The following is a 72,089-nucleotide window of genomic DNA, read 5'->3' on the forward strand; positions in this document are numbered from 1 at the left end:
ATATATAATAGTCCAACATAACTATAAAATTATTAAGACATTTTATTTTCGTGAAATGACAGATTTGCCCGTCTTTATTTACTATATTAAAAACAAATGTTGTTAATGGGAATCGAACCTGAGTATACTCATTCATCAATATATCTTTATATCATTATACCAAATTATTATCTTGTGATTTTCATCATACATATAAAATGTGAGTGTCGTAAGACATTTATTCAACTTTAAACAATTATGAATTATTTGTGGAGTTAATTTGAACAAATTATATTTAGAAATAAGTTCAAACATAATACATTAAAAATATATACCTTATTTATTAGACATTTATAAGTTTAAAAAGGTATTTTAAATCTTTTTTTATCTCAATTAAATTTTATAAATTCCTATTTTTTTAAAAAAAATTATTAAAAATAGAATCATATATATATATATATATATTATCATGACTATAAAGAGTCGGTATACATCAGTTGAATTTGAAATCATAATATTACCCATTTTTATTCAAAAAATACCAAAAATACTTTAACTTAATTTGATTTCTAAAATATTCGTCATTTGGCTATATGACATGATTCACTTCGTAGTTTTAGTAAATTTAAATTACGAGTTTGACGAATACATCTTATTAATATGGCCAAATGCATGTCTTTTATAAATGAAATGTGTTTGATATTTTATATATGATCAATTCAACAACTAATATGTATCATTTGATAATTATTAACTACACATCGCCACCATGAATATAACAACAGTGTACTAACACTTAAGTATGAGATCACTGAAGTTGGGCGGGGACATTGTCGATTCCAAATAACACAAGTTTCAATGACCTTACACTAATAAATATCGGATCTACAGAAATTATAATTAATATCGACATATCTTTTAACTCATATATCATATATACCCAAAATGTTTATCATAACCAGAATCATTGAGTATAATTTGTTTCGAGTGATATTTTTTATACATTTCAAATAAATTATGAATTATTTCTAACAAAACATGCGAAAAGTAAAATTCAAATATAATATATTCTGCACTGCGAAACATTGCTAGAAAATGGCTTGTGTCTCGCACGAGTTATTATGTTAATTTAAGAATTGCTTGGCTTAATATATGTTGAGATATTAGAATTTAGAACCACATATTTTAAATCTGTAATTTAAACATAAAATTCATTAAAATTTTAAATACAATTTAATAACTCACTATTTGCAAATTATTTAATCGGCTCCCTCCACCATTTTAAAGTGCAAATAAACATGTTCATGTATACCAGAGAAATTAAGCTGAACTTATATATATAGGGTTAGTTTCAAATGAAAATTAATTTTACTAAGAATTAAAATATTTTGTATTTAGATTTAGGGTTTTTTTGAAAAATACCCAAGTCTAAAAATATTTTTGCAAAAATAATGTGATTTTTTAAAAAAAATTGTAAAAATACTTTTTAATTTGCAAAAATACTATTTTTCAAAAAAATTACAAAAATACGGTTTTTTTGCAACTGAAATCAACTACATGCAACCTTTGACGAGTTTATGCAACTACATGTAACCTCAAATCAACCAAAAAAATTTTATTGAACTAGTTGCATATTTGGTTGATTTTGGTTTATTCCATATTTTTGCAAAAAAAATCAGAACATCGTAAAAAAAGTTAGAAAAGTTAGTATTTTTGGTAAATTCTCTTAGATTTAAGTATTTTACAATTATTTTTTGAATTTTTTTTTTCAATTGCATAAAAAGAGCAAGGTTGCGATAAAGTTGAATATTCTAATAAACCTGTCAAAGGAAAAGAAAATTATGCTAAACCTAAAGAAAAAGGAGAAATCATCAAACCATAGACCACAAACTAAACTAGCATATATTCTGAAACGAAAACTTAAATTGCATCAGTCTCCTTGATGGACCAATATACCATTGCATTCGTGGATCAATATACATTTTTTTCATTATTTCATAACTAAAAAAAGGAATTGCATCTGTTCCCACATTTTCAGTGGACCAATATACCATTTTTGTTTCATTAGTTCATCAGAGCAAGTCCATCAATATTTAGAATATTTTTTAAAAATATTATAAAATATATAACGCTTAATAATTTAGGATATTATTATATAACAGGTCAACTCTAACAATACTACTTATATTTGCTCATAAATATAATAATATTAAATTTAAATTTTACTAATAAAAGAATATGAAAATGAGATGTGAATTAGAAGGGAAATAAAAATTTTATTGATGAAAATAAAATAATAAAAATTTTATTGATGAAAATAAAATAAAAAAGAGTTGGTGCCTCTTTTAAACATAAGAGATGAAATTTATGTCTTTAACTTTTGAGTAGCCACTTATATGATCGGTTGGACTTGCTCGTACCAATTTTGGTAAGAGTAATGAAGAAGTAGATGTAATTAAATCCAAAACTGAAAATGTAAAATTAGAAAACACAGAAGAAATAGAATACTAGTGAGCAATAATTTTAGTTGTTTACTTTATTTATTTTTGGTGTAATTTATCTTTTTAGATAAGATGCTCTAAAAGTGACGTTGACATTATATATACTACTTTTCCTTCTCCAAAATGAAAAACAAAGTCATGATCAACAAAACAGAGTATGGTGTTGTTTTCATGTCTTCTCGCAAGAGGTCACTCGTTTTATGTAAGATTAAATACAAAGACGTTGTGGTATACTTCTCCATCCTATTTTAATTGTCACATTTGATTTTGACCTAATCAAATTAACTAAAGTTTAACCGAAGTTTATTAATATTTTATAATTAAATAAAATAAAAAAATTACATCATCGGAAAGTAAATTTAATCTACTTTAATATATAATTTTTAGTTTTTTAAAATAATATAAGAGTAATGTTTAATTTTTAGTCAAAAATTAATCAATTTAATTTCTATAAAAAGAAATGTGATGGGATGGAGGGAGGGAGGGAGTATTATTCAAATATTGCAATCCCCGATGTTACTTGATTCCTGTAATTTCGTTTCAAACTTTTTTCAGATAAACATTAAGATAAGCAATTAAGCTTTGTTCGTGTGTCTTCATACGGAGTACTTGTCTAAATAAAAATTTTGAAGAAGAATTATTATATCTATAATATAACAATATGGGTTTTTATGAACAATTTAATTAATATGACGATTATACCCATATATTAATATTTATATAATATTTATTTCATGAGTAAAGTTCTATGGAGTCCACCTTTTAATTGGAGTCCTCGGAGTCCATATATGTTCTGCAAATAAAATATCTTCTAAAATATGTTATCTTGCAAAACATGTTTTACAAATATCATTATTTCAATAAAATCATGCAAATCTCATATATGTACAAGTACAATATGTATGTTCTGCAACATGAACATTTATGTTCTGCAAACTAAGCATGTTTTCTAGAATAATATATTTTACAACGTTCTACTTGTAAAATCTATGCAATCTGCAAGATTTTCAATAAAATTGTGATATTTGTAGAATATCATTCGAAAAATAATACGTTCTGCAACAATTTAAGCTATATTTTACTTGCAGAACATATATGGACTCTAAGGACTCCAATGAAATAGTGGACTCCATAGAACCTAACCCTTTATTTCACCTCATTTATTAAAAATTATTAATTATCGTATAATTAATATGTGCATACATACATAAATACAATAAATATATACATATTTATAAATTAATACATGCATAAATACATATATGCATAAACACATACATACATGCATACACACATATATACATATATACATACTCATATATTATTATTTATCATCAATTTAACATCGTCCTCATACATACATACATACATACATACATGCATGCACATATACACCCATACACACACATACACACATACATATATAGATACATACTCATATAGAGTAAAGTTCTTTGGAGTCCACCTTTTAATTGGAGTCCATCTATGTTCTGTAAATAAAATATCTTCTAAAACGTGTTATCTTACAAAACATGTTTCACAAATATCATTACTTCAATAAAATCATGCAAATCTCATATATTTACAAGTACAATATGTATGTTCTGCAACATGAACATTTATGTTCTGCAAACTAAGTATGTTTTTAGAATAATATATTTTGCAATGTTCTACTTGTAAAATCTATGCAATCTGCAAGATTTTTAATAAAATTGTGATATTTGTAGACTATCATTCGAAAAATAATACGTTTTCAACAATTTAAGGTATATTTTACTTGCTATAACATATATGGACTCCAATGCCTCTAATGAAATAGGGGACTCCATAGAACCTAACCCTACTCATATATTCTTATTAGCCATCAATTTAACATCGTCCTCCAACACAATGAAATGGCCAAAATGTTATATTAAATTATATGAAATACAAAATAAAATAAATTATTTATACAGATATATACAATTTATACTTCACCGCACATATATCATATACTCCCACCCCATAGGTTGTTAACATCGTTAGGGGGTTTGTTCAGCAAACTAACTCATATGACAATTATACTCCTACATTAATATCTATATAATATTTAATTCACCTCGTCATTCATTTATTAAAATTATCAATTATTGTATAACTAATATGTGCATACATACATACATATATACATACATACATGTAATATATATATATATATTTATACAGGAACATACACACACATATATATTCTTATTTGTCATCAATTTAATCTCGTCCTCCAACATAATGAAATGATAAAATATTATATTAAATTTAATCAAATAAAAAATAAAATAAACTATTTATACATATATGTACGATTTATACTTCACTATTAATCATTCTGATGACATATATCATATACTTCAACCGTCCCACATATTGTTAATATCGTTGTTAGACACGGAGATTAAAAAAATGAATTATGTTGAAGAAAAATTAAGAAAACGAGGGTAAATTTTGGAGCCATTACAAAGATAATATGATATTTTAGAAAATGTTAACAATCTGTTGAAACATCTCAAAATAGAAAGTTATTGGGACGGATAGTATTATATGTCATTCAGTGAGTAAACTTACAGTACTCACGTTAATTGTCTATATAGTATGACTCATCAATCACATTTCTAACACATTAAATACTTAGAAAATAAATTAATATTATTTTATATTTAGATTGATTGATATACACCAGACACACATAATCACTTGTATTTATTTTACTCTAAGCATTAACATATTACAAATATCATTTAGCTGTGAAGTGGCAAAAAATGTATATTAACATAATTTATTACTTTCTGCGAATGCATCATTGCAAACATACCTCAATCACCCGTACTCATATGCATAAACAAATAAATTATTTATGCATTAGGTAACAACATAATTATATCGTCAATAATTACAGCAAAAATAGTTTCAATAAGCACAATCAAGAACCCATGCATTGCACAGGCTATGAAGCTAGTTTACTTGAATTAGTTGAAATAATATTAAATTTTGAACATTAATATCTACCTATCTTCAATTTTATAGTATATCATGTATTCCAAAACTTTTTAGTATAAATAATAATAATAATAATAATAATAATAATAATAATGTTATTAAGTGGTCCTATATGGTTATCTTTTTTTAACAAGGTTTTGTCTAGTATTTGTTCTTCTTAGAGACATAATTTTTTTGTATTTTGAGTTCAACTAATTTTGCTAAGAAAAATGATAGAGCTCTCAAATATTGTTACAAATTTTTTTTACAAATATTACCTTTCCTCAAAATAATATGGACATGCGCCTGCATTCTAACAGCGGCTCAGAACCGGACCGAACCGAACCGGTATCCAACATTCCAACTAGTCATTTGCCTACAAAGTACTCTGAAATAGTCAAGGAAACAATGGCTGCATTCAGTGGCAAATCAGTGAACAAAACACAAATCAAAGCGGACGGAAATGTGTTTCATCAACTATTCAGGGACGAAATACCCCGTATTTCCCGCTTAAGTCCTAAAAATGTTCATGGGATTGAGTTGGTTTAAAGTGTATGGGGAACTGTAGGATCTATCCTTTCCTCCAAATATATTCTCGGTATAATTCAATATTTCATATTCTAACAATTCACGCTATCGTTTCGGTGTATATGCTAGATGAAGATAAACTATATACAGTATGCCAACAACTATCAACATTCTCTGTTATAAAAATCGGCCGATTTTTTAAAAATCGCCGATAAATCGCTCAAAAATCGGTTAAAGATAATGATCTGATTTGACCGATTCCCGATAAATCGTAAATCGGTACCTCAACCGAATAATTCTGATTTCCGAAATCTGTAACACTGTCAACATTTAGTAAAAACGCCTATATCTCTCCTTCCGGACCTAATTAGTCGTTCAGTTTTATAATTGAAAATATTTTTTAATACATATATCATTGAAAGCTACGGGGAACCTACTTAAAATGTAATTATCATTTTAAAAAAATATAATAAACCGATGTACAAGAAACTTCATCTAAACAAGTTATAAGAGCATCTCCAATCATATGGAACCCTTAACTAAAAATCATTAATACATATTATAAATAAAAAATATAGATGTAAAAAAAATCCATCAATGGTACATTACCCTTATTTATAAATATAGTCAATCACTTGATGTTGGCTATATTTGTTGAACTACTACATATACGTGTAAGAAATCTGTAAAAAAAAAAATTAATCATTTATTACCATATTGAAGTAAATATTTTTTTATAACAACATACTATTTTTAAAATATAGTTAATCAATATAGCCAATATCATTTAAGTACAATACCTTACAGGTTTAACAAAATTTACATATTTTCCTAGAGGTCCAATTTAGCCCGCAATTATAGTTAACACCATTGGGGATGCTATAATATAATATATAGTTCTAAATGATTATATGGTATATATATTTGTATAGATGGGAAAGACCAAATATGCACAGTCCTATATGAGAAGATTGACGAGGAAAACAAGTCATTAAGGGACAAAGTGATAGCAGGAGATCCACTGAAGCAATACAAGGCCCTCACTTTCATGACCAAAGTGGATAAGATAGATGACAACGCCTATACTGTGACATGGACTCTTAAATATGAGAAGCTCAATGAAGCCATTCCTCCTCCAAATGCAATGATGAATTTTTGCGTTTATGTCACCAAGGATATCGAAAATCGATATCTCCAGCTCCAGCCCCAGTGTTGATCAACAATCAATGAGAATGAATCCTATTCTATATATCACAATGCATGTAACGTAATATAGCTATATCTGCATGACTGCATTGTGTATGGGTCTGTCTGTTTGCAAATTACTTGATGGTGTGTAAAAAGCCAAGTACGTCTTTCTTATTTCTTCTTGTTTTTGCACAATAGTGGGCAGGCGATGAATACTACCAAGCTGGAGTACGGTAGGGGCAGAGGGAATAATTCATAAACATAAGACACTATATATGCATGAGGAATTGGTTCTCTTAAATTTTTGTTTCCATTTTTCAGTCAAACTTAGATGTTAATCGGAATTGTTGTCATTAGAATTTATAACAACTCTGTTAATCAATTCAAAGTTGACATCAAAACAACCTGTTTAACTGGTTCTTGCAAGTCGAGGGCCGTCGAGTGCTGTCTTTATTTTGTTAGTTGAAGTAAGAAAAACACTTAAATGTAAATTTTAAGATTTTGCCTCAAAAATTAGAAATCTTTTACAAATGTGTAAGGAGAATATAAATTAACCTAGCTGAAAAATTATTTAATCGGCTTCCTCTACCATTTTAAAGTGCAAATAAAAGAAATGTTTATCTATACCAGAGAGGCTGAGCTTGATTTATACAAAGACCGCATTACTATACAACAAAAGATGTTGATATTAAGGTGAATATGCTAGACACTTAACAGAGAAAAATAAATATGAATATGCTAAACATATAAAAGAAGAAGAAATTATATCAAGCCATGCATAGACCATAATGAAACTGGTAACCCACGAGGGTTGACTCAAGGGGATAACTATGCTCTTAGTCACAGTTCGAATCCCATGATAGAAGAATTTATAATTATGTTTCCTGAGTCAGAGCATGTCGTTTAAATACGGTTTATCTTGGTTCACGTGATTTGCAGGCTATTGCGTGAGCCCGTAGAATTTACCCGATGCGCATCCAAAGGGTAGCGACTGCGGATTATATATATATAGAAAAAAAAAAAAACCGGCATATATTAAAAAAATGAAAAAAATAAAATTGCATCAACTTTCTGGAGGGACCAATATCCCATTTCATTGGCGGACCCATACACGGATTCTCTATTATTCCACCACTATGACAAAAAAGATTTCATAATAATTATATAAGTAAACGTATATATTCATAAATTTTTAGAACACTTAAACTTATTTAAAGTGATAAAATTGGTAAAGGGGAAATATTATTATAATGTAATTATTATTTTATTGGGGGTGAAAATATAAGGTCTCCATTATGTTAGTACCTTAAAAAATTATTATTTTAGCATGTTGATTACTTAATTGATTAACAATAACTCTATAAAAGATATTTGAAAAAAGCAATATTACTGATTGAACGATATAGTTTTTTTTATCGTAGATAACCCGCAGCCGCTACCCTTCGGGTGCGCACTGGGTAAACCCTACGGGTTCACGCAATAGCTTGCATGAACGATATAGTTTTATTGATAATTCTAAGTGTATTTAAAAAAATTATGTTTTAAATAAAATTTGATTTTTTATATCACATGAATAGGATACTAATTATACTTAGTCTAATATTAATTTGATTTATCTCGGATCAGTGATTTACATTATTTTATTTTAGCCCGATTCCCAATACACTGAACAAATCAAACTAATTATTTTTAGTTTAGTTTTATTTTTTTAAATTCCGGTTCAATAAGATAATTTTGTTTTAGACTGAATAATTAGTATATATATTTTTTTGTTGGTTGAATTGTATTTTTATTTTAGTTTTGTGTTAGTCTAAATCAATTTTATAATGTATTTTTTTATTCTGAAAAAATAAAATATATTATTTTGTTTATCTAAGTTCATTGGTATAATTTTGTTAGGAGGATTGATAGTATTATTATTTTATCTTAACTATATCAACCGAATCTTCAGAATTATATTTAGTTTGTTTAAATTTAATTTAACCCGAAATAACAAATTAGAATTATATAGAACTCAATATAAATTAAAATTTAAATTGGTATAAGAAGTTGAATTTGAATATAAATTATAGTGATATAGAGTTCGATATAAAATAGAATTGAAATTGATAAAATAATAGGGGAAGTTGACTTCAATATCAATTAGAATTAAAATTGAACAACCGCATAATTAGAATTAGAAAATTTAAGTAAGGGTAATTAAGTAATTTCTAGTTTCGAATTTAATGTTTCGTATATTATAATATAGTATATATATATAGGGGCTACTCCAATAGAAACCAATTTAGAATAGAAACTAGAAACCAGATATTTTTTTAAGAAAACTAATTCGAAATATAACACATATGGTATGCAAATCGATCGTTGAGAGATGTAGAAAAATATAGTGTAATTGGATTTTAAAAAAAACTTACGGTTTGACGGGAAAAATTAAATTAAAAAACGTTAGGTGTGGGATGGTTTAGAGTAGTTGGGTGAGGTGATTTAGGGGACTATTAGATTAAATAGATCTAATGGCTTAGATTGGTTCCTAATTTCTATTTTAATTTTATTTTGTATTTGATCATTTCCCTGTATATATATGAAATAACTCCACGCGGTGAAATTGCATGCACATCACATCTATACAAGGATCCAAATTGATGTTCTTAGAATTTCTACAAACTTTATAAACGTAAATATGTCGAATATCAATTTGTGATACGAATATATAACTTTTTTGTAGATAGAAAGAATATTTAACTTATATGATATATCGATAGCAATGCAGATACAACGTAGTACGTACTGTCGGTATCTTCTTTACACACACGGCTAATACACAGCTCATAGATATATTTGTCCTTTTTACTACAATTTAATTTAACAAAATTATTTTCAAGAAGAGGAAAAAATAATTTCAAAGTAGTATATAAGGAGCTCGCTAGCTAGATATCATCCAGCATTATCCAGCCAGTCATTTGCGTTTAGATTAAGTACTAGTAGTACATAATCCTGTAATTAGCGAGAAAATGGCAGCATTGAGCGGTAAACTAGTGAGCACAACAGAAATCAAATTGAACGGAAATGTGTTTCATCAGCTATTGAGAGACGAAACGCACCGTATTTCCAGCTTAAGTCCTGAGAAAATTCAGGGGGTTGAATTGGTTGATGGTGTCTGGGGAACTCAGGGATCTATCATCTGCTGGAAATATGTTTTCGGTAAGCAATTAATCCAGTATTTTATATTTAAAAAAATTATTTTGTAGACTAATACGATGATAGTAAATGATGATCATACGCAGATGGGAAAGCAGAGACGTGCACAGAAATAATCGAGGAGATTAATGAAGAAAACAAGTCAATAAGGTTCAAAGTGGTGGCAGGAGGTCTACTTAAGCAGTACAAGGCGTTCACTTTCATATCCAAAGTTGATCAGATAGATCTCAACACCTATGCTGTGACATGGACTCTGGAATATGAGAAGCTTCATGAAGCCATAACTCCTCCAAATGCAATGATGAATTTTCTCATTTCTATGACCAAAGATATCGAAAACCGCTATGGCCAACTCCAGCCCCGTGCTGATCAGCAATGCAAGTAGACATGTAGATATGCATGTCTGTCTATAAAGTGCGCAAGCTAATTTTATGGTGTGTAACAACTATTCCTGTGTCTGTGATCTTTCCGTTTTGCACAATAGTGCCAACTGCTAAGTCCTTGTAACGTGTGAAGCCAAATTGTACATACCCAGAGTATGGCTGTTTGGGCACACACATTATTAAATAACAAAGGATATATGTTTTATACAAACTTTTCATACATACAAAAAGGGAGGAAGAAAGAACTAAAATTCGAATATCTTAATTAAATATTAAGAAAATATAATCATTACCGAGAGACCTTGATCTAAAACAGACATGCCATCCATAGCGTATAAAACAAATTAATGTTTATAAGACACAACTCTAAAGCTATCCATAGTTCGCAATTACTAGTGAACACTTCACTAAATATTATGCAAGAATACATACAACTCGAGAACTAGAGCAGAGAACTAATGACTATGTTAATAGGAGTGGAACGCCAAAGTCATCCATTTTTCTTTAGGGATAGATTAGAGACATATCTTTCATGTGTAAGAGCAAATCATTTTAGATGCTTCAAATTCTATTTATTTATTTGATTATATTTGTTAATTGTTTAGTGATAAATTTATTATTAACAAAATTATTATTTTAAAAATTTAGTGGTGTAGTGGAGTTGCAAAATAAATAATATTCACATATTTATCCACTAACTAATAATTAAAGATATTTTGTAAAATGTTTATATAGGCTATTTTATTCTGAGTTTAAAATTATGAAAAAACAGTACAAGTTTTCTACAAATTATTTTTTATTTATACTATTTTATCCTACAAATCTAACTGTGTTAGTGTGTACTAAGAGGGATGCTAACGGTAGGTGCTAAAAGGATGTCATGCACAAACTGAATTTGTTCTGGTTGTAATATCTTTTGTCATTTTTAATATTTTCTGTTTTGCAAGATTTTTTAAATTTTAATTTATATGTTCTGGTTGTAATATCTTTTCTCATTTTTAATATTTCCTGTTTTGCAAGGTTTTTTAAATTTAAATCATAGATTATTCTGTTGCAATTTCAAAATTTTAAAATCAAAGACTTTCAATTTCTGTTTACTAACCGAACTGAACCAAAAGGACTCTTTTGATTCTCTTATATTTTAGTTTCCATACTAATTAGAAAAGTTTGTAAGATAATCTATTGGAAGTTGACGTTAAAACAACCTCTTAAAGACCGTCGAGAGTTTGTCTTTATTTTGTTAGTTAAGTTTGAAAAAGACTTAAGTTAAAAATTTAAGATATTGCATGACTTCGGCATTGAGAAATAAGAACTATTTTATAAGTGTGTAACAAAAAACACAATTATTAAAAATTTCAAATACAATTTAACTTAGCTTTCGAATTATTTAATCAGCGTGCAAACGAACCAAACTCGATACGTTCATCTATATCTATACCATACTAGCTTATAAACCGTTCGATGCACTAATTGATTTTAATACTCGAATAATTTTTAATAATTTATTTTATCTTAAAATTATTAATATATTAATATCGATGTTCAAAAGTTGAAAAATAAATTGAAGAACATATTAAGTTATAGTAATATATGTTTTATGATAATTTGAGACTTGATTGAAAATAAATAGTATAATGTATAATATGTTGTTCATGGGATTCGAACCTTGAACCTGTAAAAATTATTAAAAATAAAAAATATAAAAGTTTAAATATAATTCGCTGTTTACGGGATTCGAACTTTGAACCCATGAGAGCAGTTTAAATATTAATATAATATTATTTTATTATTACATCCAACAATTTCCATTTATCTGTATTTAGATCTGACGATTGTTATTGATTATAATAATATACTATAGATTTCTATAGATTGGTTAAGTTTGACTAAAGAAATTACAAATACGCCATTGGAGCATCTACCACGGGAGTAGCTATATATGTTAGTTATATGAATAAAATATAGATATTATCTAAAATTTACTAAACCCTCTAAGGAATTGTAAGGAATTGTACTTCAACGGTATTAACTATAACAAATTATTTTTAGTGAAAAAAAGTTACTAAAGAAATCCAAAGTAAAGTTAAATATTTTTTATTTAATTTAAGTGAAAATAAAAAATATATTTAATAAAAACATATTTGATGATATTATTGTAATATTTTAAACATGATAAAAATTGCTTAACAAACATTAATTTTATATTTTATAAAACATTTAACTAAATTTAATTTATCATATTATTTTATTAGTATTTTAGATAATATTATATTAAAATTATTATATAAGTAATTAATAAATTTGGTTAACAATGAATTTTTTTTACAGTTTTTTGATAAATATTTTTCACTACAAGAAAATAGGGTAAAACCGACCGGACATAACCGACCGACGTCGATTTGGTCACCTTAAAACCGACCGACGTCAGTGGTCGGTTATATGGCAACTAAACGACACCGTATCGATGACGTGGCACACATAAAACCGACCATCAGCTGGTGGTCGGTTTTATAGAAAAAAACGACATCATTTTGCTGATGTGTCACTTTTAAAACCGACCGACTACAAGTGGTCGGTTATATAGAATACTAAAAAATTAATTTAAAGCACAAAAAAAGTACCCGTTATAGAGAAAACTGTTTCGTTCTATTCAGAAAATTGTAAGTTATTTCCATATTTTGTAATAATGTGTGTGTGTGTTTATGTTGGTGGTGTATGTATTAAATATTGTTGTGTGTATTTAATGTTTTTATTTTATATAATGTTTGTTGTGAGAATTGAAGTTTGGTTGCAGATAATTTGTAAGTTAGTTTCATTTATTGTAATTATAGTGTGTGTGTTTGTGTATTTTATGAAATATGTTTATTTCATTTATTAATGTTTATTATAGATAATTTGTTGTATGAGATTAATGATAAATTATTTATTAAATATTTTTTTTTTTAATTTTAAAAAATATTATTGTAGATGGAAACCATTGATCGAAGTTGGATTGGTAATCAATTGCAAAGCGATAAAATTTTATTGACCCCGGAATATAGAATTGGTGTAGAAATTTTTTTAAAATTTGATAGCGAAAATGGAATGGAAGATGGTACAATGAAGTGTCCGTGTAAACGTTGTTAAAATTTGAATTGGTTAAAGATTGATGATGTTAGATTTCATTTGCTCGCTAAAGGGATGCTTGAGGGTTATACCGTGTGGACGTCGCACGGTGAAAAAATAGGAAGAAAACGTAGTCGAACATCACATCACCGTTATTGTGTTCGGGAACCTTCGAGAGTAGAAGAACCGGTAGATTTGAATGTGATGTTACATGATTTAGCCGGTGAAAATTATCAATTTTATGAAACAATGGATACGGGAACTATGAATGTAGAAGAAGCTCCAAATGATAGTGCTCAAAAATTGTACAAGGTTATTGTTAAAAATGGAACACCTATTTATCCCGGCAATACAAAGTACACAAGATTAAGTTTTACCACCAAATTATTGGAATTCAAAAATAACTCGCATTGTAGTAATAAAGCTTTTGATAGTTTGCTTAAACTTCATACGGATGTGTTACCAAAAAACATACATTACCCGAAAGTTTAATTTGCAATGAAAAAAATTATGAAGGATTTGAGGGTTGAATATGAAAAAATTGATTTATGTGAGAATGATTGTATGTTATTTTATGGAGATGACAAGGATAAAGTTGTTTGTGATTTATGTGGTGAAGATAGTTATCAGGATGTTTCTAGGAAAGATGGTAAAAAATAGCAAAAAAAATCTTAAGACACTTTCCTTTGATCCCTCGATTACAACGCTTATATATGTCGGGACATACATCCGATCACATGAGATGGTACAAAAAAAGAGATGTGAAAGATGGAGAAATAAGTCATCCCGCGGATGGAGAAGAGTGGAAAAATTTTGACCGTCGGTATCCTTCATTTGCTCAAGAGATTCGTAACATAAGGCTCGGTCTTGCGACCGATGGTTTCAACCCTTTTGGCCCTACCGGGAAAAAAACATATAGTGTGTGGCCCGTGGTGATAGTTGTCTACTATCTTCCATCATCGATGTGTATGAAAAAGCCTTATATGTTCATGACCGATATAGTTCCGGGTCCAAATAGTATTGGAAAAGATATTAACGTTTGTCTAAGGCCTCTCATCGATAAATTGAAGATATTGTGGAATACCGGGGTGAAGACATACGACCAATCTTTGAAACAAAATTTTACAATGAGAGCGGCTAATATGTGGACAATTAGTGACTATCCCGCTATGAGTATGATAAGTGGATGGTCGGGAAAAGGAAAGATGGGATGTCAAGTGTGTCTTGGAAGCGTGCAAGGGTTTCAATTAAAATATTGTGGAAAATGTAGTTTTCATGGCACGAACCGAATATTCCTTGAATCAAATGATCCACTCCATCAAAAAAGTAATTTGTTTGATAACGAAGAAAGAAGATTGTTTCATGGTCGTTTGTCCGGTGAGGGTGTTAAGGAATTGCTTGATGGTTTAGTTTTTCCACCACCCGGAAAGACTAATTCGAAGGCAAGGAGCGTCGGATACGGGGAAGAGCATCATTGGACTCATGTCCCAATCTTTTACGAACTCCGTTATTGGTCATCACATAGTTTACGTTATTCAATTGACATCATGCATACGGAAAAAAATGTTTTTGAAAACATTTTTTTTACTATTGTCAATGCGGCAAAGTCAAAAGATCATAAAAAAGCAAGAGCGGATTGCAAGCATTTTGGGGTGTTACCACATTTGTGGATCGATGAGAAAGGAAAGTCACCTAAAGCACCTTATTCCCTTACTAGAAAACAACGTAAACTTTTGTGTGAATGGATTAGTTCACTAAAACTTCTGGATGGTTATTTCTCAAATATATCACGTTGTTGCAATGTTGAGGAGTGTACATTTTATGAATTCAAATCGCACGATTGTCACATTTTTCTTCAAAAATTATTGCCTCTCGTAATTCGTGAACTTCTACCGGCGCCTATTGCCGATGCAATCACGACAATTTCTAACTTTTTCCAAGATTTATGTTCATCCGTGGTTATAAAAACCGACTTGGAAATAATGGAAAAATCGGTTATCAAAACGTTGTGTTTGTTGGAAACGATTTTTCCTCAAAGTTGGTTTGATTCGATGGAACACTTGGTTGTACATTTAGCCGAAGAAATTAGACTTGCTGGACCTGCTTATTGGCATTGGATGTATCTGATTGAACGTTTGTTGGGAAAATTAAAACAAAAAATTGGTAATAAAGCAAGGGTTGAGGGGTCAATTGCCGAACGATATATGGAGGAGGAGATTCTTAATATTTGTTCTTTTTATTTTGCCTCTGACACGATCCATAATAAGGTACGTCGTAACGAGGTTTTGTTTGATGTGCAAAATTCCGAGAATTTAGAAGTGTTCAAATATCCAATTCAATCTCTTGGAAAGGAAGGAACTCGATACATGAGTGATGATGAACGAGAGTTAGCGGAAGAATATGTTCTTTTAAACTCTCCTGAAGTTCAACCTTATCAAAGGTACCAAATCTTACTTTAAAAAATATGCGTAATAATTTTTGTTAATGACACATGCATGATCTTACTTTATATTTTAGGAAGTACCAAGATCGTGTTATGCGACAACGCCCGGAAACAACACCTCAAGATTTAGATCGTATTGTCAAAAGTCGATTTAAAACTTGGTTTAAACAAAAGTTATTTATCTATTTTTAATTTGCATGATTTTTTTTAAAATTCTTATAATTACAACATCTCATCGATTTGAATTATTTTTAGGTTGATAAAGATGAGGTGGAAAGACCTCGTTTTAGGGACTTACTTGAAGGGCCGGTATTAGAAGTTATGACTTTTGAGACTTGTCAAGTTAATGGATATAAATTTTCAACAAAATCTGCATCCGGTTCTGGTGTTGTTGTTAAAGGAAATTTGCACGGAAATAATCTTGATTATTATGGTCAACTACAAGAAATTATTAGACTTATTTATCAAGGATGCAATCATGTATATTTGTTCAAATGTATATGGTTTGATAGTGTTGGTAATGGTTTGAGGATTGATAAGAATCGTGTGATTACAATCGATATGACTTCAAGATTAAAGTCAAATGAGATTTTTATTTTAGCTAGTCAAGCTAGAGACATCGAATCATGATGAGTGCATCAAAGTGGCTATTGTCTTGTGGGGAATATGGTTTTGGAGGAATAAAAAGGTCTGGGAGGATAAGCTAGTAACAGTAGATGTAGCTATGGAGCTCAGTTTTAGAAATGTCCACGTATGAAGAATGGCAAGGAAGAAGGAACAAATTAGTACTAATGATAGGAGTACTGTCAATAGTCTGGTGGAACGTAGATGGTGCCCTCCTCCTCTCGGCAAGGTTAAAGTGAATGTAGATGCATTTGTCGGCCTGCAACCGGAGGTGTATTCGATAGGACTGGTTATGAGAGATCATAGAGGTATGTTTGTTGAAGCTAAGGTTATGTCTTTTCCTTCTCCTACTACGGTTCTTGAAGCTGAGCGTATAGGCGTAAAGGAGGCTCTGTCATGGGTTGCACAGAGAGGGGTTGAGCATGGTGTCATTGAAACTGATTCATTATTAAAAGCTAGGGCTATAGAAGGAAATAAACGATAACTTCTTGAGGTTGGCCATATAGTGGATCATTGCAAAGAGCTTCTTCAAGCTAATCCGGGTTTTAGTGTGTCGTATGTTCGCAAACAAGCTAACAAGGTAGCTCATAAGCTAGCTAGATATCCTTGTTCAGCAAATTGCTATCATGTATTTACGTCTCCTCCGATGTTTTTGTTGGAGACTATTATGGTGGATTGTTCTAATGAATGAAAGAAGTCTGTCATTTTCAAAAAAAAAAGTTCATAGTACTTCACAACGGTAGCTAATATCTAGTTAACTAACACAATCAAAAATCATAAGTTTTTTACTCGCTTATAAATTTAAGTTAATTTCTAATACTCCCAACAGCTAACAATCATGTAAACTTATTGCCTTTTTTCATCTTAAAGAAAACTTTTACTCTTTTGTCGATTAACTTAAACTCCGCTAAATGTTAAATGAGGCAATCAATACCTATGATATGATCAAGTTACACATCATTTTCGAAATAAAATCACTTTATGTTAAATATAATCTTGATATTGAATAAATATATAATCAAATTTCGTTGAAAATCGTAAGATGATCACGATTAAAATAAAAACTCTATGATTCAGATGAGAGAAAAAAATTTGGCAAATTGAGTCAAAATTCGATCAAATAACATCCAAATTTCAGGTTTAAGAAGGATGCACAATATCATTATGAATACAGAAAGAGTTAAAAAAATAGATAAGAAAAAGTAGTTTACAAAAATCACAAGAACTGAATATTTATAAACGAATATGACAAAAGAAACTTAAGTAGAATATCAATTTTAATGTCTACCCAACCTCACAGGTCAACCTAAATAAGTTTTCTACAAGAAAGAACCTAAGCTCTGATACCATATGTGACAACCCGGGTCAAATCCCGAGTTTTTTTCGAAAACCGGGTCAAGTCCCGATTACGAGTTCGAAATAAGAAGAAACATACAGTCCCGAATGCAGCCAACTTGGATAAACAACAGGCCCACCACAGGCCCCCAAAAGATCATGATTTGTTGGTGCACATAGTAGGAGTAGTACTTCATCTTATAAACTGAACAGAAGTCTGAAATCTCCTCGATGTGGGACTGGGGTGTTACAGTACAACTTAAAGTTACCCTTAAATAGTTACCGGTTACCACTGAACGTTCACTAGGCCTGTTTGGAAGTTAGTTTTTTTGGAAAATATTAACCTTTTGAACCGAATTAAAGATTTGATTAAATAAAACTTCTAATAATAGTGTTTAGTAGTTAATTTTTTGAAATAGTTGTTTTGTCCCAAAAAGCTAAATTTGAAAAAATTATTTGGGGGAGTTTTTTTACTAATGTATGCAAAAAGTTAACTGAAACAACTATTTAATGAACAGCTTTATTGAAAACAGTTTTATTCAAAATAATAAATTTAATCGGCTAGTCAAAAGTTTACCCAACTCAAACTCAAACGGCTAATTCAATCCAATACATTTAATACCTAATAGAAAAACATGACCTAAATATCATCCAGAATATACAACTCAAGAACTAGAGGGAATTGAAGAATGATGACTCTGAACAACTTGGTTAATCCGTTGAAACTGAAACTAGAACCATAAACGAAGCCGAGTTCTGTCTGAACCGAACAGAGCTTAATTTTTTTTAAGACGAGCCGAGCAGAACCTAGTTTTTTTTAAATAATCGAGCGGAAAGTGATGTTCAAACTCGGCTCGTTTATAAATAATTAAACGAGCCGAGCCCGAGCCGAACACGAGTTTATTCATGAACAATCGAGCTGAGCCGAACTCGAGCCGAGTCGAGTTGTCAACTAATAGTTTACATATATTTTAGTCTCAGCCAATTGTTATCGTTTCTGAGAGATTGTCTGGCACGTATTTTAAGATGAATATAAAATATAGTTCTATAACTTTAATTTTTTTTAATAACAATAGAATGTTTAAACTTTTATTTAGAAAAAGAATTTTTTTTAAAAAAAAAGTTATAGAAATATACTTTCTATTCATCTTAAAATATGTGTTGGACACTATCTTAGAAACGATAATAATTGGGAGGGAGTAATTAATAAATTTACAAGTTGTATCGTGATCAACTACTAGTCTTATCTTACAATTATATACACACACTCATAATCTACACTTGTTTATTAATCTATGTATATTATTTTGTTTTCAAAACGACTTTTAAAAATATATTCAATTTTATTTTTAATTATTGAGAAATTCGTAACTTTATAAATCGTACATTATTTTTAAAAATGATGATGTCAAAATTTTATCATGTTTTGCCGTTTTACTTAAATTTGGTTTATGTAAATTACAAGTTATTTAATGGTGTTTATGAAATATGAAAAATTGGAGATGAATGTATAATGACAACAATTTGATAGTTTATTTATGAAAAACTAAGTGTTATATTTAGAAAAATAAACCAAAAATTTAAAATAATTAAATTATTAAAAAAGAATGAAAAAATATACTAATAAAAATATTTAAGTGATCAGTAATAATTTATTATTTGTAATACATACAAACTTTATCTGAGCTGAGTCGAGTTACCGAGCCGATACCGAACTAAATGAGTCGAGTCTGAGCCGAACACACAAAAAGTTCGGCTCGGCTCATTTATTTATCTGACCTCATTTTCATGTTCAAAATCGGCTCGTTTATAAAAAGTTTTAAGTGTTGTATTTAGAAAAATAAACAAAAAATTAAAATAATTAAATTGTTAATAAATGATGAAAAATATACTAATAAAAATATTTAAGTGATCAGCAATAATTTATTATTTGTAATACATATAAACTTTATCTGAGTTGAGTCGAGTTACCGAGTTCGAGCCGAGTCCGAGCCGAGCCCGAATTAAACAAGTTGAGTCTGTTCCGAACACACAAAAAGTTCGGCTCTGCTCGTTTATAAAAACGAACCGAGGCGAGTTTACTTAAATAAGTCGATCTCGAATTTTGTTCATGAACAGTTTTGTTCATTTGCACCCTAGGTGAAATCTTCCGTGAAAGTCGAGGGTTATCGAGAGATGTCTTTATTTTGTTAGTTGAAAAGTAAAAAAAGATTAACATTAAAATCTCTTCTATATATAATACTTCAACATAACTATAAAATTATTAAGACATTTTATTTTCGTGAAATGACAGATTTGCACGTCTTTGTTTACTATATTAAAAACAAATGTTGTTAATGGGAATCGAACCTGAGTATACTCATTCATCAATATATCTTTATATCATTATATCAAATTATTATCTTGTGATTTTCATCATACATATAAAATGTGAGTGTCGTAAGACATTTATTCAACTTTAAACAATTATGAATTATTTGTGGAGTTAATTTGAACAAATTATATTTAAAAATAAGTTCAAACATAATACATTAAAAATATATACCTTATTTATTAGACATTTATAAGTTTAAAAAAGTATTTTAAACCTTTTTTATCTCAATTAAATTTTATAAATTCCTATTTTTTTAAAAAAAAATTATTAAAAATAGAATCATATATATATATATATATATATTATCATGACTATAAAGAGTCAGTATACATCAGTTGAATTTGCAATCATAATATGAGCCATTTTTATTCAAAAAATACCAAAAATACTTTAACTTAATTTGAGTTCTAAAATATTCGTCATTTGAGCTATATGACATGATTCACTTCGTAGTTTTAGTACATTTAAATTACGAGTTTAACGAATACATCTTATTAATATGGCCAAATGCATGTCTTTTATAAATAAATATGTTTGATATTTTATATATGATCATTTCAATAACTAATATGAATCATTTGATAATTATTAACTACACATCGCCACCATGAATATAACAACCGTGTACTAACACTTAAGTATGAGATCACTGTAGTTGGACGGGGACATTGTCGATTCCAAATAACACAAGTTTCAATGACCTTACACTAATAAATATCGGATCTACAGAAATTATAATTAATACCGACATATCTTTTAACTCAAATATCATATATACCCAAAATGTCTATCATAACCAAAATCATCAAAGCCAGAAAAGAAAAAAAATTAAATACTGCACAATATTTCATCACTCAATGTTCTAAACCATCATTGAGTATAATTTGTTTCGAGTGATATTTTTTATACATTTCAAATAAATTATGAATTATTTTCTAACAAAACATGCGAAAAGTGAAATTCAAATATTATATATTCTGCACTACGAAACATTGTAAGAAAATAGCTCGTGTCTCGCACGAGTTATTATGCTAATTTAAGAATTACTTGGCTTGATATATGTTGAGATATTAGAATTTAGAACCACATATTTTAAATATGTAATTTAAACATAAAATTCATTAAAATTTTAAATACAATTTAATAACTCACTATTTGCAAATTATTTAATCGGCTCCCTCCACCATTTTAAAGTGCAAATAAACATGTTCACGTATACGAGAGAAATTAAGTTGAACTTATATATATAGGGTTAGTTTCAAATGAGAATTAATTTTACTAAGAATTAAAATATTTTGTATTTAGATTTAGGGTTTTTTTGAAAAATACCCAAGTCTAAAAATATTTTTGCAAAAATGCTGTCATTTTTTAAAAAATTTGTAAAAATACTTTTTAATTTGCAAAAATACTATTTTTCAAAAAAAATTGCAAAATACGGTTTTTTGGCAACTGAAATCAACTACATGCAACCTTTGACGAGTTTATGCAACTACATATAACCTCAAATCAACCAAAAAAACTTTATTCAACTAGTTGCATATCTTGTTGATTTTGGTTGATTTTGGTTTATTCCGTATTTTTACAAAAAAAATCAGAAGATAGTAAAATTGCAAAAAAAGTTAGAAAAGCTAGTATTTTTGGTAAATTCTCTTAGATTTAAGTACTTTACAATTATTTTTTGATTTTTTTTTTCAATTGCATAAAAAGAGCAAGGTTGCGATAAAGTTGAATATTCTAATAAACCTGTCAAAGGAAAAGAAAATTATGCTAAACCTAAAGAAAAAGGAGAAATCATCAAACCATAGACCACAAACTAAACTAGCATATATTCTGAAACGAAAAATTAAATTGCATCAGTCTCCTTGATGGACCAATATACCATTGCATTCGTGGATCAATATACATTTTTTTCATTATTTCATAACTAAAAAAAGGAATTGCATCTGTTCCCACATTTTCAGTGGACCAATATACCATTTTTGTGTCATTAGTTCATCAGAGCAAGTCCATCAATATTTTATAAAATTTTTAAAAAATATTATAAAATATATAATGCTTAATAATTTAGGATATTATTATATAACAGGTCAACTCTAACAATACTACTTATATTTGCTCATAAATATAATAATATTAAATTTAAATTTTACTAATAAAAGAATATGAAAATGAGATGTGAATTAGAAGGAAAATAAAAATTTTATTGATGAAAATAAAATAAAAAAGAGTTGGTGCCTCTTTTAAACATAAGAGATGAAATTTATGTCTTTAACTTTTGAGTAGCCACTTGTATGATCGGTTGGACTTGCTCGTGCCAATTTTGGTAAGAGTAATGAAGAAGTAGATGTAATTAAATCAAAACTGAAAATGTAAAATTAGAAAACACAGAAGAAATAGAATACTAGTGAGCAATAATTTTAGTTGTTTACTTTATTTATTTTGGTGTAATTTATCTTTTTAGATAAGATGCTCTAAAAGTGACGTTGACATTATATATACTACTTTTCCTTCTCCAAAATGAAAAACAAAGTCATGATCAACAAAAACGAAGTTTATTAATATTTTATAATTAAATAAAATAAAAAAATTACATCATCGGAAAGTATATTTAATCTACTTTAATATATAATTTTTAGTTTTTTAAAATAATATAAGAGTAATGTTTAATTTTTAGTCAAAAATTAATCAATTTAATTTCTATAAAAAGAAATGTGAGGGGATGGAGGGAGGGGGTATTATTCAAATATTGCAATCCCCGATGTTACTTGATTCCAGTAATTTCGTTTCAAACTTTTTTCAAATAAACATTAAGATAAGCAATTAAGCTTTGTTCGTGTGTCTTCATATAGAGTACTTATTTTCAGCATGCATGTCTAAATAAAAATTTTGAAGAAAAATTATTATATCTATAATATAACAATATGGGTTTTGATGAACAATTTAATTAATATGACGATTATACCCATACATTAATATTTATATAATATTTATTTCACCTCATTTATTAAAAATTATTAATTATCGTATAATTAATATATGCATACATACATAAATACAATAAATATATACATATTTATAAATTAATACATGCATAAATACATATATGCATAAACACATACATGCATACACACATATATACATATATACATACTCATATATTATTATTTATTATCAATTTAACATCGTTCTCATACATACATACATACATACATACATACATGCCCATACACACCCATACACACACATACACACATACATATATAGATACATACTCATATAGAGTAAAGTTCTTTGGAGTCCACCTTTTAATTGGAGTCCATCTATGTTCTGCAAATAAAATATCTTCTAAAACGTGTTATCTTACAAAACATGTTTCACAAATATCATTACTTCAATAAAATCATGCAAATCTCATATATTTACAAGTACAATATGTATGTTCTGCAACATGAACATTTATGTTCTGCAAACTAAGCATGTTTTTAGAATAATATATTTTGCAACGTTCTACTTGTAAAATCTATGCAATCTGCAAAATTTTCAATAAAATTGTGATATTTGTAGACTATCATTCGAAAAATAATACGTTTTTCAACAATTTAAGGTATATTTTACTTGCTGTAATATATATGGACTCCAATGCCTCTAATGAAATAGGGGACTCCATAGAACCTAACCCTACTCATATATTCTTATTTGCCATCAATTTAACATCGTCCTCCAACACAATGAAATGGCCAAAATGTTATATTAAATTATATGAAATACAAAATAAAATAAACTATTTATACAGATATATACAATTTATACTTTACCGCACATATATCATATACTCCCACCCCATAGGTTGTTAACATCGTTAGGGGGGTTTGTTGAGCAAACTAACTCATATGACAATTATACTCTTACATTAATATCTATATAATATTTAATTCACCTCGTCATTCATTTATTAAAATTATCAATTGTTGTTTAACTAATATGTGCATACATACATACATATATACATACATACATGTAATATATATATATATATATTTACACAGGAACATACACACACATATATATTCTTATTTGTCATCAATTTAATCTCGTCCTCCAACATAATGAAATGATAAAATATTATATTAAATTTAATGAAATAAAAAATAAAATAAAATATTTATACATATATGTACGATTTATACTTCACTATTAATCATTCTGATGGCATATATCATATACTTCAACCGTCCCACATATTGTTAATATCGTTGTTAGACACGGAGATTAAAAAAATGAATTATGTTGAAGAAAAATTAAGAAAACGAGGATAAATTTTGGAGCCATTACAAAGATAATATGATATTTTAGAAAATGTTAACAATCTGTTGAAACATCTCAAAATAGAAAGTTATTGGGACGGATAGTATCATATGTCATTCAGTGAGTAAACTTACAGTACTGACGTTAATTGCCTATATAGTATGACTCATCAATCACATTTCTAACACATTAAATACTTAGAAAATAAATTAATATTATTTTATATTTAGATTGATTGATATACACCAGACACACATAATCACTTGTATTTATTTTACTCTAAGCATTAACATATTACAAATACCATTTAGCTGTGAAGTGGCAAAAAATGTATATTAACATAATTTATTACTTTCTGCGAATGCATCATTGCAAACATATCTCAATCACCCGTACTCATATGCATAAATAAATAAATTATTTATGCATTAGGTAACAACATAATTATATTGTCAATAATTACAGCAAAAATAGTTTCAATAAGCACAATCAAGAACCCGTGCATTGCACAGGCTATGAAGCTAGTTTACTTGAATTAGTTGAAATAATATTAAATTTTTGAACATTAATATCTACCTATCTTCAATTTTATAGTATATCATATATTCCAAAACTTTTTAGTATAAATAATAATAATAATAATAATAATAATAATAATAATGTTATTAAGTGGTCCTATATGGTTATCTTTTTTTAACAAGGTTTTGTCTAGTATTTGTTCTTCTTATAAGAGACATAATTTTTTTGTATTTTGAGTTCAACTAATTTTACTTAGAAAAATGATAGAGCTCTCAAATATTGTTACAAAATTTTTTTACAAATACTTTACAAATATTACCTTTCCTCAAAATAATATGGACATGCGCCTGCATTCTAACAGGTGTCATGCCACGTCACTAGGGGTGAGCAACAGGTCAGAACCGGACTGAACCGAACCGGAACCGAAAGAACCGAGAACTAAAATAACAATATTTTAAGAACCGAACCGGACCCATTTATATGTAAGAACTGAACTGGAACCGAACCGTAAATTTCGGTTTGGTTCGGTTTCGAACCGAAAGAACCGAAGTTATATTTTATTTCATATTTATTTTGCATATTCTTTTATATTCTAACTTTTTAAATTTTGAATAGTTTTGATTATTTTTTAAGGGTAACTTAGTAAAAAAAGATTTTTATTAGTGGTGGATAATTTTAAATTCGATTACATTCTAATATTTAAGAAGAAAAATATTTATAAAAATATTCGAAACTCCATATATATTTAAAAAAATGAGTAATACAATTAAAATCATATTTTTCTTAAAATTTATTAAAACATTATAAATAAGAACACATGATACGTAATATAGATATACATATATTTATATGTATATATATATATTCATTTATATACGGTTCGGTTCGGTTCTTACTGTTCTAGTATGTTAAGAACCGAACCGATCCGAGAACCGAAATTTCTAGAAAAATAAGAACCGAACCGGACCTGAATTAGTTAAGAATCGAACCAGAACCGCAATTTTTGATCGGTTCGGTTGCGGAACCGAAACGGGAAATGTTCACTCCTACACATCACTTTGTAATTATTTTGGTACAGGTTTTTGTGGTTACTTACAAAAACTTAATAACAAAAAGGGAAGATATAATTTCCAAATAGTATATATAAAGCCTTGGCCACCTTCACCTTCATCTTCCGGTATCCAACATTCCAACTAGTCATTTGCCTACAAAGTACTCTGAAATAGTCAAGGAAACAATGGCTGCATTCAGTGGCAAATCAGTGAGCAAAACACAAATCAAAGCGGACGGAAATGTGTTTCATCAACTATTCAGGGATGAAATACACCGTATTTCCCGCTTAAGTCCAAAAAAACGTTCATGGGATTGAGTTGGTTTAAAGTGTACGGGGAACTATAGAATCTATCCTTTCCTCCAAATATATTCTCGGTATAATTCAATATTTCATATTCTAACAATTCACGCTATCGTTTCGGTGTATATGCTAGATGAAGATAAACTATATATGCCAACAACTATCAACATTCTCTGTTATAGAAATCGGCCGATTTTTTAAAAATCGCCGATAAATCGCTCAAAAATCAGTTAAAAATAATGATCCGATTTGACCGATTCCCGATAAATCGTAAATCGGTACCTCAACCGAATAATTCTGATTTCCAAAATCTGTAACACTGTCAACATTTAGTAAAAACGCCTATATCTCTCCTTCCGGACCTAATTAGTCGTTCAGTTTTATAATTGAAAATATTTTTTAATACATATATCATTGAAAACTATGGGGAACCTACTTAAAATGTAATTATCATTTTAAAAAAAAATAATAAACCGATGAACTTTAGTCTTTGGTTAAAATTTGGTCAATTGACCACTGACAACTAATTAGAGATAGAGAGAGTAATTTCGTACGAGAAACTTCATCTAAACAAGTTATAAGAGCATCTCCAATCATATGGAACCCTTAACTAAAAATCATTAATACATATTATAAATAAAAAATATAGAGATTATGTAAAAAAAATCCACCAATGGTACATTACCCTTATTTATAAATATAGTCAATCACTTGATGTTGGCTATATTTGTTGAACTACTACATACGTGTAAGAAATCTGTAAAAAAAAAAATCATTTATTACCATATTGAAGTAAATATTTTTTTATAACAACATACTATTTTTAAAATATAGTTAACCAATATAGTCAATATCATCTAAGTACAATACCTTACAGGTTCAACAAAATTTACATATTTTCCTAGAGGTCCAATTTAGCCCGCAATTATAGTTAACACCATTGGAGATGCTGTAATACAATATATAGTTCTAAATGATTATATGGTATATATATTTGTATAGATGGGAAAGACCAAATATGCACAGTCCTATATGAGAAGATTGACGAGGAAAACAAGTCATTAAGGGACAAAGTGATAGCAGGAGATCCACTGAAGCAATACAAGGCCCTCACTTTCATGACCAAAGTGGATAAGATAGAAGACAACGCCTATACTGTGACATGGACTCTTAAATATGAGAAGCTCAATGAAGCCATTCCTCCTCCAAATGCAATGATGAATTTTTGCGTTTATGTCACCAAGGATATCGAAAATCGATATCTCCAGCTCCAGCCCCAGTGTTGATCAACAATCAACGAGAATGAATCCTATTCTATATATCGCAATGCATGTAACGTAATATAGCTATATGAGCCGGCCAAACGGTCGGGTCGAGCGTGCCGGGCCGAATTTATGGCGGTCCGGTTCATGAATCAGGTAGCTCGTGAACGGCCCGTGAAGATGGACGTGCCGTGCCGTGCTGTTCCGATTTGACTGAATATAAACCCGTAACCGGCTCGCGAATTAGGCGACTCCGGCGGTCTGGCGAATTCTGGCGGTTAAAGGCGGGCCACGAATTAGGCGAAGTAACGAATAACCAGTTAACAAATTAGGGGAATAACCAGTTAACGAATTTGATGACTTTTTATTTTTTTTTATATTCTTCTGGCGAACCAGGGCGTGCAAACGTCGGAGAGCTGCTACAACTCTTATCGATTTTTCGTGGTTCTGGTAAGATGCAAGATGGAAGAAGAGGAGGGGAGAGGGGTTTAATTATCTAGCACGGTTTTCGAGGTTTTTACTTTGGGAATTGGTGACCAGAAGACTGTGAGATGTGTTATAAATGTATTATTATTAATTGTTTTGTATGTGGATGTGGTGCAAGTGCATGTATGAAGTGTATTTGAATTGGATTAAAAAATTTGTAATAGGAAGTTAGCATGGTCACTCGCGGGCCGAACGGTTAACCGCGTGCCGAGCGTGGTTGTTAATCGCTGGCAAATAAAGCAAGCCGGGCCGGTTCGGTTACGGGCCGGTTCCGGTTTCAGAATATTGGATTCGTATTCGGTTCGTTAAAATATACGGTTTGAACGAATTATGAACCGGCACGTGACGAACCGAATTATACGAATTTTTTCCGAGCCAAACAGCGATCGGGCCGAGCCAAACCGTTCGTTTGGCCGGCTCTAGCTATATCTGCATGACTACATTGTGTGTGGGTCTGTCTGTTTGCAAATTACTTGATGGTGTGTAAAAAGCCAAGTACGTCTTTCTTATTTCTTCTTGTTTTTGCACAATAGTGGGCAGGCGATGAATACTACCAAGCTGGAGTACGGTAGGGGCAGAGGGAATAATTCATAAACATAAGACACTATATATGCATGAGGAATTGGTTCTCTTAAATTTTTGTTTCCATTCTTCAGTCAAACTTAGATGTTAATCGGAATTGTTGTCATTAGAATTTATAACAACTCTGTTAATCAATTCAAAGTTGACGTCAAAACAACCTGTTTAACTGGTTCTTGCAAGTCGAGGGTCGTCGAGTGCTGTCTTTATTTTGTTAGTTGAAGTAAGAAAAACACTTAAATGTAAATTTTAAGATTTTGCCTCAAAAATTAGAAATCTTTTACAAATGTGTAAGGAGAATATAATTTAACCTAGCTGAAAAATTATTTAATCGGCTTCCTCTACCATTTTAAAGTGCAAATAAAAGAAATGTTTATCTATACCAGAGAGGCTGAGCTTGATTTATACAAAGACCGCATTACTATACAACAAAAAATGTTGATATTAAGGTGAATATGCTAGACACTTAACAGAGAAAAATAAATATGAATATGCTAAACATATAAAAGAAAAAGAAATTATATGATGAAACTGGTAACCCGTAACGGTTGACTCAGTTGATTAAAAAGGGGATAATTATGCTCTTGGTCATAGTTCGAATCCCACCGGAGAAGAATTTATAATTATGTCTCCTGAGTCAGAGCATGTCGCTTAAATGCAGTTTATCTTGTTTCATGTGTTTTGCAGGCTATTGCGTGAACCAGTACGATTTATCCGGTACACACCTAAAAGATAGCGACTGCGGATTATATACACAAAAAAAAGAGAAGAGAAACCGGCATATATTAAAAAAATGAAAAAAATAAAATTGCATCAACTTTCTAGAGGGACCAATATCTCATTTCATTCGCGGACCAATACACTGATTCTCTATTATTCCACCACTATGACAAAAAAGATTTCATAATAATTATATAAGTAAACGTATATATTCATAAATTTTTAGAACACTTAAACTTATTTAAAGTGATAACATTGGTAAAGGGGAAATATTATTATCATATAATTATTATTTCATTGAGGCTGAAAATATAATGTCTCCATTATGTTGGTACCTTAAAAAACTATTATTTTAGCATGGTGATTACTTAATTGATTAACTATAACTCTATAAAAGATATTTGAAAAAAGCAATATTACTGATTGAACGATATAGTTTTTTTTATCGTAGATAACCCGCAGCCGCTATCCTTCGGGTGCGTACTGGATAAACTCTACGAGCTTACGCAATAGCCTGCATGAACGATATAGTTTTATTGATAATTCTAAGTGTATTTAAAAAAATTATTTTTTAAATAAAATTTGATTTTTTATTTCACATGAATAGGATACTAATTATACTTAGTCTAATATTAATTTGATTTATCTCGGATCAGTGATTTACATTATTTTATTTTAGCCCGATTCCCTAATTATTTTTAGTTTAGTTTTATTTTTTTAAAATTTCGGTTCAATAAGATAATTTTGTTTTAAACTGAAAAATTAGTATATATGTTTCTTTGTTGGTTGAATTGTATTTTTATTTTAGTTTTGTGTTAGTCTGAATCAATTGTATAATGTATTTTTTTATCCTAAATAAATAAAATATATTATTTTATTTATCTAAGTTCATTGTTATAATTTTTTTAGGAGGATTGATAGTATTATTATTTTATCTTAACTATATCAACCAAATCTTCAGAATTATATTTAGTTTGTTTAAATTTAATTTAGCCCGAAGTAACAAATTATAATGATATAGAACTCAATATAAATTAAAATTTAAATTGGTATAAGAAGTTGAATTTGAATATAAATTATAGTGATATAGAGTTCGATATAAAATAGAATTGAAATTGATAAAATATCAATTAAATTAAAAATTGAACAGCCGCATAATTAGAATAAGAAAAATTAAGTAAGGGAAATTAAGTAATTTCAGCAAATGCCGAGCGACCGACTACCAAATTTTTAATGTTTTGTATATTATAATATAGTATATATAGGGGGCTACTCCAATAGAAACCAATTTAAAATAGAAACTAGAAACCAAATATATTTTTTTTAAATTAATTCGAAATATAACACATATGGTATGCAAATCAATCGTTGACAGATGTAGAAAAATACAGTGAAATCGGATTTAAAAAAAAACTTACGGTTTGACGGGAAAAATCAAATTAAAAACGGAGGTGAAAAACTGAAATCGGGTGTGGGAGGGTGGAGAGTAGTTGGGTGGGGTGATTTAGGGGACCATTAGATTAGGTAGATCTAATGGCTTAGATTAATTTATAGTTTCTATTTTAATTTTAGTTTGTATTTGATCATTCCCCTATATATATATATATATATATATATATATATATATATATATATATATATATATATGGGCTGAGTTCTATGGAGTCCACCTTTTTATCGGAGTCCTCGGAGTCCATCTACGTTCTGCAAATAAAATATATTGTAAAACGTGTTATTTTGCAAAACATGTTACACAAATAGCATAACTTCAACAAAATCATGCAAATCTCATATATTTACGGTACAATATGTATGTTCTGCAATATGTTCTGCAACATGAACATTTATATTCTGCAAAGTAAACATGTTTTGTAGAATATATATTTTTGCAATGTTCTGCTTGTAAAATGTATGCAATCTACAAGATTTTTGATAGAATAGTGATGTTTGTCGAAAAATAATATGTTTTGCAATATTTTAAGCTATATTTTACTTGCAGAACATATATGGACTCCGATGACTCCAATTAAATGTGGACTCCATAGAACTTTACTCTATATATATATATATATATATATGGGCAAGTGGTCAAATACAAATCAATATTAGAATACAAACTATAAACCAACGAGACCCACATGTTTAATCAATTTCCCCTTCGTTTTTAATTTTACTTTTCCCATTAGTTGGTTAACTTTTTAAAAAAAATAATTTCACCGTATTTTTATTCATCTCCCACTCATCGATTTGCATAGCATATTTGCTATATTTTGATGACAAATCAGTATTTAAATTACCCGAATCAATAAACCGAAATCAGTACTAATTCCAGAATCAGTATTTTTAGTGATTCTCGTAGACATAATTAGTGATTTATCGTCGAAACATATCAAATATGGTATTCATACTGATTGTTGGATGATGTAGAAAAACATAGTGAAGTTAGATTTTAAAAAGAGTTCACTAATTGACGGTAAAAATTCAATTAAAAATGGAGGGAATTATGTGTAGTGTGTGGGAGGTATAGTTTGTAATTTATATTTTAATTTAGTTTATACTGGATATATATAAAATAACTCCCCGCGGTGAAATTGCATGCACATCACATCTATACAAGGATCCAAATTGATGTTCTTAGAATTTCTACAAACTTTATAAACGTAAATATGTCGAATATCAATTTGTCATACGAATATATAACTTTTTTGTAGATAGAAAGAATATTTAACTTATATGATATATCGATAGCAATGCAGATACAACGTAGTACGTACTGTCGGTATCTTCTTTACACACACGGCTAATACACAGCTCATAGATATATTTGTCCTTTTTACTACAATTTAATTTAACAAAATTATTTTCAAGAAGAGGAAAAAATAATTTCAAAGTAGTATATAAGGAGCTCGCTAGCTAGATATCATCCAGCATTATCCAGCCAGTCATTTGCGTTTAGATTAAGTACTAGTAGTACATAATCCTGTAATTAGCGAGAAAATGGCAGCATTGAGCGGTAAACTAGTGAGCACAACAGAAATCAAATTGAACGGAAATGTGTTTCATCAGCTATTGAGAGACGAAACGCACCGTATTTCCAGCTTAAGTCCTGAGAAAATTCAGGGGGTTGAATTGGTTGATGGTGTCTGGGGAACTCAGGGATCTATCATCTGCTGGAAATATGTTTTCGGTAAGCAATTAATCCAGTATTTTATATTTAAAAAAATTATTTTGTAGACTAATACGATGATAGTAAATGATGATCATACGCAGATGGGAAAGCAGAGACGTGCACAGAAATAATCGAGGAGATTAATGAAGAAAACAAGTCAATAAGGTTCAAAGTGGTGGCAGGAGGTCTACTTAAGCAGTACAAGGCGTTCACTTTCATATCCAAAGTTGATCAGATAGATCTCAACACCTATGCTGTGACATGGACTCTGGAATATGAGAAGCTTCATGAAGCCATAACTCCTCCAAATGCAATGATGAATTTTCTCATTTCTATGACCAAAGATATCGAAAACCGCTATGGCCAACTCCAGCCCCGTGCTGATCAGCAATGCAAGTAGACATGTAGATATGCATGTCTGTCTATAAAGTGCGCAAGCTAATTTTATGGTGTGTAACAACTATTCCTGTGTCTGTGATCTTTCCGTTTTGCACAATAGTGCCAACTGCTAAGTCCTTGTAACGTGTGAAGCCAAATTGTACATACCCAGAGTATGGCTGTTTGGGCACACACATTATTAAATAACAAAGGATATATGTTTTATACAAACTTTTCATACATACAAAAAGGGAGGAAGAAAGAACTAAAATTCGAATATCTTAATTAAATATTAAGAAAATATAATCATTACCGAGAGACCTTAATCTAAAACAGACATGCCATCCATAGCGTATAAAACAAATTAATGTTTATAAGACACAACTCTAAAGCTATCCATAGTTCGCAATTACTAGTGAACACTTCACTAAATATTATGCAAGAATACATACAACTCGAGAACTAGAGCAGAGAACTAATGACTATGTTAATAGGAGTGGAACGCCAAAGTCATCCATTTTTCTTTAGGGATAGATTAGAGACATATCTTTCATGTGTAAGAGCAAATCATTTTAGATGCTTCAAATTCTATTTATTTATTTGATTATATTTGTTAATTGTTTAGTGATAAATTTATTATTAACAAAATTATTATTTTAAAAATTTAGTGGTGTAGTGGAGTTGCAAAATAAATAATATTCACATATTTATCCACTAACTAATAATTAAAGATATTTTGTAAAATGTTTATATAGGCTATTTTATTCTGAGTTTAAAATTATGAAAAAACAGTACAAGTTTTCTACAAATTATTTTTTATTTATACTATTTTATCCTACAAATCTAACTGTGTTAGTGTGTACTAAGAGGGATGCTAACGGTAGGTGCTAAAAGGATGTCATGCACAAACTGAATTTGTTCTGGTTGTAATATCTTTTGTCATTTTTAATATTTTCTGTTTTGCAAGATTTTTTAAATTTTAATTTATATGTTCTGGTTGTAATATCTTTTCTCATTTTTAATATTTCCTGTTTTGCAAGGTTTTTTAAATTTAAATCATAGATTATTCTGTTGCAATTTCAAAATTTTAAAATCAAAGACTTTCAATTTCTGTTTACTAACCGAACTGAACCAAAAGGACTCTTTTGATTCTCTTATATTTTAGTTTCCATACTAATTAGAAAAGTTTGTAAGATAATCTATTGGAAGTTGACGTTAAAACAACCTCTTAAAGACCGTCGAGAGTTTGTCTTTATTTTGTTAGTTAAGTTTGAAAAAGACTTAAGTTAAAAATTTAAGATATTGCATGACTTCGGCATTGAGAAATAAGAACTATTTTATAAGTGTGTAACAAAAAACACAATTATTAAAAATTTCAAATACAATTTAACTTAGCTTTCGAATTATTTAATCAGCGTGCAAACGAACCAAACTCGATACGTTCATCTATATCTATACCATACTAGCTTATAAACCGTTCGATGCACTAATTGATTTTAATACTCGAATAATTTTTAATAATTTATTTTATCTTAAAATTATTAATATATTAATATCGATGTTCAAAAGTTGAAAAATAAATTGAAGAACATATTAAGTTATAGTAATATATGTTTTATGATAATTTGAGACTTGATTGAAAATAAATAGTATAATGTATAATATGTTGTTCATGGGATTCGAACCTTGAACCTGTAAAAATTATTAAAAATAAAAAATATAAAAGTTTAAATATAATTCGCTGTTTACGGGATTCGAACTTTGAACCCATGAGAGCAGTTTAAATATTAATATAATATTATTTTATTATTACATCCAACAATTTCCATTTATCTGTATTTAGATCTGACGATTGTTATTGATTATAATAATATACTATAGATTTCTATAGATTGGTTAAGTTTGACTAAAGAAATTACAAATACGCCATTGGAGCATCTACCACGGGAGTAGCTATATATGTTAGTTATATGAATAAAATATAGATATTATCTAAAATTTACTAAACCCTCTAAGGAATTGTAAGGAATTGTACTTCAACGGTATTAACTATAACAAATTATTTTTAGTGAAAAAAAGTTACTAAAGAAATCCAAAGTAAAGTTAAATATTTTTTATTTAATTTAAGTGAAAATAAAAAATATATTTAATAAAAACATATTTGATGATATTATTGTAATATTTTAAACATGATAAAAATTGCTTAACAAACATTAATTTTATATTTTATAAAACATTTAACTAAATTTAATTTATCATATTATTTTATTAGTATTTTAGATAATATTATATTAAAATTATTATATAAGTAATTAATAAATTTGGTTAACAATGAATTTTTTTTACAGTTTTTTGATAAATATTTTTCACTACAAGAAAACAGGGTAAAACCGACCGGACATAACCGACCGACGTCGATTTGGTCACCTTAAAACCGACCGACGTTAGTGGTCGGTTATATGGCAACTAAACGACACCGTATCGATGACGTGGCACACATAAAACCGACCATCAGCTGGTGGTCGGTTTTATAGAAAAAAATGACACCGTTTTGCTGATGTGTCACTTTTAAAACCGACCTACTACAAGTGGTCGGTTATATAGAATAATAAAAAATTAATTTAAAGCACAAAAAAAGTACCCGTTATAGAGAAAACGGTGAAGACATACGACCAATCTTTGAAACAAAATTTTACAATGAGAGCGGCTATTATGTGGACAATTAGTGACTATCCCTCTATGAGTATGATAAGTGGGTGGTCGGGCAAAGGAAAGATGGGATGTCAAGTGTGTCTTGGAAGCGTGCAAGGGTTTCAATTAAAATATTGTGGAAAATGTAGTTTCCATGGCACGAACCGAATATTCCTTGAATCAAATGATCCACTCCATCAAAAAAGTAATTTGTTTGATAACGAAGAAAGAAGATTATTTCGTGGTCGTTTGTCCGGTGAGGGTGTTAAGGAATTGCTTGATGGTTTAGTTTTTCCACCACCCGGAAAGACTAATTCGAAGGCAAGGAGCGTCGGATACGGGGAAGAGCATCATTGGACTCATGTCCCAATCTTTTACGAACTCCGTTATTGGTCATCACATAGTTTACGTTATTCAATTGACATCATGCATACGGAAAAAAATGTTTTTGAAAACATTTTTTTTACTATTGTCAATGCGGCAAAGTCAAAAGATCATAAAAAAGCAAGAGCGGATTGCAAGCATTTTGGGGTGTTACCACATTTGTGGATCGATGAGAAAGGAAAGTCACCTAAAGCACCTTATTCCCTTACTAGAAAACAACGTAAACTTTTGTGTGAATGGATTAGTTCACTAAAACTTCTGGATGGTTATTTCTCAAATATATCACGTTGTTGCAATGTTGAGGAGTGTACATTTTATGAATTCAAATCGCACGATTGTCACATTTTTCTTCAAAAATTATTGCCTCTCGCAATTCGTGAACTTCTACCGGCGCCTATTTCCGATGCAATCACGACAATTTCTAACTTTTTCCAAGATTTATGTTCATCCGTGGTTATAAAAACCGACTTGGAAATAATGGAAAAATCGGTTATCAAAGCGTTGTGTTTGTTGGAAACGATTTTTCCTCAAAGTTGGTTTGATTCGATGGAACACTTGGTTGTACATTTAGCCGAAGAAATTAGACTTGCTGGACCTGCTTATTGGCATTGGATGTATCCGATTGAACGTTTGTTGGGAAAATTAAAACAAAAAGTCGGTAATAAAGCAAGGGTTGAGGGGTCAATTGCCGAACGATATATGGAGGAGGAGATTCTTAATATTTGTTCTTTTTATTTTGCCTCTGACACGATCCATAATAAGGTACGTCGTAACGAGGTTTTGTTTGATGTGCAAAATTCTGAGAATTTAGAAGTGTTCAAATATCCAATTCAATCTCTTGGAAAGGAAGGAACTCGATACATGAGTGATGATGAACGAGAGTTAGCGGAAGAATATGTTCTTTTAAACTCTCCTGAAGTTCAACCTTATCTAAGGTACCAAATCTTACTTTAAAAAATATGCGTAATAATTTTTGTTAATGACACATGCATGACCTTACTTTATATTTTAGGAAGTACCAAGATCGTGTTATGCGACAGCGCCCGGAAACAACACCTCAAGATTTAGATCGTATTGTCAAAAGTCGATTTAAAACTTGGTTTAAACAAAAGGTATTTATCTATTTTTAATTTGCATGGATTTTTTTAAAATTCTTATAATTACAACATCTCATCGATTTGAATTATTTTTAGGTTGATAAAGATGAGGTGGAAGGACCTCGTTTTAGGGACTTACTTGAAGGGCCGGTATTAGAAGTTATGACTTTTGAGACTTGTCAAGTTAATGGATATAAATTTTCAACAAAATATGCATCCGATTCTGGTGTTGTTCTTAAAGAAAATTTGCACGGAAATAATCTTGATTATTATGGTCAACTATAAGAAATTATTAGACTTATTTATCAAGGATGCAATCATGTATATTTGTTCAAATGTATATGGTTTGATAGTGTTGGTAATGGTGTGAGGATTGATAAGAATCGTGTGATTACAATCGATATGACTTCAAGATTAAAGTCAAATGAGATTTTTATTTTAGCTAGTCAAGCTAGAGACATCGAATCATGATGAGTGCATCAAAGTGGCTATTGTCTTGTGGGGAATATGGTTTTGGAGGAATAAAAAGGTCTGGGAGGATAAGCTAGTAACAGTAGATGTAGCTATGGAGCTCAGTTTTAGAAATGTCCACGTATGGAGAATGGCAAGGAAGAAGGAATAAATTAGTACTAATTGTAGGAGTACTGTCAATAGTCTGGTGGAACGTAGATGGTGCCCTCCTCCTCTCGGCAAGGTTAAAGTGAATGTAGATGCATCTGTCGGCCTGCAACCGGAGGTGTATTCGATATGACTGGTTATGAGAGATCATAGAGGTATGTTTGTTGAAGCTAAGGTTATGACTTTTCCTTCTCCTACTACGGTTCTTGAAGCTGAGTGTATAGGCGTAAAGGAGGCTCTGTCATGGGTTGCACAGAGAGGGGTTGAGCATGGTGTCATTGAAACTGATTCATTATTAAAAGCTAGGGCTATAGAAGGAAAGAAACGATAACTTCTTGAGGTTGGCCATATAGTGGATCATTGCAAAGAGCTTCTTCAAGCTAATCCGGGTTTTAGTGTGTCGTATGTTCGCAAACAAGCTAACAAGGTAGCTCATAAGCTAGCTAGATATCCATGTTCAGCAAATTGCTATCATGTATTTACGTCTCCTCCGATGTTTTTGTTGGAGACTATTATGGTGGATTGTTCTAATGAATGAAAGAAGTCTGTCATTTTCAAAAAAAAAAGTTCATAGTACTTCACAACGGTAGCTAATATCTCGTTAACTAACACAATCAAAAATCATAAGTTTTTTACTCGCTTATAAATTTAAGTTAATTTCTAATACTCCCAACAGCTAACAATCATGTAAACTTATTGCCTTTTCTCATCTTAAAGAAAACTTTTACTCTTTTGTCGATTAACTTAAACTCCGTTAAATGTTAAATGAGGCAATCAATACCTATGATATGATCAAGTTACACATCATTTTCGAAATAAAATCACTTTATGTTAAATATAATCTTGATATTGAATAAATATATAATCAAATTTCGTTGAAAATCGTAAGATGATCACGATTAAAATAAAAACTCTATGATTCAGATGAGAGAAAAAAATTTGGCAAATTGAGTCAAAATTCGATCAAATAACATCCAAATTTCAGGTTTAAGAAGGATGCACAATATCATTATGAATACAGAAAGAGTTAAAAAAATAGATAAGAAAAAGTAGTTTACAAAAATTGCAAGAACTGAATACTTATAAACGAATATGATAAAAGAAACTTAAGTAGAATATCAATTTTAATGTCTACCCAACCTCACAGGTCAACCTAAAAAAGTTTTCTACAAGAAAGAACCTAAGCTCTGATACCATATTTGACAACCTGGGTCAAATCCCGAGTTTTTTTCGAAAACTGGGTCATGTCCCGATTACGAGTTCGAAATAAGACGAAACATACAGTCCCGAGTGCAGCCAACTTGGATAAACAACAGGCCCACCACAGGCCCCCAAAAGATCATTATTTGTTGGTGCACATAGTAGGAGTAGTACTTCATCTTATAAACTGAACAGAAGTCTCAAATCTCCTCAATGTGGAACTGGGGTGTTACTGTACAACTTAAAGTTACCCTTAAATAGTTACCGGTTACCACTGAACGTTCACTAGGCCTGTTTGGAAGTTAGTTTTTTTGGAAAATATTAACCTTTTGAACCGAATTAAAGATTTGATTAAATAAAACTTCTAATAATAGTGTTTAGTAGTTAATTTTTTGAAATAGTTGTTTTGTCCCAAAAAGCTAAATTTGAAAAAATTATTTGGGGGAGTTTTTTTACTAATGTATGCAAAAAGTTAACTGAAGCAACTATTTAATGAACAGCTTTATTGAAAACAGTTTTATTCAAAATAATAAATTTAATCGGCTAGTCAAAAGTTTACCCAACTCAAACTCAAACGGCTAATTCAATCCAATACATTTAATAGCTAATAGAAAAACATGACCTAAATATCATCCAGAATATACAACTCAAGAACTAGAGGGAATTGAAGAATGATGACTCTGAACAACTTGGTTAATCCGTTGAAAGTGAAACTAGAACCATAAACGAAGCCGAATTCTGTCTGAACCGAACAGAGCTTAATTTTTTTTAAGACGAGCCGAGCAGAACCTAGTTTTTTAAAATAATCGAGCGGAAAGTGTTGTTCAAACTCGGCTCGTTTATAAATAATTAAACGAGCCGAGCCCGAGCCGAACACGAGTTTATTCACGAACAATCGAGCTGAGCCGAACTCGAGCCGTGTCGAGTTGTCCACTAATAGTTTACATATATTTTAGTCTCAGCCAATTGTTATCGTTTCTGAGAGATTGTCTGGCACGTATTTTAAGATGAATATAAAATATAGTTCTATAACTTTAATTTTTTTTAATAAAAATAGAATGTTTAAACTTTTATTTAGAAAAAGAATTTTTTTAAAAAAAAAAAGTTATAGAAATATACTTTCTATTCATCTTAAAATGTGTGTTGGACACTATCTTAGAAATGATAATAATTGGGAGGGAGTAATTAATAAATTTACAAGTTGTATCGTGATCAACTACTAGTCTTATCTTACAATTGTATACGCACACTCCTAATCTACACTTGTTTATTAATCTATGTATATCATTTTGTTTTCAAAATGACTTTTAAAAATATATTCAATTTTATTTTTAATTATTGAGACATTCGTAACTTTATAAATCGTACATTATTTTTAAAAATGATGATGTCAAAATTTTATCATGTTTTGCCGTTTTACTTAAATTTGGTTTTTGTAAATTACAAGTTATTTAATGGTGTTTATGAAATATGAAAAATTGGAGATGAATGTATAATGACAACAATTTGATAGTTTATTTATGAAAAACTAAGTGTTATATTTAGAAAAATAAATAAAAAAATTTAAAATAATTAAATTATTAAAAAAGGATGAAAAAATATACTAGTAAAAATATTTAAGTGATCAGTAATAATATATTATTTGTAATACATACAAACTTTATCTGAGCTGAGTCGAGTTACCGAGTTCGAGCCGAGTCCGAGCCGATACCGAACTAAACGAGTCGAGTCTGAGCCGAACACACCAAAAGTTCGGCTCGGCTCATTTATTTATCTGACCTCATTTTCATGTTCAAAATCGGCTCATTTATAAAAAGTTCTAAGGGTTGTATTTAGAAAAATAAACAAAAAATTTAAAATAATAAAATTGTTAATAAATGATGAAAAATATACTAATAAAAATATTTAAGTGATCAGCAATAATTTATTATTTGTAATACATATAAACTTTATCTGAGTTAAGTCGAGTTACCGAGTTCGAGCCGAGTCCGAGCCGAGCCCGAACTAAACAAGTCGAGTCTGTTCCGAACACAAAAAAAGTTCGGCTCGGCTCGTTTATTTATCCGAACTCATTTTCATGTTCAAAATCTGCTCGTTTATAAAAACGAACCGAGGCGAGTTTACTTAAACAAGTCGATCTCGAGTTTTGTTCATGAACAGTTTTGTTCATTTGCACCCTAGGTGAAATCGTCCGTGAAAGTCGAGGGTTATCGAGAGATGTCTTTATTTTGTTAGTTGAAAAGTAAAAAAAAGATTAACATTAAAATCTCTTCTATATATAATAGTCCAACATAACTATAAAATTATTAAGACATTTTATTTTCGTGAAATGACAGATTTGCACGTCTTTGTTTACTATATTAAAAACAAATGTTGTTAATGGGAATCGAACCTGAGTATACTCATTCATCAATATATCTTTATATCATTATACCAAATTATTATCTTGTGATTTTCATCATACATATAAAATGTGAGTGTCGTAAGACATTTATTCAACTTTAAACAATTATGAATTATTTGTGGAGTTAATTTGAACAAATTATATTTAAAAATAAGTTTAAACATAATACATTAAAAATATATACCTTATTTATTAGACATTTATAAGTTTAAAAAAGTATTTTAAACCTTTTTTATCTCAATTAAATTTTATAAATTCCTATTTTTTTAAAAAAAATTATTAAAAATAGAATCGTATATATATATATATATATATATATATATATATATATATATATATTATCATGACTATAAAGAGTCAGTATACATCAGTTGAATTTGCAATCATAATATGAGCCATTTTTATTCAAAAAATACCAAAAATACTTTAACTTAATTTGAGTTCTAAAATATTCGTCATTTGAGCTATATGACATGATTCACTTCGTAGTTTTAGTAAATTTAAATTACGAGTTTGACGAATACATCTTATTAATATGGCCAAATGCATGTCTTTTATAAATAAATGTGTTTGATATTTTATATATGATCATTTCAATAACTAATATGAATCATTTGATAATTATTAACTACACATCGCCACCATGAATATAACAACCGTGTACTAACACTTAAGTATGAGATCACTGTAGTTGGACGGGGACATTGTCGATTCCAAATAACACAAGTTTCAATGACCTTACACTAATAAATATCGGATCTCCAGAAATTATAATTAATACCGACATATCTTTTAACTCAAATATCATATATACCCAAAATGTCTATCATAACCAGAATCATCAAAGCCAGAAAAGAAAAAAAATTAAACACTGCACAATATTTCATCACTCAATGTTCTAAACCATCATTGAGTATAATTTGTTTCGAGTGATATTTTTTATACATTTCAAATAAATTATGAATTATTTTCTAACAAAACATGCGAAAAGTGAAATTCAAATATTATATATTCTGCACTACGAAACATTGTAAGAAAATAGCTCGTGTCTCGCACGAGTTATTATGCTAATTTAAGAATTGCTTGGCTTGATATATGTTGAGATATTAGAATTTAGAACCACATATTTTAAATATGTAATTTAAACATAAAATTCATTAAAATTTTAAATACAATTTAATAACTCACTATTTGCAAATTATTTAATCGGCTCCCTCCACCATTTTAAAGTGCAAATAAACATGTTCACGTATACGAGAGAAATTAAGCTGAACTTATATATATAGGGTTAGTTTCAAACGAGAATTAATTTTACTAAGAATTAAAATATTTTGTATTTATATTTAGGGTTTTTTTGAAAAATACCCAAGTCTAAAAATATTTTTGCAAAAATGCTGTCATTTTTTAAAGAAAAATTGTAAAAATACTTTTTAATTTGCAAAAATACTATTTTTCAAAAAAAATTGCAAAATACGGTTTTTTGGCAACTGAAATCAACTACATGCAACCTTTGACGAGTTTATGCAACTACATGTAACCTCAAATCAACCAAAAAAACTTTATTCAACTAGTTGCATATCTTGTTGATTTTGGTTGATTTTGGTTTATTCCGTATTTTTACAAAAAAAAATCAGAAGATAGTAAAATTGCAAAAAAAGTTAGAAAAGCTAGTATTTTTGGTAAATTCTCTTAGATTTAAGTATTTTACAATTATTTTTTGATTTTTTTTTTCAATTGCATAAAAAGAGCAAGGTTGCGATAAAGTTGAATATTCTAATAAACCTGTCAAAGGAAAAGAAAATTATGCTAAACCTAAAGAAAAAGGAGAAATCATCAAACCATAGACCACAAACTAAACTAGCATATATTCTGAAACGAAAAATTAAATTGCATCAGTCTCCTTGATGGACCAATATACCATTGCATTCGTGGATCAATATACATTTTTTTCATTATTTCATAACTAAAAAAAGGAATTGCATCTGTTCCCACATTTTCAGTGGACCAATATACCATTTTTGTGTCATTAGTTCATCAGAGCAAGTCCATCAATATTTTAGAATATTTTTAAAAAATATTATAAAATATATAACGCTTAATAATTTAGGATATTATTATATAACAGGTCAACTCTAACAATACTACTTATATTTGCTCATAAGTATAATAATATTAAATTTAAATTTTACTAATAAAAGAATATGAAAATGAGATGAATTAGAAGGAAAATAAAAATTTTATTGATGAAAATAAAATAAAAAAGAGTTGGTGCCTCTTTTAAACATAAGAGATGAAATTTATGTCTTTAACTTTTGAGTAGCCACTTATATGATCGGTTGGACTTGCTCGTGCCAATTTTGGTAAGAGTAATGAAGAAGTAGATGTAATTAAATCCAAAACTGAAAATGTAAAATTAGAAAACACAGAAGAAATAGAATACTAGTGAGCAATAATTTTAGTTGTTTACTTTATTTATTTTGGTGTAATTTATCTTTTTAGATAAGATGCTCTAAAAGTGACGTTGACATTATATATACTACTTTTCCTTCTCCAAAATGAAAAACAAAGTCATGATCAACAAAACAGAGTATGGTGTTGTTTTCATGTCTTCTCGCAAGAGGTCACTCGTTTTATGTAAGATTAAATACAAAGACTTTGTGGGATACTTCATCCCATTTTAATTGTCACATTTGATTTTGACCTAATCAAATTGACTAAAATTTAACCGAAGTTTATTAATATTTTATAATTAAACAAAATAAAAAAAATTACATCATCGGAAAGTATATTTAATCTACTTTAATATATAATTTTTAGTTTTTTAAAATAATATAAGAGTAATGTTTAATTTTTAGTCAAAAATTAATCAATTTAATTTCTATAAAAAGAAATGTGACAGGATGGAGGGAGGGAGTATTATTCAAATATTGCAATCCCCAATGTTACTTGATTCCTGTAATTTCGTTTCAAACTTTTTTCAGATAAACATTAAGATAAGCAATTAAGCTTTGTTCGTGTGTCTTCATATGGAGTACTTATTTTCAGCATGCATGTCTAAATAAAAATTTTGAAGAAAAATTATTATATCTATAATATAACAATATGGGTTTTGATGAACAATTTAATTAATATGACGATTATACCCATACATTAATATTTATATAATATTTATTTCACCTCATTTATTAAAAATTATTAATTATCGTATAATTAATATATGCATACATACATAAATACAATAAATATATACATATTTATAAATTAATACATGCATAAATACATATATGCATAAACACATACATACATGCATACACACATATATACATATATACATACTCATATATTATTATTTATCATCAATTTAACATCGTTCTCATACATACATACATACATACATACATACATACATACATACATGCCCATACACACCCATACACACACATACACACATACATATATAGATACATACTCATATAGAGTAAAGTTCTTTGGAGTCCACCTTTTAATTGGAGTCCATCTATATTCTGCAAATAAAATATCTTCTAAAACGTGTTATCTTACAAAACATGTTTCACAAATATCATTACTTCAATAAAATCATGCAAATCTCATATATTTACAAGTACAATATGTATGTTCTGCAACATGAACATTTATATTCTGCAAACTAAGCATGTTTTTAGAATAATATATTTTGCAACGTTCTACTTGTAAAATCTATGCAATCTGCAAGATTTTCAATAAAATTGTGATATTTGTAGACTATCATTCGAAAAATAATAAGTTTTTCAACAATTTAAGCTATATTTTACTTGCTGTAACATATATGGACTCCAATGCCTCTAATGAAATAGAGGACTCCATAGAACCTAACCCTACTCATATATTCTTATTTGCCATCAATTTAACATCGTCCTCCAACACAATGAAATGGCCAAAATGTTATATTAAATTATATGAAATACAAAATAAAATAAACTATTTATACAGATATATACAATTTATACTTCACCGCACATATATCATATACTCCCACCCCATAGGTTGTTAACATCGTTAGGGGGGTTTGTTGAGCAAACTAACTCATATGACAATTATACTCCTACATTAATATCTATATAATATTTAATTCACCTCGTCATTCATTTATTAAAAATTATCAATTGTTGTATAACTAATATGTGCATACATACATACATATATACATACATACATGCAATATATATATATCCTAATACATGAACATACACACACATATATATTCTTATTTGTCATCAATCTAATCTCGTCCTCCAACATAATGAAATGATAAAATATTATGTTAAATTTAATGAAATAAAAAATAAAATAAACTATTTATACATATATGTACGATTTATGCTTCACTATTAATCATTCTGATGACATATATCATATACTTCAACCGTCCCACATATTGTTAATATCGTTGTTAGACACGGAGATTAAAAAATGAATTATGTTGAAGAAAAATTAAGAAAACGAGGGTAAATTTTGGAGCCATTACAAAGATAATATGATTTTTTAGAAAATGTTAACAATCTGTTGAAACATCTCAAAATAGAAAGTTATTGGGATGGATAGTATCATATGTTATTCAGTGAGTAAACTTACAGTACTCACGTTAATTGCCTATATAGTATGACTCATCAATCACATTTCTAACACATTAAATACTTTGAAAATAAATTAATATTATTTTATATTTAGAGTGATTGATATACACCAGACACATATAATCACTTGTATTTATTTTACTCTAAGCATTAACATATTACAAATACCATTTAGCTGTGAAGTGGCAAAAAATGTATATTAACATAATTTATTACCTTCTGCGAATGCATCATTGCAAACATACCTCAATCACTCGTACTCATATGCATAAACAAATAAATTATTTATGCATTAGGTAACAACATAATTATATCGTCAATAATTACAACAAAAATAGTTTCAATCAGCACAATCAAGAACCCGTGCATTGCACAGGCTATGAAGCTAGTTTACTTGAATTAGTTGAAATAATATTAAATTTTGAACATTAATATCTACCTATCTTCAATTTTATAGTATATCATGTATTCCAAAACTTTTTAGTATAAATAATAATAATAATAATAATAATAATAATAATAATGTTATTAAGTGGTCCTATATGGTTATCTTTTTTTAACAAGGTTTTGTCTAGTATTTGTTCTTCTTAGAGACATAATTTTTTTGTATTTTGAGTTCAACTAATTTTACTAAGAAAAATGATAGAGCTCTCAAATATTATTACAAAAATTTTTTACAAATACTTTACAAATATTACCTTTCCTCAAAATAATATGGACATGCGCCTGCATTCTAACAGGTGTCATACCACGTCACTAGGGGTGAGCAACGGGTCAGAACCGGACCGAACCGAACCGGAACCGAAAGAACCGAGAACTAAAATAACAATATTTTAAGAACCGAACCGGATCTATTTATATGTAAGAACTGAACCGGAACCGAACCGTAAATTTCGGTTTGGTTCGGTTTCGAACCGAAAGAACCGAAGTTATATTTTTTTTCATATTTATTTTGCATATTCTTTTATATTCTAACTTTTTAAATTTTGAATAGTTTTGATTATTTCTTAAGGGTAACTTAGTAAAAAAAGATTTTTATTAGTGGTGGATAATTTTAAATTCGATTACATTCTAATATTTAAGAAGAAAAATATTTATAAAAATATTCAAAACTCCATATATATTTAAAGAAATGAGTAATACAAATAAAATCATATTTTTCTTAAAATTTATTAAAACATTATAAATAAGAACACATGATACGTAATATAGATATACATATATATATATATATATTTATTTATTTATATACGGTTCGGTTCGGTTCTTACAGTTCTAGTATGTTAAGAACCGAACCGATCCGAGAACCGAAATTTCTAGAAAAATAAGAACCGAACCGGACCCGAATTAGTTAAGAACCGAACCGGAACCGCAATTTTTGATCGGTTCGGTTGCGGAACTGAACCGGGAAATGCTCACTCCTACACATCACTTTGTAATTATTTTGGTACAGGATTTTGTGGTTACTTACAAAAACTTAATAACAAAAAGGAAAGATATAATTTCCAAATAGTATATATAAAGCCTTGGCCACCTTCACCTTCATCTTCCGGTATCCAACATTCCAACTAGTCATTTGCCAACAAAGTACTCTAAAATAGTCAAGGAAACAATGGCTGCATTCAGTGGCAAATCAGTGAGCAAAACACAAATCAAAGCGGACGGAAATGTGTTTCATCAACTATTCAGGGACGAAATACACCGTATTTCCCGCTTAAGTCCTAAAAACGTTCATGGGATTGAGTTGGTTTAAAGTGTAGGGGGAACTGTAGGATCTATCCTTTCCTCCAAATATATTCTCGGTATAATTCAATATTTCATATTCTAACAATTCACCCTATCGTTTCGGTGTATATGCTAGATGAAGATAAACTATATATGCCAACAAGTATCAACATTTTCTGTTATAGAAATCGGCCGATTTTTTAAAAATCGCCGATAAATCGTTAAAAAATCGGTTAAAAATAATGATCCGATTTGACCGATTCCCGATAAATCGTAAATTGGTATATCAACCGAATAATTTTGATTTCCGAAATCTGTAACACTATCAACATTTAGTAAAAACGCCTATATCTCTCCTTCCGGACCTAATTAGTCGTTCAGTTTTATAATTGAAAATATTTTTTAATACATATATCATTGAAAACTATGGGGAACCTACTTAAAATGTAATTATCATTTTAAAAAAAATAATAAACCGATGAATTTTAGTCTTTGGTTAAAATTTGGTCAATTGACCACTGACAACTAATTAGAGATAGAGAGAGTAATTTCGTACGAGAAACTTCATCTAAACAAGTTATAAGAGCATCTCCAATCATATGGAACCCTTAACTAAAAATCATTAATACATATTATAAATAAAAAATATAGAGATTATGTAAAAAAAATCCACCAATGGTGCATTACCCTTATTTATAAATATAGTCAATCACTTGATGTTGGCTATATTTGTTGAACTACTACATACGTGTAAGAAATCTGTAAAAAAAAAATTAATCATTTATTACCATATTGAAGTAAATATTTTTTTATAACAACATACTATTTTTAAAATATAGTTAACCAATATAGCCAATATCATCTAAGTACAATACCTTACAGGTTCAACAAAATTTACATATTTTCCTAGAGGTCCAATTTAGCCCGCAATTATAGTTAACACCATTGGAGATGCTATAATACAATATATATTTATAAATGATTATATGATGAATTTTTGCGTTTATATCACCAAGGATATCGAAAATCGATATCTCCAGCTCCAGCCCTAGTGTTGATCAACAATCAATGAGAATGAATCCTATTCTATATATCACAATGCATGTAACGTAATATAGCTATATCTGCATGACTGCATTGTGTATGGGTCTGTCTATTTGCAAATTACTTGATGGTGTGTATAAAGCCAAGTACGTCTTTCTTATTTCTTTTTGTTTTTGCACAATAGTGGGACTTAAAGTCCTGTGACCTTGTAACATGTAACCGCAATGGAACCATGTCACTACAAGAAAACAAGACTAAATACAACCGCACAAATACAACCGACATCAAATTCAATCGTTTTCGGTTGAAATTAAGGGCGCGGCTAAATACAACCGCATGCGGTCGTATTTACGCGGTCGAATTTAGTACTAATTACAACCGAATAAATACAACCGTATTTATATACAACCGTATATGGTTGAGTTTAGGTGTGCTCCTAAATGCAACCATATTCGGTCGAATTTAGCCTTACTAATTACAACCGAATAAATACAATCGTGTTTTTATGCAACCGTATACGATTGAGTTTAACCGTGCTCCTAAATTCAACCGTATTCGGTCGAATTTAGTCTTGCCAAAAAATGGAGGGAATTTTCCCGCCAACGAATTTTGTACTAAATTCAACCGATTTCGGTCGAATTTTTTTTAAAAATGGCGGAAAATTTCTGGAAAAAAATATAGAATAAAATGTACACGAAATTTATATTTTAGTTCTAGAAAAAAAGATTATTATGGTAGCTAGATATTTATCGTTCAATTAATAATAATAGTCTGAGTTTCAATTTATTTTGTATTTGTTTTAAATTATAATCCAACCATACGGATATGAAAATTGTCAAAAAGAAAAGTTTACGGAAAAATGTAAGTAATTTGAATATTTAAATTTTAACTATTTAGATATCCGTACGGTTGGATCATTCATTAATATTTTCAAAAATATCGAAACATCAATATGGGATTAAACACTAGTTAGAATTACGGGTCAAATTACTACTTAACTGTAAAAAAAAACCAAATATATTTATTTCTTTCTAAAATTTTTGTCATATCACTAAAATTTACTGATCTTGACATCAGTACGGTTGGATCATTCATTAATATTTTTAAAAATATGGAATCATCAATATGGGATTAAACACTAGTTAAAAGTACTGGTCAAACTACTTTTTGACTGTTAAAAAAGCAAACCAAATATATTTATTTATTTTCTAAAATTTTTGTCATATCACTAAAATATGCAGATCTTGACATCCGTACGGTTGGATCATTTATTAATATTTTTAAAAATATCGAATCATCAATATGGGATTAAACACTAGTTAGAAGTACGGGTCAAATTACTAGTTGACTGTTAAAAAAGCAAACCAAATATATTTATTTTTTTCTAAAATTTTTGTCATATCACTAAAATTTACTGATCTTGACATCCGTACGTTTGGATCATTCATTAATATTTTTAAAGATATCGAATCATCAATATGGGATTAAATACTAGTTAGAAGTACTAGTCAAACTACTTTTTGATCGTTAAAAAAGCAAACCAAATATATTTATTTTTTTCTAAATTTTTTGTCATATCACTAAAATTTACAGATCTTGACATCCGTACGGTTGGATCATTCATTAATATTTTTAAAAATATCGAATCATCAATATGGGATTAAACACTAGTTAGAAGTACGGGTCAAATTATTAGTTGACTGTAAAAAAGCAAACCAAATATATTTATTTTTTTCTAAAATTTTTGTCATATCAATAAAATTTACTGATCTTGACATCCGTACGGTTGGATCATTCATTAATATTTTTAAAAATATCGAATCATCAATATGGGATTAAATACTAGTTAGAAGTACTAGTTAAACTATTTTTTGACTCTTAAAAAAGCAAACCAAATATATTTTTTTTTCTAATTTTTTTTTCATATCACTAAAATATACAGATCTTGACATCCGTACGGTTGGATCATTCATTAATATTTTTAAAAATATCGAATCATCAATATGGGATTAAACACTAGTTAGAAGTACGGGTCAAATTACTAGTTGACTGTTAAAAAAGCAAACCAAATATATTTATTTTTTTATAAAATTTTTGTCATATCACTAAAATATACAGATCTTGACATCCGTACGGTTGGATCATTCATTAATATTTTTAAAAATATCGAATCATCAATATGGGATTAAACACTAGTTAGAGGTACGGGTCAAATTACTAGTTGACTGTTAAAAAATCAAACCAAATATATTTATTTTTTTCTAAAATTTTTGTCATATCACTAAAATTTACTGATCTTGACATCCGTACGGTTGGATCATTTATTAATATTTTTAAAAATATCGAATCATCAATATGGGATTAAACACTAGTTAGAAGTACATGTCAAATTACTAGTTGAATGTTAAAAAAGCAAACCAAATATATTTATTTTTTTCTAAAATTTTTGTCATATCACTAAAATATATAGATCTTGACATCCGTACGGTTGGATCATTCATTAATATTTTTAAAAATATCGAAACATCAATATGGGATTAAACACTAGTTAGAAGTACTGGTCAAATTACTAGTTGACTGTTAAAAGAGAAATACTAATGTTTTGATTTTTTCAAAATAATATGATCCAACCGTAAGGATTTGAAGATCTATATATATATATTAGTATCTGATAAAAAATTTAGAAAAAAATAAATTTATTTGGTTTGTTATTTTAACTGTCAACTAGTAGTTTGACCAGTATTTCTAACTAGTTTTTAGTCTGATACTGATATTTTGATTTTTTAAAAAATGTTTATGAATGTTCTAACCGTAAGGATGTCAAGATCTATATATTTTAGTGATATGATAAAATTTTCAGAAAAAAATAAATGTATTTGGGTCCTAGTATTTAGTCCCATACTAGTGTTTTGATTTTTTTAAAACTTTTTTATGAATGATCCAAACTTACAGATGTTTAAATAGTTGAAATAAATGAGTTATATACAAAATATTATGAATTTTTAATCACTAGATTTTAATTATTTTAACAAATAAGGTATAATTTCCTAAATCCCTCCATAAGAAATTCTAATTATAGTAATATAAATATTTAAATTGACACTCCTAAATTCAACCGAATGCAATTGGATTTAATGCCATGTCAGCGATCTGTGTAAATAAGAATCAACGTACTAAATTTAACTATAAAACTTAATCCAACGGTCAATTTTAGATTACAAGTCAAGACAATAAAAAATTATAAAACAAAAATTATAACCCCCACACCCCCACACCCCTGTACAACCCCTTCCCCTCTTTCTTTCACCTCACAAAATCCCTCCTTCACCCGCACAAGAAAAAACTCGCCGGAAACATTCCAATTGTATATTTTTTCTGTCAAACCAGCAACAACGTCTTGCCTAGGTTTACATATGTAAATGGCTAGACAGTAAAGAAAAATCCTCCGTCTTGTTTGTATGCTTTATGGAGAAGAAGTGATAAAAATGGCAAACGCACACATTTTATCACATTAAATGTATTTTGTAAAACTAGGACATGGGCTTAGGACCTATTCAGAGAGATATTGAGCTTTTTTTAGTGGGGATGTGGTGATTAATTTTGATGTAGCGGCGCTAGACGCTGAAAATGGAAATAACCCAAATGCTGGTGTTGATGATGAAATCCTCGAAGAAATTGGGGTTCAACTGTTGGCAGGAGAAGCTGGTTTGCAAGGTAGGGGGTTTGAATAAGAATATGAATACTGAGTTGGAGTAGCAAGTAGTTGTGATTGGGCTTCCGGCATCAAATGCAAATGTGGAGAATGGGTTTGTCCAGAATGATGGAGTTAACATGGAGCAGGTTCAATTTCTCTTGAAAATGGCGATTTTGTTTAGTTTTGGGCTGCCGGAATATGGCCGGATTATGGGAAGCTCACCGGATTCGGCTATTTTCCAGTTTCCGACGAGTTTTTTTTTAAAATTGGTGTGCGTGAATTCAACCGTATATGGTAGTATTTAGAATCCTATTTTTGACCAAATACGGTTGAATTTAATAACTGGGCGGGGTTTTTGAATTTTGTCATTAAATTTAAATATTTGGGCGGGATATTCGAATTTTATCTGAAAAATTAAATTTGACCAGAAGCGGTTATATTTAGCCGGTCGTATTTAAGCGGTTGTATTTAGCCGCTTGTATTATTCTGTCGTATTTAGTACTAAATACAACCGGTTTACTAAATATGACTCGAGTGAATACAACCGGTCAAAAAACCGGTCGTATTTACCTAAATACAACCGGATCCGGTTGTATTTAACTAAATACAACCATTTTTTAGGCGGTTGTATTTAGCCGTTTTTTTTGTAGTGTGTCTAGAACATGGCAGTATATACTCATTATATAAATAACAAAAATGATACTTGTTATTATAATCTTTTTTTTAATTACAAATGCAGTCCGGAATTATTGGGCTTAAAGTGTCTGTAGGTGGCTTTTTAAGTCCGCCGTCAAATCTCAGGCTCAACCCTGGACAGGCGATGAATACTACCAAGCTGGAGTACGGTAGGGGCAGAGGGAATAATTCATAAACATAAGACACTATATATGCATGAGGAATTGGTTCTCTTAAATTTTTGTTTCCATTCTTCAGTCAAACTTAGATGTTAATCGGAATTGTTGTCATTAGAATTTATAACAACTCTGTTAATCAATTCAAAGTTGACGTCAAAACAACCTGTTTAACTGGTTCTTGCAAGTCGAGGGCCGTCGAGTGCTGTCTTTATTTTGTTAGTTGAAGTAAGAAAAACACTTAAATGTAAATTTTAAGATTTTGCCTGAAAAATTAGAAATCTTTTACAAATGTGTAAGGAGAATATAATTTAACCTAGCTGAAAATTTATTTAATCGGCTTCCTCTACCATTTTAAAGTGCAAATAAAAGAAATGTTTATCTATACCAGAGAGGCTGAGCTTGATTTATACAAAGACCGCATTACTATACAACAAAAGATGTTGATATTAAGGTGAATATCACTACAAGAAAATAAGGTTAAATACAACTGATTTAAATTCGACCGGGGTTAAATTCGACCGCAAGCGGTCGAATCCTTTGGACACGGCTAAATTCGACCGGCCTCAGTCGAATTCAAACGGTCGTATTTAAACGGTCGTATTTACAATCAATTTTAACTGAAAACAGTTGAAATTAAAACGGTCGAAATTAAACTGGTCGAATTTAGCCCCTAAATTCGACCAAAAAAAATTTCCGGTCGAATTTAGCCCCAAAAAAATGGAGGGAATTTTCCCGCTAAGTAATTTATTTGACACTCCTAAATTTAACCGATTTTGGTCAAATTTTATATTTAAAAATGGAGGGAAATGTACCCATACTTTTGCAATTTTCAAAAAAAAATAAGGGAAATTTCCCGCCCATTTTGAAGGTATATTTCAACGAAATTCGGTTGTATTTATAACTTCTGTCAATTGAATTTTTAATAAAAGAATTATTTAAATGTTAGTGAATATTTTGAAATTGTGGATATTTAAAAGTTATCCAAATAAAAAAAATTAGTTCTTGAAAAAATAAATTATGCGCTATAATAATTTTCAAATTTCTTTATTTGTTTAAAAAATATAATTGATGCTAGTTATATGTATAAGTCTAACCGATATTTGACTTTTAAAATGACAAACCAAATAAATTTATTTTGATCTGAAATTTTGGTCATAATACTAATATATATATATATATAAAAGCATCCATACGGTTGAACCGATGAAAAAAATTATAAAAATAAAAAATAAAACACCAATTCAAGACTAAATACTAATTAGCTGTACTGGTCAAACTGATGCCTGACTATTAAAATGGCAAATTAAATAAAATTATTTTGATTTGAAACTTTCATTATATCACTAATATATATATTTATTGACATCTATACGGTTGGATCCCTGAAAAATATTTTTAAAAAAATCAAAACACCAATTGAGGACTAAACACTAGTTAGTTGTACTAGTAAAACTGATTTTTGACTATTAAAATGGCAAACCAAATAAAAAAAAATTGATATTAAATTTTGGTTATATCACTAATATATATATCTATTGACATCCATATGGTTGGATCGATGAAAAATATTTTTGAAAAAATCGAAACACCAATTCAGGACTTAACACTAGTTAGTTGTACTAGTCAAACTCATTTTTGACTGTTAAAATGGCAAACCAAATAACATTATATTGATCTGTAACTCTGGTTATATAACTAATATCAATATCTATTGACATCCATACGGTTAGACCGATGAAAAATATTTTTGAAAAAATCAAAACACCAATTCTGGACTAAATACCAGTTAGTTGTACTAGTCAAACTGATGTTTGACTCTTAAAATGGCAAACCAAATAAAAATATTTTGATCTGAAACTCTGGTTATATCATTAATATATATATCTATTGACATCTATAAGGCTGGACCGATGAAAAATATTTTAGAAAAAATCGAAACACCAATTCAGTACTAAACACTAGTTAGTTGTACTAGTCAAATTGATTTTTGACAGTTAAAATGGCAAACCAGATAAAATTATTTTGATATGAAATTTTGGTTATATCATTAATATGTATATCTATTGATATATGTACGGTTGAATCGATGAATACTTTTTTTAAAAAAAATCGAAACACCAATTCGAGACCAAACACTAGGTAGTTGTACTAGTCAAACTCATGTTTGACTGTTAAAATGATAAACCAAATAAAATTATTTTAATCTGAAACTTTGGTTATATCATTAATATGTATATCTATTGATATGCGTACGGTTAGATCGATGAATAATTTTTTTAAAAAATCGAAACACCATTTCTGGACCAAATCCTAGCCGTACATGTACAAACAAATATACACTTAAATAGGGTTTACTATTGAGTTGTGTATATGTTTGACTGTTAAAATGGCAAATCAAATAAAGTTATTTTGATCTGAAAATTTGGTTATATCACTAATATATATCTATTTTCATCCATATGGTTGGATCAATGAAAAGTATTTTTAAAAAAATCAAAACATCAATTTAGGATTAAACACTAGTTAGATGTACTACTCAAACTGATGTTTGACTGTTAAAATGGCAAAACAAATAAAGTTATTTCGATCTGAATATTTGGTTATATCACTGATATATATCTATTGACATCCATACGGTTAGATCGATGAAAACTATTTTTAAAAAAATCGAAACACTAATTCAGGACTAAATACGATATAGTTGTACTGGTCAAACTGATGTTTGACTTTTAAAATGGCAAATCAAACAAAATTATTTTGATATGAAACTTTGGTTATATCACTAATATATATGTCAATTGACATCCATACGGTTGTATCAATGAAAAACATTTTTTAAAAAATCAAAATACCAATTTAACACAAAACACTAGTTAGCTATACTAGTTAAACTGATGTCTGACTGTTAAAATGGAAAACCAAATAAAATTAATTTGATCTGAAACTTTGATTATATCAATAATATATATATTAATTAATTTAAGGTAATTTATTTCATTTGATACTTTTCCAAAAGTTAAATAAAATTTTAATTTATTCTAAGATTACATCTACTAATTATGTGTAATTAAAATAATTCAGCTTCCCAAATTTAACTCTTTTTATAATCTTATGCCCTCACCGATTTAACAATTTGAGCTAATAACATTTATTTAATATAATCAATGATTAAAAGTAAATCAACTCATTCAGTTTTTAAAGAAATCAAATAGGCCAAATTTCAAGTCCAATTCATAGCCCAATCTTAAAGCCCAATGAATCAAAAGTTCAAAACCCTATCTTTCATTTCTATTTAACTTGCTCTGTGCCTGCGCCTACACTCCAATACCTGCGATTCAGTTTCTATATTCATTGATTCTCTGTTTTTTAATCGCCTCTCTCTCTCTCTCTCTCTCCCTCCCTCCCTGCCTCCCTCCCTCCTTCCTCCGAGATAAGACCTGCACCCGAGGGCCGAGGTAACCCCCTTTTGTCTGAATAATGTGTATATAGGTGTGTTCACAGGGGCGGATGTGGAAGAAGACGACATAGTAGCAGCGTCAATAGTAGCATCGTCCACAATACAAATTTTCATCAGCACCAATAGTGCACACAACATGTTTGGTGAAATGCCTAGAAGAAAAAATAGATGGTTTCAGTGTATTATAATAGTAATCATCGTATTGTTTGAGCCAATGGAGATTGTTGTGTTGATATTGCGTTTTTTCATTTATGTTTTAATCGTTTTTGTTGCTCAAGTTGCGGATGATAGTGTATTCTATTTTTTTTGTTAAATAGATGATATTGTATTCAATTGCATGGTTGGTGAAATGATAGGTTCTGGAGAGAGAGGCAAGACGGAGCCTATGAATTCGATTAAGAAGCTATGTCTAGTTTGTTTATTTCTGTGAATTGAGACGGTTTTTTATTTAATGGTGCTTCTTGTGTTTTCAGCATATGAAATGTGCTGTAACTTTTTATTGTAATTACTTTAAGCAAAAACTAGTTACAAATTGGAAAATGAAATTAGCAGCAGTAGTTTCTGCTGTTTTTTTTTTGAATTGGCGTTTGTTAAAATTGATAGAATTCGGTCGAGTTAAGGAGAGGGTTCGTCTGGATTTGGTCAAATTTAGTAAAGTAATTTGGACCAGATTCGGTTGAATTAAGAATTTAAGCGGGATTTTGAATTTTCAGCAAATTTTTTAATTGTTTTGGTGGGATTTTAAAATTTTTTAAATTTTTTAATTATTTTGGCGGGATTTTTAAATTTTAGATGAAAAATTAAATTTGACCGTCTTTGGTCGAATTTCTTCGGTTGAATTTAAGCGGTCGTAAAAATCCGGTCGTAATTAGCCGATCGAATTTAGTTAAATACGGCTGAACTCCTAAATTCGACTCCTTTTATTACAACCGATTCAAAATCGGTCAAATTTAGTTAAATTCGACCGCGCGCGATCGAATTAAGTTAAATTCGACCGATTTTTTTCGGTCGAATTTAGCCTTTTTTCTTGTAGTGTATGCTAGACACTTAACAGAGAAAAATAAATATGAATATGCTAAACATATAAAAGAAGAAGAAATTATATGATGAAACTGGTAACTATTAACGGTTGACTCAGTTGGTTAAAAAGGGAATAATTATGCTCTTGGTCACAGTTCGAATCTCACAGGAGAAGAATTTATAATTATGTCTCCTGAGTCAGAGCATGTCGCTTAAATGCAGTTTATCTTATTTCATGTGTTTTGCAGGCTATTGCGTGAGCCAGTAGGATTTATCCGGTACACACCCAAAAGATAGCGACTGCGGATTATATACAGAAAAAAAAGAGAAGAGAAACCGGCATATATTAAAAAAATGAAAAAAATAAAATTGCATCAACTTTCTAGAGGGACCAATATCTCATTTCATTCGCGGACCAATACACTGATTCTCTATTATTCCACCACTATGACAAAAAAGATTTTATAATAATTATATAAGTAAACGTATATATTCATAAATTTTTAGAACACTTAAACTTATTTAAAGTGATAAAATTGGTAAAGGGGAAATATTATTATAATGTAATTATTATTTCATTGAGGGTGAAAATATAATGTCTCCATTATGTTGGTACCTTAAAAAACTATTATTTTAGCATGGTGATTACTTAATTGATTAACTATAACTCTATAAAAGATATTTGAAAAAAGCAATATTACTGATTGAACGATATAGTTTTTTTTATCGTAGATAACCCGCAGCAGCCGCTACCCTTCGGGTGCGTACTGGGTAAACTCTACGAGCTCACGCAATAGTCTGCATGAACGATATAGTTTTATTGATAATTCTAAGTGTATTTAAAAAAATTATTTTTTAAATAAAATTTGATTTTTTATTTCACATGAATAGGATACTAATTATACTTAGTCTAATATTAATTTGATTTATCTCGGATCAGTGATTTACATTATTTTATTTGAGCCCGATTCCCAATACACCAACTAAATCAAACTAATTATTTTTAGTTTAGTTTTAATTTTTTAAAATTTCGGTTCAACAAGATAATTTTGTTTTAAACTGAAAAATTAGTATATATGTTTCTTTGTTGGTTGAATTGTATTTTTATTTTAGTTTTGTGTTAGTCTGAATCAATTGTATAATGTATTTTTTTATCCTAAATAAATAAAATATATTATTTTATTTATCTAAGTTCATTGTTATAATTTTTTTAGGAGGATTGATAGTATTATTATTTTATCTTAACTATATCAACCAAATCTTCAGAATTATATTTAGTTTGTTTAAATTTAATTTAGCCCGAAGTAACAAATTATAATGATATAGAACTCAATATAAATTAAAATTTAAATTGGTATAAGAAGTTGAATTTGAATATAAATTATAGTGATATAGAGTTCGATATAAAATAGAATTGAAATTGATAAAATATCAATTAAATTAAAAATTGAACAGCCGCATAATTAGAATAAGAAAAATTAAGTAAGGGAAATTAAGTAATTTCAGCAAATGCCGAGCGACCGACTACCAAATTTTTAATGTTTTGTATATTATAATATAGTATATATATAGGGGGCTACTCCAATAGAAACCAATTTAAAATAGAAACTAGAAACCAAATATATTTTTTTTAAATTAATTCGAAATATAACACATATGGTATGCAAATCAATCGTTGACAGATGTAGAAAAATACAGTGAAATCGGATTTAAAAAAAAACTTACGGTTTGACGGGAAAAATCAAATTAAAAACGGAGGTGAAAAACTGAAATCGGGTGTGGGAGGGTGGAGAGTAGTTGGGTGGGGTGATTTAGGGGACCATTAGATTAGGTAGATCTAATGGCTTAGATTAATTTATAGTTTCTATTTTAATTTTAGTTTGTATTTGATCATTCCCCTATATATATATATATATATATATATATATATATATATATATATATATATATATATATATATATATATATGGGCTGAGTTCTATGGAGTCCACCTTTTTATCGGAGTCCTCGGAGTCCATCTACGTTCTGCAAATAAAATATATTGTAAAACGTGTTATTTTGCAAAACATGTTACACAAATAGCATAACTTCAACAAAATCATGCAAATCTCATATATTTACGGTACAATATGTATGTTCTGCAATATGTTCTGCAACATGAACATTTATATTCTGCAAAGTAAACATGTTTTGTAGAATATATATTTTTGCAATGTTCTGCTTGTAAAATGTATGCAATCTACAAGATTTTTGATAGAATAGTGATGTTTGTCGAAAAATAATATGTTTTGCAATATTTTAAGCTATATTTTACTTGCAGAACATATATGGACTCCGATGACTCCAATTAAATGTGGACTCCATAGAACTTTACTCTATATATATATATATATATATGGGCAAGTGGTCAAATACAAATCAATATTAGAATACAAACTATAAACCAACGAGACCCACATGTTTAATCAATTTCCCCTTCGTTTTTAATTTTACTTTTCCCATTAGTTGGTTAACTTTTTAAAAAAAATAATTTCACCGTATTTTTATTCATCTCCCACTCATCGATTTGCATAGCATATTTGCTATATTTTGATGACAAATCAGTATTTAAATTACCCGAATCAATAAACCGAAATCAGTACTAATTCCAGAATCAGTATTTTTAGTGATTCTCGTAGACATAATTAGTGATTTATCGTCGAAACATATCAAATATGGTATTCATACTGATTGTTGGATGATGTAGAAAAACATAGTGAAGTTAGATTTTAAAAAGAGTTCACTAATTGACGGTAAAAATTCAATTAAAAATGGAGGGAATTATGTGTAGTGTGTGGGAGGTATAGTTTGTAATTTATATTTTAATTTAGTTTATACTGGATATATATAAAATAACTCCCCGCGGTGAAATTGCATGCACATCACATCTATACAAGGATCCAAATTGATGTTCTTAGAATTTCTACAAACTTTATAAACGTAAATATGTCGAATATCAATTTGTCATACGAATATATAACTTTTTTGTAGATAGAAAGAATATTTAACTTATATGATATATCGATAGCAATGCAAATACAACGTAGTACGTACTGTCGGTATCTTCTTTACACACACGGCTAATACACAGCTCATAGATATATTTGTCCTTTTTACTACAATTTAATTTAACAAAATTATTTTCAAGAAGAGGAAAAAATAATTTCAAAGTAGTATATAAGGAGCTCGCTAGCTAGATATCATCCAGCATTATCCAGCCAGTCATTTGCGTTTAGATTAAGTACTAGTAGTACATAATCCTGTAATTAGCGAGAAAATGGCAGCATTGAGCGGTAAACTAGTGAGCACAACAGAAATCAAATTGAACGGAAATGTGTTTCATCAGCTATTGAGAGACGAAACGCACCGTATTTCCAGCTTAAGTCCTGAGAAAATTCAGGGGGTTGAATTGGTTGATGGTGTCTGGGGAACTCAGGGATCTATCATCTGCTGGAAATATGTTTTCGGTAAGCAATTAATCCAGTATTTTATATTTAAAAAAATTATTTTGTAGACTAATACGATGATAGTAAATGATGATCATACGCAGATGGGAAAGCAGAGACGTGCACAGAAATAATCGAGGAGATTAATGAAGAAAACAAGTCAATAAGGTTCAAAGTGGTGGCAGGAGGTCTACTTAAGCAGTACAAGGCGTTCACTTTCATATCCAAAGTTGATCAGATAGATCTCAACACCTATGCTGTGACATGGACTCTGGAATATGAGAAGCTTCATGAAGCCATAACTCCTCCAAATGCAATGATGAATTTTCTCATTTCTATGACCAAAGATATCGAAAACCGCTATGGCCAACTCCAGCCCCGTGCTGATCAGCAATGCAAGTAGACATGTAGATATGCATGTCTGTCTATAAAGTGCGCAAGCTAATTTTATGGTGTGTAACAACTATTCCTGTGTCTGTGATCTTTCCGTTTTGCACAATAGTGCCAACTGCTAAGTCCTTGTAACGTGTGAAGCCAAATTGTACATACCCAGAGTATGGCTGTTTGGGCACACACATTATTAAATAACAAAGGATATATGTTTTATACAAACTTTTCATACATACAAAAAGGGAGGAAGAAAGAACTAAAATTCGAATATCTTAATTAAATATTAAGAAAATATAATCATTACCAAGAGACCTTAATCTAAAACAGACATGCCATCCATAGCGTATAAAACAAATTAATGTTTATAAGACACAACTCTAAAGCTATCCATAGTTCGCAATTACTAGTGAACACTTCACTAAATATTATGCAAGAATACATACAACTCGAGAACTAGAGCAGAGAACTAATGACTATGTTAATAGGAGTGGAACGCCAAAGTCATCCATTTTTCTTTAGGGATAGATTAGAGACATATCTTTCATGTGTAAGAGCAAATCATTTTAGATGCTTCAAATTCTATTTATTTATTTGATTATATTTGTTAATTGTTTAGTGATAAATTTATTATTAACAAAATTATTATTTTAAAAATTTAGTGGTGTAGTGGAGTTGCAAAATAAATAATATTCACATATTTATCCACTAACTAATAATTAAAGATATTTTGTAAAATGTTTATATAGGCTATTTTATTCTGAGTTTAAAATTATGAAAAAACAGTACAAGTTTTCTACAAATTATTTTTTATTTATACTATTTTATCCTACAAATCTAACTGTGTTAGTGTGTACTAAGAGGGATGCTAACGGTAGGTGCTAAAAGGATGTCATGCACAAACTGAATTTGTTCTGGTTGTAATATCTTTTGTCATTTTTAATATTTTCTGTTTTGCAAGATTTTTTAAATTTTAATTTATATGTTCTGGTTGTAATATCTTTTCTCATTTTTAATATTTCCTGTTTTGCAAGGTTTTTTAAATTTAAATCATAGATTATTCTGTTGCAATTTCAAAATTTTAAAATCAAAGACTTTCAATTTCTGTTTACTAACCGAACTGAACCAAAAGGACTCTTTTGATTCTCTTATATTTTAGTTTCCATACTAATTAGAAAAGTTTGTAAGATAATCTATTGGAAGTTGACGTTAAAACAACCTCTTAAAGACCGTCGAGAGTTTGTCTTTATTTTGTTAGTTAAGTTTGAAAAAGACTTAAGTTAAAAATTTAAGATATTGCATGACTTCGGCATTGAGAAATAAGAACTATTTTATAAGTGTGTAACAAAAAACACAATTATTAAAAATTTCAAATACAATTTAACTTAGCTTTCGAATTATTTAATCAGCGTGCAAACGAACCAAACTCGATACGTTCATCTATATCTATACCATACTAGCTTATAAACCGTTCGATGCACTAATTGATTTTAATACTCGAATAATTTTTAATAATTTATTTTATCTTAAAATTATTAATATATTAATATCGATGTTCAAAAGTTGAAAAATAAATTGAAGAACATATTAAGTTATAGTAATATATGTTTTATGATAATTTGAGACTTGATTGAAAATAAATAGTATAATGTATAATATGTTGTTCATGGGATTCGAACCTTGAACCTGTAAAAATTATTAAAAATATAAAATATAAAAGTTTAAATATAATTCGCTGTTTACGGGATTCGAACTTTGAACCCATGAGAGCAGTTTAATATTAATATAATATTATTTTATTATTACATCCAACAATTTCCATTTATCTGTATTTAGATCTGACGATTGTTATTGATTATAATAATATACTATAGATATCTATAGATTGGTTAAGTTTGACTAAAGAAATTACAAATACGCCATTGGAGCATCTACCACGGGAGTAGCTATATATGTTAGTTATATGAATAAAATATAGATATTATCTAAAATTTACTAAACCCTCTGAGGAATTGTAAGGAATTGTACTTCAACGGTATTAACTATAACCAATTATTTTTAGTGAAAAAAAGTTATTAAAGAAATCCAAAGTAAAGTTAAATATTTTTTATTTAATTTAAGTGAAAATAAAAAATATATTTAATAAAAACATATTTGATGATATTATTGTAATATTTTAAACATGATAAAAATTGCTTGACAAACATTAATTTTATATTTTATAAAACATTTAACTAAATTTAATTTATCATATTATTTTATTAGCATTTTAGAAAATGTTATATTAAAATTATTATATAAGTAATTAATAAATTTGGTTAACAATGAATTTTTTTATAGTTTTTTGATAAATATTTTTACAGTTAACATTACTTAAAATTAAATAAAAAATAAATATATAATATTTATACATTTAAAACATCATAAGAATAGCGGGAGATGAAGTGGAATTGATATAGCTAATGGGAAAAGATCAACGAATTTGGAAGACCAAACTCTGATAACTATAATTTTAGATAATAGGTATATTGGTTCACACCTTGACAATTTTAGCTAATAGGTGATTAATTAGGGTTGGAGTTGCTCATACTAAACACAAAATGGTTGCAACAAAGGTGAATATGATAAATAAACTTGATAAAAGATGAATATGCTAAAAGTAAAAAAAGAAAAAAAAAAGTATATCACATCATGGCATAGAGATAGACCACAAGGAAACTAGCATATATATATTCTGAAAACAAAAAATTAAAATTGCATCAACTTTCTGGATGGACCAATATATTCGGGGACCAATATATTCGGGAACAAATACACAGAGATTCACTGTTATTCCACAATCTGATAAAAAGAAATTGCATCTATCTCCCGGGACCAGTATACCAAATTTGAAATTTGGATTTCTTTCAAAAAATTTATATAATCCATTTTTATGCCATTAGTTCATTACAGAATTGTAGTGGAGACTGGAGTGATTGACGTAACCCTATTTCTTCGTATAACATTATTAGTAGATAATCTGTGTGAATGATGGATCCGAAATTTAAAAAAAAATTGTTATAAGAATATAAAATGTTTATATTATAAGCCAAAAATACGGTGTGTTAGTCTTTCAGCCGTTATATTATATATTTAAGTCGACAACAACCTAATATCTACATTATAGTGTTTAATTAAATAATCGACATTTAACTCAAAAAAATTAATGTATATACGGTGATTGTATATAAGGTGATTATCAATTTGTTATAAGAATATATAAGTCTTTTGTAGATGGGAATATTTAACCTATATCATAGCAAAACAGATACTACCTACGTCCTGTCAGTATCTTCTTTAGTCACACGGCTAATATATATACAGCTCACAGATATATTTGTCCTTTTTACTACAATTTAATTTAGCAAAATTATTATCAAGAAGGAAAAAATAATTTTAAGTAGTATATAAAGAGCTCGATAACTAGCTATCCTCTAACATCATCCAGCATTCATTTGCGTATAGATTAAGTACTACTTGTAGTATATAATCCCGTAACTAGCGAAGCAATGGCAGCATTAAGCGGTAAACTAGTGAGCAAAACAGAAATCAAATCGAACGGAAATGTGTTTCATCAGCTATTGAGAGACGAAACGCACCGTATCTCTAGCTTAAGTCCTGAGAACGTTCAAGGGGTTGAGTTGGTTGATGGTGTCTGGGGAACTCAGGGATCTATCATCCGCTGGAATTATGTTCTCGGTCAGCAATTAATCCAATTTTTTGTATTTAGATATATAAATTCCCCCAGACGCGATGAGATAGCTCAAGTCGTAAGGGTTAATCTCGTGTCATTCTAGCGATGCCAATTTGTAGGGCATATATATAAGCCAAATTATTCAAAAATAAGATAATACCCCTTCAATTTATGTAGATATGTACAGATGAAAATGGACTTTTCTAAACCAAGAACTGATAGACTAATACTATGATTGAAATTGATTATATGCAGATGGGAAAGCAGAGACATGCACCGAAATAATCGAGGAGGTTAACGAAGAAACCAAGTCAATGAGGTACAAAGTGATAGCAGGAGATTTACTGAAGCAATACAAGGCCTTCACTGTCGTATCCAAAGTCGATCAGAGAGATATCAGCACCTATGCTGTGACATGGACTCTCGAATATGAGAAGCTTCATGAAGCCGTATCTCCTCCGAATGCAATGATGAATTTTTGCATTGCAGTCACCAAAGATATCGAAAACCGCAATCGCCAACTCCAGCCCCAGTGCTGATCAGCAATCCACAAATGAGTGACTGCTCTATATATACTGCATGCATACATGTAGATGCATGTCTGCCTATAAGTGCTATGGTGTGTAATAACTAATAAGTACTCCTGCGTTTGTAATCTCTCTGTTTTGCACAATAGTGCCAACTGTTAAGTCCTTGTAACATGTGTGAGTACATGCCTAGAGTATGGCTGCTTGAGCACATTATTACATAACAAAGGATGTGTTATGTATAAACTTTTCTTACGAGCGGAGCTTGGCTGAAACTCAATTTTCTTCAAATTTTTAGGAAGTGTGTAAAAGTAGTGTGTAAAAGTGAGACTTTGTGCCCATTTTAAAAATATTAAAATAAGTAATTTATAGAACTTAAATCGAATGAGTGATAAGTGATAAATTGATAAATGGTTATAAGTTATACAAGTGTTTGGATAATTTAACTTTTAAGTTAGATTTTTTTTATTTAAATAAATTAAAATAAATAATTTTTAAATATAATTATTTTAATTCTTATATTTAAAGTTAGATTAACATTTAAAAATATATTTTTAAAAAAAATTGATAATAAAACAAAAAATAAAAATTTAATTGAAAAAAAATATGTCGTTACTAATATTCAACTTATCAGATTATAAGTTATAAATTTAACTTATAAGTTAGGTCGACAAACACTAGTTAATAAACAATTACGGACTTATAAGTCAATAACCTGACTTAAATAATTTGTCAAACAGGCCCTGTGTGCCTGATAATAAGTGTGAAATGTGAATTCGCATCCACTCCTCTTTGTTCTTTATTCTTATTCTTGTTTTTCTTCTCTTCTTTATTCTTTGTTGCTTGTGTACCTTATAGAAAGTTACACATTACTTATGCAAACTCTTAAATTGAAATTTAAGGAAGGATGATAAAAAATATGTTCCATAAATTTTTTAATGATTCCTTAAATCACAGTTACTAATATCATCTATTCATTCGTTATTTTTAAGAACTAGCGTCATCTTTTTAAGAATCCCCTAACCATTATTATATAATATATTATGTTATGTGGACCACTCCCTCTTTCTCTCTTTTTTACATTATATTTTAATTGATTCAATGTACTTTTAATAGTAAAATATGATATACGGAACAAGTTTAAATAATATTATTGGAGACAAACATATTTTTTCATATTTTAACTTATTAAGAGCTAATTTTTTATATTAAATTTAAGAATTAAGTTAGCATTGGACTTGCTTTTAGGCTAACCAAACACTTTCCTTTATACTTAAGTAATTAAATGAGAAATTATTATAGGTATAACCCATTCATTACCAATAGATGAATTGAATCGGTGAGACCTTAATCTGAAAAACATGTCATGCATACGGAATAAGTGAGTAAAATTTCTATTGGTGACTAAAGTTTGTAATTTTAGCAAAATGTTGGCTCAAGTTTAAAAATAATGTATTAATGATCAAATTTAAGATAATAACATTTGTGTGCTATTAATGAAGCGTCGCTAATGTGAAAAATTAAATTTTTATTTTATAGTGGTCATTAATTATTCAAACGAGTGCCAATATTTTATTGAAATAGACAGACTTTAGCTAGCACCGTTAAATTTCTTTCACAATTAACAGCATAGGGTTAGCGAGAATTTAGAGGCATCACTGTTTTAGAAAGCGAAAGTTAAATATGATTGCAAATCTATTATTTACAAATTTGGGACAAAATTTAATTAAAATGGAAAAACTTTGGCCATTATTATTAATTTGACTCGGAACAAGTCCGTCAGTATCAACACATATCTAATCTATACTCTTTATTAATAAGCGAAACTATGTATAATTTGGTGAAAAAAGTATTAAAGTACTACTTACCTTATATAAGTTGACTTCTACTCTCAATAAATTTTGTTTTAAACACAAATCGACTTCTGTTCTTTTTTTAAAAAATTTCTTTTCTTTTTAGTTAGTATTCATCCAATGATCTATTTACTTTATAAAATAAAAATAATTTTTAAATAATTTGTAAATTATATTAAAAATTTATTAAGTTACGTTAAATTAAGTAAAATAACTTATATTTATTTTTAATTTTAGAAAAACTATAAATAGATTAAGTAAATTACTAACACGAATTGACTTATATTCTCTGTAAATTTTATTTATTTAAAAATTTATATTAAAGATTTATTAAGTTACGTTAAATTAAGTAAAATAACATATATTTACTTTTATTTTGAAAAAATTGTTGGGTATAATTCTAACTACACAGCAACAATGGACGGTTATATATATAATAACAAGAACAAGGCAAATAACCAAATAACCAACTAACGAAACAAAACACGAAGGCAATAACAAACTATAATCAGAGACTGTAATTGATAAAAAAAGTAAAGAAAACTTATCTCTTATCGCTTTCCAAATTCTGATAAGAAGAAGAACACAACAGCTGAGTCGCCAAACCCTTCAAGAGGACTTGACTGTTCTTGAAGAGCTTATTGCCCCCCACTTAAGCTGTGATGGAATGCAGCAATATCGCTTCCAGGATAAAACAGCAACAGATCAATCTGGCCACAGAACCAACAATGATCAACGGCGACTTGCACCTCAGTTTGCCCAAAAAACCTTAGCAACTCATATATGTTTGTGAGATAGACACCGAGACTTGTGTCATGTTTATCTCAAGTGTACCTCTCAATATATAGGCATCTCAAGTTACTCTTCTTCTATTTTACTCGATGTGGTACACCAAGTAACAAAATAGAAAAAGTAAATAAAATGGGTTTTCCTTATTATTTATATTATATCCTGATTAATTAATATTAATATTACAAAATATATTCAGAGTATGATTAAAATAATCCTTACTCAATATATTTTATATTAATAATTAAATAATCAATATAAATAATTAAACTTGTAATAGAAAAGAAAAATATAAGAGTTCTCACTAGCACTATGACACACAACCATTCCACTTATGCTAGTAGTTGTAAACAACACTAACACAAGATGCTATTTAAACTCAATATCTTTCTTTTACACTATCAATGTGGGACAAAATCCCCATAACCCATTTCAAACAAGCAACTTTGTCGCAATATATTCATGGATTTTACTAAGAAAATATCTTAGATCCAAATATGAAAGTTTAAGTCCTCATGTCAAGGAACAACCTCCAAGTGTTAGCTTCCGGAAATCATATCAAGAACATAAATAAAATATGTCTCAAACTTTCCATTTTCTAACAATCCCCCGCAAATCCATAATTAAATTGCATACCAGATTTTATACATGACATGTTTTTCAGAGTCGGTACCCTTCCGGGTTTGAACCCTCCTAAATCCTCTACTTCGATGGCTATCGGATACAGATGGAATATTTCACCTTGAATCTTTATCTGTTGGGTGTAACCACACTCCATAGACGACGACAAGTGATGAGGATCAAGGAATGAATATGTTAATTTGGATTTGGTTATGCGTACTTGTGGTGATGTTCAATTGGAGAGGATGCAAACATGGGTTATGCAGCTTACTTGGACAACAAGGAATAAAGGAGTGATGCATGAAGTTGGACAAGTAGCTGATTATTATATAATTATTAATTCGAATTTTGCTTGCAAGTTTTTACCTTTCACTTGAAAGGGTTTTTCTTGTTTTAAGCACTTAGGATTTTATTTTCCTATTTGGATTTGGTTTTTGTCTTTTTTCTATTCGGATTTGGTTTTTAAATTTGTTTCTGAGAAGGATTCAGATATTGGCTAATTAAAGCTGATATTGAATTTCTCTCGGAATCCTATTGGGTTTGGGTTATTGTCTAAGCCTATAAATACCCTTCTAATGTAATCTTTTAAGGGAGACAATGGATGATATAAAACTTGTGTTTTGAGATAAACTATGAGTAGTTTTTCTTTCATCTAAACTTCAATTACTGGATTGTTTTGAAGGTTAGATTCGAATTACTTAGTTTCTGGATTGATCTAAGCAATTCGAGATTCAAAGTTCACGTTTCTGAATTGATCGTGTTCTTTTGAAATATCCTCTTCTTCTCTTATCCCTTTTCTTCTTGTTTTTGTTTCTTTGTGGTGCAATCCACATCAATTTGGTATCAAGAGCCAAGGTTTTTTCTCCAATTTATTAATTGTTGGGAGATCTAGGATTCAAAAAAAAATACTATTCACGAGTATTGTTCACGAGTACTGTTCACAGGGGGTTACTGTTCACAAAATTACTGTTCATTGGCACTGTTCACGGGCACTATTCATCGGCACTGTTCACAGGCACTGTTCATCAAAAAAAAATTCAGATTTTTCTTATGGCTACGGATGAATTGCTCAGAAAATTACTTGGAAAATTGGATGAGATTGATAAACGTACTCAAAAGCTTGTTAATTCAACGGAATCGAGGTTTGATGCATGGGATAAAATTTTAATTAAGGTGAAAGATAGTGATGAAGTCTATGATCCTGGTATAGATCTTGGTTATTTTACAGGTTTGGGTAGCATAGATGATTTTGTTGAATGGGTTACACAAGTCGACAAGATTTCTGCTTATACAGGTTGGACTGAGATGAGAATATTCAAGATTGCAGCGCTTAAACTTACAAAGAAAGCAGGTGTAAGTCATATGTCATAGCCTATTTGTATATTCGAGGATTCAACTCAACTCAAATAAGAATGTAATAAGTAAATAGTGGATCGACCGTCAGAGAGATCTCGTAAAGTAATATCTGTCAAAGGATTCAGAAACAAGGTTCATCTACAGACTTGAGGAGGTAATTCACTGGAAGAAGTTCAAGAAGTTGATCATGCCTCAGTGATATAAATCAAGATCGTGGATTTAATCAAGTGACAGAGATCTCGTCAGAGTATCATTAATTACAAGGATTTAATCTGAAGAAAATCAAAGTGTCAAAGTCAAGACATGAAGAAACATCACGGAAGTTAGTCACTCATGAACCAGACAGTACATCGAGTGTCAACATTGAAGTGGTGGAATTGATTCATAATTCTCAGTGATTTTCAGAAGATTGTCAGAAGAATGGATGTTGCTCAGGGTTAGTATTAATTTTCTATTAATTAATTAAGTCATATAATTTAATTAAGAAAATAAATTATATCTGCAAAGATTAATTTATTGATTAATTGAATTAATTGATTAATTAATTCAGAATTAATATTAAGGTTTTCAGAATTTTTATTTGGTTAAAATCTGTTTTAATTCTAAAAAGACAACTGATTGTACTAGTATGACAATCGGTATGACAATTGATAGTCATACCGAAAGTCATGCTAATTCAGTTGAGTGTCTTGATAGAATTATTATTTAGATTAAAATCACTTATTAATTCAGCAAGACAATTCATTTGAATTAATATGACAATCGGTATGACAATCAATAGTCATACCGAAAGTCTTGCTAGTTCATTTTGATTGTCTTGCTAGCTCTAAAGATTGTCACACCGAAAGTCTTACTGAGCAAAGGATTGTCATACCAGATCAATTTTCCATTCGGCTGTTTGATAAAAGAAGCAGAAGACCAAGTCATTAAAACAACACACAGAAAACATCCAAGAACAAAAAGAAAGCAGCCGCCTTGAAACATTTTATTCTTCATCTGCAAATCATCAAGATTAAATTCTAGTTTGTTAATGTTAAATTCAACCACTAGAATTATTTATCTTGTTCTTGTGTAACA

At 29.1% G+C, this 72,089-nt stretch overlaps 6 protein-coding genes across 6 annotated transcripts; all 6 read left to right on the top strand.

The window, feature by feature from the left end:
- The first annotated feature begins 5,783 nt into the window (after positions 1-5,783).
- LOC141714298 (kirola-like) lies at positions 5,784-7,233 on the top strand. Its single transcript, XM_074517826.1, has 2 exons — positions 5,784-5,988; positions 6,950-7,233. Exons 1-2 carry the CDS (start codon positions 5,784-5,786, stop codon positions 7,231-7,233), a joined length of 489 nt encoding a protein of 162 aa, XP_074373927.1.
- Positions 7,234-10,138: 2,905 nt separating this feature from the next.
- Positions 10,139-10,997, top strand: LOC141674507 (kirola-like). The gene is made up of 2 exons (XM_074481214.1): positions 10,139-10,406; positions 10,490-10,997. Exons 1-2 carry the CDS (start codon positions 10,217-10,219, stop codon positions 10,786-10,788), a joined length of 489 nt encoding a protein of 162 aa, XP_074337315.1. The 5' UTR covers positions 10,139-10,216; the 3' UTR covers positions 10,789-10,997.
- Positions 10,998-14,628: 3,631 nt separating this feature from the next.
- On the top strand, positions 14,629-16,964 carry LOC141714303 (uncharacterized). Its single transcript, XM_074517831.1, has 4 exons — positions 14,629-15,404; positions 15,642-16,331; positions 16,409-16,472; positions 16,590-16,964. Exons 1-4 carry the CDS (start codon positions 14,629-14,631, stop codon positions 16,962-16,964), a joined length of 1,905 nt encoding a protein of 634 aa, XP_074373932.1.
- Positions 16,965-26,728: 9,764 nt separating this feature from the next.
- Positions 26,729-28,131, top strand: LOC141714308 (kirola-like). Its single transcript, XM_074517836.1, has 2 exons — positions 26,729-26,819; positions 27,848-28,131. The coding sequence occupies exons 1-2, from the start codon at positions 26,729-26,731 to the stop codon at positions 28,129-28,131; spliced, it is 375 nt and encodes a 124-aa protein (XP_074373937.1).
- A 4,680-nt stretch (positions 28,132-32,811) lies between these two features.
- LOC141674513 (kirola-like) lies at positions 32,812-33,670 on the top strand. Its single transcript, XM_074481220.1, has 2 exons — positions 32,812-33,079; positions 33,163-33,670. The coding sequence occupies exons 1-2, from the start codon at positions 32,890-32,892 to the stop codon at positions 33,459-33,461; spliced, it is 489 nt and encodes a 162-aa protein (XP_074337321.1). The 5' UTR covers positions 32,812-32,889; the 3' UTR covers positions 33,462-33,670.
- Positions 33,671-61,495: 27,825 nt separating this feature from the next.
- LOC141714316 (MLP-like protein 28) lies at positions 61,496-66,668 on the top strand. Its single transcript, XM_074517843.1, has 4 exons — positions 61,496-61,767; positions 61,851-62,146; positions 65,643-65,871; positions 66,122-66,668. The coding sequence occupies exons 1-4, from the start codon at positions 61,578-61,580 to the stop codon at positions 66,403-66,405; spliced, it is 999 nt and encodes a 332-aa protein (XP_074373944.1). The 5' UTR covers positions 61,496-61,577; the 3' UTR covers positions 66,406-66,668.
- Positions 66,669-72,089: the final 5,421 nt, after the last annotated feature.

Source organism: Apium graveolens, chromosome 1 (assembly GCF_009905375.1).
Source record: "Apium graveolens cultivar Ventura chromosome 1, ASM990537v1, whole genome shotgun sequence".
Taxonomy (NCBI): domain Eukaryota; kingdom Viridiplantae; phylum Streptophyta; class Magnoliopsida; order Apiales; family Apiaceae; genus Apium; species Apium graveolens.

Excerpts from the sequence above, each read along its gene's own strand:
- LOC141674513 (XM_074481220.1), top strand. The coding sequence starts at position 32,890 with ATGGCAGCATTGAGCGGTAAACTAGTGAGCACAACAGAAATCAAATTG. Across the intron at positions 33,080-33,162 it reads CTGCTGGAAATATGTTTTCG|ATGGGAAAGCAGAGACGTGC; the intron begins GTAAGCAATTAA and ends GATCATACGCAG.
- LOC141674507 (XM_074481214.1), top strand. The coding sequence starts at position 10,217 with ATGGCAGCATTGAGCGGTAAACTAGTGAGCACAACAGAAATCAAATTG. Across the intron at positions 10,407-10,489 it reads CTGCTGGAAATATGTTTTCG|ATGGGAAAGCAGAGACGTGC; the intron begins GTAAGCAATTAA and ends GATCATACGCAG.
- LOC141714316 (XM_074517843.1), top strand. The coding sequence starts at position 61,578 with ATGGCAGCATTGAGCGGTAAACTAGTGAGCACAACAGAAATCAAATTG. Across the intron at positions 61,768-61,850 it reads CTGCTGGAAATATGTTTTCG|ATGGGAAAGCAGAGACGTGC; the intron begins GTAAGCAATTAA and ends GATCATACGCAG. Across the intron at positions 65,872-66,121 it reads CCGCTGGAATTATGTTCTCG|ATGGGAAAGCAGAGACATGC; the intron begins GTCAGCAATTAA and ends GATTATATGCAG.
- LOC141714308 (XM_074517836.1), top strand. The coding sequence starts at position 26,729 with ATGGCTGCATTCAGTGGCAAATCAGTGAGCAAAACACAAATCAAAGCG. Across the intron at positions 26,820-27,847 it reads ATTCAGGGATGAAATACACC|ATGGGAAAGACCAAATATGC; the intron begins GTATTTCCCGCT and ends ATATTTGTATAG.
- LOC141714298 (XM_074517826.1), top strand. The coding sequence starts at position 5,784 with ATGGACATGCGCCTGCATTCTAACAGCGGCTCAGAACCGGACCGAACC. Across the intron at positions 5,989-6,949 it reads ATTCAGGGACGAAATACCCC|ATGGGAAAGACCAAATATGC; the intron begins GTATTTCCCGCT and ends ATATTTGTATAG.
- LOC141714303 (XM_074517831.1), top strand. The coding sequence starts at position 14,629 with ATGAGATGGTACAAAAAAAGAGATGTGAAAGATGGAGAAATAAGTCAT. Across the intron at positions 15,405-15,641 it reads TTTTACGAACTCCGTTATTG|TTCACTAAAACTTCTGGATG; the intron begins GTCATCACATAG and ends TGAATGGATTAG. Across the intron at positions 16,473-16,589 it reads CTCAAGATTTAGATCGTATT|GTTGATAAAGATGAGGTGGA; the intron begins GTCAAAAGTCGA and ends AATTATTTTTAG.